The sequence below is a fragment of the Helianthus annuus genome, chromosome 17 (assembly GCF_002127325.2).
Source record: "Helianthus annuus cultivar XRQ/B chromosome 17, HanXRQr2.0-SUNRISE, whole genome shotgun sequence".
In the NCBI taxonomy this organism is placed as follows: Eukaryota; Viridiplantae; Streptophyta; class Magnoliopsida; order Asterales; family Asteraceae; genus Helianthus; species Helianthus annuus.
The window spans coordinates 107446070-107518158 of record NC_035449.2 but is presented as its reverse complement, the minus strand read 5'-3'; the positions used below and the strand labels follow the sequence as shown (position 1 = coordinate 107518158).

Sequence of the window (72089 nt, the reverse complement as noted above, 5' to 3'; positions counted from 1 at the left end):
TTCGATGTTTCGCTTCGCGCGTTGAGCGTTGCGATGCGTTTAAGCGAGTGCCGAGTAAGAGATGCGATAGATTTAAATAACAGTCACACAATTAACATAACCAATATTCAACAACATAAATAAACTTGCGTTTCCAGTTCGCGATGAGATTGCTGCCACACCCCAACCGATGGCGGAATCATCGGGGCGCGACACTAGGCGAATTAGATTGCTCAAGAGAATCCATAACAACTATATTGCGATAATATTTATTACATTCGTTATCCCATACTAACAAATAATACAATCACATAAGTCACCACAAATAATCTCTTGTTCTCTCGAACAATTCAAATCCGACAACCTAGATTTTAGGTGAGTTTCTAGACTTCCTAGCTTGATTTGATGTAATCTGCGATCTAAACCTGCAACATACGTTAAAACAACGTCAATACAAAAGTATTGGCGACTATACAAGTTTTGATAGAGTAGCGTAAAAATAGGTTAAAAGTGTTGTGAATTACCGAATACATAAACGGGATACCTCAACATACATGCAAAAAGACATATACTACCAGCTAAGTCACTCGAGCTGTGATTGCGATTGCTGTTCATCCTAACTAGACCCCGTCGGGTGTTATAGTACTATACTAGTTAAGGCGGGACCTCGCCAGTATAAGTCCTAACACATATGTAACTAGCATCACGTGTAAATATGCATAACAGTTATTCGCAAGTGATAAATAGTTTAATTGGATAATTCGTTTGCATAAATTCGATTCCATAGGAACATATGTTACACCCAAAATGCGATAAAAAAAGGGTTCAAGTATACTCATAGTGCGTATTCGGCAACTATCACAGCTTGGTTGAATTTGGCGGGAGAGCGTTTGAGAATACCCTGATTACAGATCGATTGCGTAAGCGTTGGATAGCGCGTTAAACGGTAGTGAGAGAATCAAGAAGTGGAGCGATAATCTGATCGGATGCCGGCCCGTTCGGATGGGTTGCTGGCCGATCGAATGGGCTGCTGCCCGATCGGATGGGCTGCTGCCTGATCGGATGGGCTGCTGCCCGATCGGATGGGCTGCTGCCCGATCGGATGGGCTGCTGCCCAATAGGCGGGCAGCCTGTCCGATCGGCTGACAACCTGTCCGTTCTGCTGACAGCCTGTCCGTTCGGCTGACAGCCTGTGCAATCGGATGACAGCCTATTCGATCGAACGGCGACCCACCCAACTGATATTCGACTAATTTTGAAGGTTTTTGCGATTTTGATCGAGACAGTGTTGTGACGTGCTAAACAACAGAGACCCTATCTCGAACCAAGGGACCCGTTCAGACAGGAATCACTCAAATCTGAGCGGTTTACTAATTCGTGATGATCGTTCTTGGTTAACCCGAAATCGGTCGTCTCTTTGCTAGAAACCGGATCTTGAACCAACACGACACTAAGAATGAGTAGAAAGTCGGTACAAGCTCCGACTCTATCGGTCTTGAGTGCATTGAGTGTAAAAGAGTTGAAAGAAAGTTGGAAAACCATCTTTCAATCCTTTTACTCATAATTATGTGCAGATCTATTGTGAAAATGTTGTTTATTCTTGTGGAAATCCTCCGGATCTGAGTTGTTCTTGGTGGTATGAGGCCAACACTTGAAGTTCATAAGAACTTCATGATGACATCACCCTAGAACACCTCAAATCCATCGATTTCACGGCTAAAAGTTAAGATTTAGAAGAGAAAATGATGGAGAAGTGCATGTAGATCATAGAAGTACAAGATTTGAGGTAAAAACTTACAAAAATCGCGAGAAATCGAAAGAAAATAGTACAAGATTTGATCAAATGCCTCCGGCGAGCTGAGTTTTGACGTTCCGTTTCGATGGTCAAGCGTTGCGGTAGTTTGGGTGCACATTTTCATCCACATTTTCATATATTTATTACAATTAGTCACGTTGGGTCATATATACATATTCATACTTTAAAGTTGTGATACAATAACCGGGTTTCGTTTTGAACATGCGTTATTATGCGACGCTTCACGGTCATCGAGGAGGGTAGAATAGGTCCTCTCTCAATGTTACCGTGAACGTTAATGTATGTTTTGAGTAATGAGTTGCACTGCGACACATCGCGGTTATCAAGGAGGGTAGAATTGGTCCTCACTCGACATCTTCGTGGTTGTCAGCAAGTACAATGTGATGTGATAGCGATAAAATATGCGATAATATGCGAAAATATTGCGATATAGCGATATATGCGATATAGGTATATTATGATCCGAATCTCTGGTGCTAGGCGTAACGAGTATACGAGCAGTAACAACGCTCGAATGTGCGGGTTATTACAGTCTCCCCTGCTTTAGGAAATTTCGTCCCGAAATTAATCCACAAGAAGGGTCGCGAGGGTTGATGCGAATGAGAGTAGCGATTTAACAGAATCTAGATAAGCGAGCGATCGATTGGAATTCGACGAGCGAGAGTGTTGCGATAACCGGCGATAGCAGCGAGTAGGGTGATTTGTATGGCAAAAGACGATAACATACAGAAAGCGATTAGAGAGCGTTTTTAGATTTTCGAAAAGTCGATTCATTGGGGAAAAACTTGTTTATGAAAATCTTCTCATGATGCGGCGTTAACTGTAGCGATGTTCACACCAGCGCCATGAGGAGGGTTCTGTTAAGTTACTGAATGATTTTAAACTGACTAAAACTCGTTTTACGAAATTTTCTCGCCACACGACGTTGACTTGAGTCGATTGTCACACTGGTGTCACAAGAAAATCTCGTTTTGTACAAAGGTTTTGATTAGTTTTAAAAAACGTTTTGTAAGAAAAGATCAGTTCAAAATTTGTGTAAACAAGGTCTTTTCATTATACCAAAAATTTAAATTTAAGGTCGACCCCGCATGGCACTTTCCCACGAAAGTTCTACAATATGTCTAAAACACTTATATATAGGAAGTACCAGCGGCGTATCCACCATGTTTAATTCATATGGCTTCCGTCTCGTGAGGCGGTGTCATCTGTGTCGACCTAGTACAGACAGAATTGTGATGACTTACTCCAAATGAGAAAAGGGTTGGATTAAGTCTTGAAAGGGCGAACTGAGCGATGAAGTCGTTTTCGAGCTCAGTTCAGTGACGAGTGCGATAAGCAATGATTGGTACGCGATAATCGATAACACAACACCAGACATCAAGCATAGTAAGCGAAGACGGTGGCGATAAGCGACAAGCGATAGCGGCAAGTGATAATGGCAACTGTCGAGCGATAGGCGACAGTCGATGCGCTGCGAGCGATGGAGACATGCGATTCGATTAGATTTAATAACACCACAATTTTAACTACCATTAACCCTCATGGCCTTTTTCCACGAAAGTCTGCTGATACAGCCAAAACACCACCACGTCTTAGCCCTATTAGTTTTGTCTCGTGAAGCGAGGTCATGAGTGCTAACATAACGCATATAACACAGACACACAATTAGCGATGGCGATAAGCGATGAAAATATCGAAGTGATGAGATAGGAGCGAGAAGCGTTGAGGCGAAAAGCGACGAGTGATGTGCGATACTCGTCAAGCGATTCACGATATGCGATTCACAGCAAGCGACACACAGTAAGCGGTAGCCGATGGAGCGATACACTCAAAATATGTGATTAAGCGAAAACACCATAAGCTATAGCGATCCACATAATAAACGTTTGAGATTGCGAGCGAATACACAATAAGCGATAGCGCGAGACACATAATAAATGATTGTGATTTGCGAGATAGATTTCAGCGATAACGCGAGATAGATTTCAGCGATAATGCGATTGCGAGCGTGTTGACTTGCGAAAAGTCTTGCGATTACACGCTTTGGTTTGCGATTGAGATTGTTACGCCTTGCGATGTAGTATAGTGTGTCGAAAATAACCACAATAGCATAATAGGTCTACGTTCCAACTCCACATGGCACTTTATTCACAAAACTTCGGTTGGCACAGCGAAACACCGTCATGTTTCAACCATGCGCCTCTGTTCCGTGAATAGGTGTCACACTTCGTCAGACATGGTCAAGACGCTTATATATAGGAAGTACCAGCGGCGTATCCACCACGCTTAACCATGCCCTGAACGTTAAGGCATCATTGAAACTCACTACGATCTCCGTGCACTAACCAAAATAATCCCGTGTGCACCCGTGATTAATTTGATCCTTGCACGTTTATCGTACCTTATCTCAAGAACGCATAGTAGGGGTAAAATACATTTTATAGTACATAGTGCTAGCATATAGATTGTGCACGAGTACATAGGAGAAATAGAATCCACATGTGACGATAGATAAAATAAGTTCCACATAAAAGAAATTGACGGCCAAAAGTCCTATTATTACAACAACATTAGAAGTAAAATAATGTTGCTGTGGAGTACTCTGCGGAGACTTCGGTTGTTGTTGAAATTCCTCAAGGTTGCGGTCCCGTGCGACAGTGCTGCGCAAGATGACCATACCAGTGGCAATTTGCGCAATAGCGACAGTTAGCTCCTGGCGGGTGATGATACGTACATGTGTAACACAGGGGATGAGTTCCAGTTGTAGGCGCGTTTCAAATGAACTGGAGCTGCTCGGAGAGGTTCTGGTAGCGACAGTCCAGTATTTGAAGAGTCTGGGCTCATGGTCTTTCGTTTGCGGCTGAGCTCGTTGCGAACCTGAGATGAGGTGTCGTTGTCGTTGGAGGATTCGTCTGATGATACGCTAGAGGCATCGTCGGAGGAATCTTCAGAAGAATCATCGGTAGAATCATTGGAAGAATCGTCGGATGAATCGATGACGATTGCTTGAAGTGCTTGTTTGACAGGATTCTTGGAGAAGAATCCGTCCAAGACTCGTTTGTCGTTGATCTCTGCGGCTAAGCGGTAGGTTTCTTCGATGGTAGCAGGTCTTGCAGCTTCGAAAAAATCGCCCACACATTCAGGCAAGCTGCGAATGTACTTCGGGATGGCTTTCTCTAAAGTGTTGACTTGACTTGGGCAGATTACGCTAAGTTGTTTGTGTCACACCCCCAAATTACCACCTAGGGTATGTCCCTATTGGAGGTGTAACGATCCAACAAAGAGCCACCAATCATATCGAACACGAGTTATAATGTATTGAAATACCCAATTGAAATAAATGTATCGTTTGAAAAGTTAAACCAAAACCAAAGTACTGAGCGGAAGCATAAATGTATGTACGTATAAATGTATCGAAACCAAATCAATGTAATTGTTTATTATGACCATAACCACTCCAGCAGCATCAGACGGCAAGCTTCCAAGTCCCTTCAATAATTACCTACAAGCATGTAAACAAGTGTGTCAGACTACGCTGGTGAGTTCAAGGTTTGTGTTTGTTTACCAAGTTGTGTTACTGATCATGTGAGTAAAACAGTTTACAAAACGATATGTTGTTTGTTGTTATGATGTTTGATGTTTCGATGTTGTTATTACTCGATTACCGAATGGCCATATGATATGTGATTGCCAACCCCAATGCCTCTAACATCAGTAACGGTTGCTAGTATAGTGGCGTAATCCCTCCGTAGACACTTCTGGCCTTCATAGCTGAAATGGCGCTATCCTTTGTACCACTCTGACGCTTTAGAACAAATAACGATTTTCCACACAAAATTTTGTCCTCACTGGTGTATCTGAGCGATCTCTGGATAATCAATCCACACTAACTACTGTATTGCAACCACCAAGGGTAGTAGAAGGAAGGTTGACGTCGAACACTTGTCCCACATGGTCGAGTTTACATCGCAGCGGACATATGAGGTTTCATTTGACTTATCATCCCTTACTGCCACAACAAGTTCGGTCTCAAGAAACATCAGGGCAAACAGATCGGAGACGAAGCGAACAGCTACCCATCCAAGCTATCGTGTTGCTATTACGCCTGGTATAGTCTATGCCAATACCAAGTGTCCTTCCATGAGCTTCATTTCCAGTGTTATGTTCGTCACGAGAATTTCCAGTACTGCCATCGTTCCCTTGGTTGTTGCTGTCTTGATTGACCAACGGCCAATCCATGTGGTAAACGTTTTTCACTCCCCTAGTGAGGACTACTATTACGAGTACCCTGATGTTGTCGTAACTGTTACTTCTGCTTATTGTTTCATGAAGCGGAGTCCTATGATCCTCCACTGACAGGGTCCATCTTCTACTGTTCTGTGCCACGTTCTAAGATGCTACTCATTGTGCTGGTAGTTACACATTCCACATCGTGGTAAATTGTCATCGTTTATGTCCCGATTGATTCGTAAGAGTCGACTCCCATAAGTCGCTTACCAAAGTTAAAGATTCGATTGGCGTCAAATTGCTGATGTTCGTTGCTGATAGTCAGGGTCGTCCAATTACCAAAGTCGGTAAAGTACTGCGCTCATCCGCTTGTCCATCGTTTTTTGCAAATTGGTCGAGTAATACACAGTACGTTGCTAGGGTGTTGCAGAAACGATCGCACTTACGGAATCTAAGGCGTCAATACACAGAGTTTCGTCAAACGAAGAGAAGCGAGAAAGGTATAAACCAGCTCAAGGGCGTTCGTGCAAGCACCTAACATCCTACACGTTTCGCTAGGCGTTCAGATGTGTGCTCAAGTAATACTCGATAGCATCGAGATTCGTAAGGGTTTAGAAATGAGTGAAAAGATTATGTTCGAGTAAGAGACAATCACGGCTATGACTCCTATAGACTGTTATGTTTCACATCGATTAAATAACGGAACAGAACCCCTTTTTCACCTGTTAAGCCTCACTGGGACTCGCATGCACCCCACATTATTATTATGTGTGCACCCATAATAATAAGGCAATTTGCATGCTTATCTCAGTGCCTCTTAACCCGCGCTAAAAGTTTCCCCGAATTCGAGCAATAAGACAGATGACACCACAACATAGATCGTGAAAGTTCAAGAAGAGTCGCACTCTTAAAACACGTAACATGGGTAGGTAACATTGAAGTTCATACTGCAGTGCTAAGTGTGCATTCACGTGTGATGTTATTCATAAGCAAACACTAGATATACTATGCAATAGTAAACGAGAAACGAACCTTGCAGTCTGGAGCTGAGTGTCATGGTCGATTTTGGAACTGTTCGGTTATAGTCTGGTTTTATAAAATGTTTTAAAACCAAGTTCACTATAACCAGTGGCTCTGATACCAAACTGTCACACCCCCAACTTGAAAGACATTTCGTCCCGAAATTTGATAAGCAAACCAAAATGGCGCAGAAAAATAGCGCGGCGCCAGATCACGAAGACTATATATTTTCCATGGTGCGCCAGATCACGAAGACTGTATATTTTCAAGTTGGGGATGATGTGACAACCCGTGCTTTAGAGCCTTTCACCGCACCCTGATGTAACCTATACGAACTTTACATGACAAGTTAACGTATAATTTATATTGAGTATTTAGGAGTGGTTTATGAAATGTTTTATGAGTTGGTTATGAAATGTTAAATGTCTGTATGAGATATATGAAATGTTAAATGTTTGTACGTGATACGTGAATGCCATTGGTAATATAAATTGGTCGCATAAAGGTTCGGGTCACACACCTTATTCTTTATCGCACATCTATAACTTGGGCCAAATACTCTCTCCTTGTAAACTAAGCTATCCTCGGCCCCAGTTTCCCTTGGCCCAAAGCCACTCCCAATCCTTTTTAATTAAAGGGAATGTACGTACACATGGGGGTACACGGCTTCATTGTTTTATTATCACACAAGAATAACAAACCCTAGCTCCCTCGAGTCGACGATCAGCCTCCCCTTTCCGAAGTCTCTTGTGTTCGAACACCCCTCTCCTCCTCTCGGTTAGTGATGTTATATCTGTTTTGATTCTGTTAGTAGTGTTTGATTATGTAGAACTTGTTAATGGCTTGTATATGTAATCATAAATTGTGTAGGGCTAAGGGAATAGAGGATCGATGATCCACCAAACATCCGTGATTCCTTTCGGTGTGCTACCCAAGGAACTTTCGGGTTTACTTCAACGACTGTTAGGCGAAATCTCAGCCTGATCTCATGCCAGGGGCAGCCCTGACTACGCGCACTCTTACCATCTTGCACCAGGATGGTTGCAAGAATTGTCTAATCAACTACAGAAACAGTTGGGGAGGAGTTTTGTAGGACCTAGTTTTCACTTTGGGGAGCCACAGTTATATTTGTGGAGATACGCCTTTTCGTATGTGTACCGATTATCCAGAACTCAACAAGGTGACAATCAAGAACTGTTTGCCACGATCATGTAGTGACGGAAGACCAAGAGGAGAATGTTCTTAAACGACATATCGAACGCTATGCGGCCATTACAACTTCGTATTCCTCGACCTTTGGATTGATCAACACACCAGCAGCTTTGTGGACCACATGAATCGACCGTGTTTATTGATGATATCATAAATCATTTCCAGGAGAAAGGAACACCAGGAACGACACCTGTATTTTATCCTAGAGCTCCTAGGGGAGGAGCAACTCCACGTGAAGTCTACCTATGTGTGACTTCAGGATTTGGGAGGTACACTTTCTTAATCATATGATCAACGAAGTGGGGATACACGTGGATCTCGCTAAAGACCCATTTCGTTAAACCTTGTTCGAAACCAAAGATCCCTTAGAGGATGCAGCAATTTCTTGGTCACACTAGACTCTATCGCAGATTCACCACAAGATTTTCGAAGATCGCGCAGATTAAATCTCTTTAGCACAGTAGGGTGCTGTGTTCGTGAAAGACAAAACAAGAGGACGTCTTTTCAGCTTTCGAATCCCAACTCTGCAATGTTTACACCCCGACGCAACACAAGAAAGTGATGACTTATGTAATGGACTTACAGGAAGAACTGCACGAGTCACGACCTGCGGTGGAAGCCCTAATCTTTGGATTTAAGTTGGAGGCATTACTTGGACGGTACCAAATGCACTACCTAGACCGATCACAAGGGCCTCCCGTATACCCTTGTTTCGAAGGAGCTAAACATGTAACGACACCACTGGATGGAGCTATTGGATGAATACGACCGTGAAACCTAGACGTGCACGAGCTTTGCAGCCTGCTATCGACTTTAACATACCTGACCAAACTCGCCCTATTCAAACTGAAGAACTGAAGGAAGAGAGTTATCAAGATTGATCCATGCGGGGCATAGGGAAGCAACCTTTGGCAAGTCGGACGATATTTGCTACTTCATGGGACGAATATGGACCTCACTATACAACAACCTTAGGGAACTGGTGCAGGCGAAGCACACGAGCCTCGATATTCTATTCATCTAAAGTTTTGATTGGATGTATTGAAATCTGAAGACCATGTACGAATGACCGGGCCTGAAGGCCCACATAGCCACGCATGGGAATGATGTTTGACATGTGGGAAGGTCAAGGTGGGATATTAGCAATCAGAGTACATATATGGAAATGAGAACAGACTGCCATGGATTTTGTCGCTAGTCTACTTACAACTCGAAATGGAAACATTATCACCTGGGTGATCGTTGACGGTCTCACGTTACCAACACACTTGCTTGCAAATAAGGAACTGACGAGTCTTCACAAGTTGCGAATGTTCCTCTGAGAGAGGCGGCCAGTTAGGAACGAGATGCCAACTCCTTTTACCTTTGATTTTGAGTTATACCTGATTTACGATAGGCACTACACAACACCCTCGACTCACCTCTAGACCTGAGCATTACTTGTCACTGTAGGACAACCGGGCAGAGTAACGAACCATCCTGACACGCGAAGACATGCTGCGGGCATGTGTGTGATTGACTTGGTGAAATTGGAAGGACACATACCTTTGGCTGAGTTCTACAGCGGCAGTTACCTTTCTAGTATTCAGACAGCTCTGTTTGAGGCATTGCATGTCCAGTGAAACCAACCTCTTTATTGGATTAAGGTGGGTGACAACCTAATCACAGATCCAGGATTTGTACTCGAACCACTTGGGAAGATTGTTTAGTTCGGAAATCGTTTGGCAGCAACACATGACCGTCAGGAAAGCTGATAAGCTTAGGAAACACTGGGCATTCATTGTAAGTGAACGTGTCATAATCGAAAGGCTCACCCTGGGAGGGTGCGGTACGCTATAGAAAACGTGGCAACTTTAGTTTACGATGCATGGGGCATTCAGATTTCTGGAACGAATCAGTGGCACAGCTTACAAACTCGAGTTAACTGACGAATTAGGTAACGTTCATGATGTCTTTGGTGTCTCGAATCGAAAAGAAACGGTTGTATCAACTTCTGATACCACTAGCGAATTTCGGGACGAAATTCCCTTTCAAGTTGGGGATGATGTGGCACCATGGAAAATATACAGTCTTCGTGATCTGGCGCCGCGCTATTTTTCTGCGCCATTTTGGTTTGCTTATCAAATTTCGGGACGAAATGTCTTTCAAGTTGGGGGTGTGACAGTTTGAACCTTGTGGTGTAGCCAGCATTGTCACCTCCGACTTGCTTAATTTCCCAAAATTCATTTTCTAGCTTCCGAACTTCATAGGGGAGGGCAGTACTCTTTCTTCATGAGCTCTTTCAGCTCATCCCAAGAGAGAGCGTAAGTTGCGGAGATCCCGTGTTTGTTAAGTTCAGCAGTCCACCAGTCGAGTGCTCGTGATTGAAATTCTCCGGTTGCGCAAGTAGTACGGAAACTATCAGGACACCCACTTTGACGAAGGGTAACGTCGATAGATTCGAACCACTGGAGTAGTTGGGACACACCTCCTTCACCCGTGAACTCCATCGGGTCACAGGCTTTGAAGTGTTTGTAGAGGAAAGCAGATTGCGGCGCTTCTGTTTTAGAGTCTTCCGGGGTTCGAGAGTTACTGAGAGAGTGCACTTGAGCGACAATTTGAGGAACGACCTTGGCCATTTCCTTAACCACAAGCGAGACAATCCTCTTCTCGACGCTTCGTTTGGCTCTTCTCCTAGCTATTCGTCTCGAAGTAGAGTCGTTGGGAGACATCTAGACAGAGAGATTTGGAGTGAGATTCGATCATAATGATTTTTTTTTGAGTTTGCGATGCGATTGAGCGCGATCAAAACTTGTAGCGTATATTATATTAGATTTCACATAGGATCCACATAGGAGACACGAGATTCCTAAGTTCTCACACAATGATTTGTTTTGTATATATAATTAGTTGTAATTTATACTTACCCACGTACATATAGGTGTAGAATACGCGAGGACGCGATGGGAGGGAGAGAGTGAGAGCGTAAGCGAGTAATTAGACATTTGTTTTGTTGCGAACATTCGGTCTTCGTTTTAGATTGCGATGGTTGTGCGAGTTGTGCGTTTTGTAAAACAAGGAGTGAAAATTGATAAATCGGCAAATCGATAAGGCGTAAAATAAACACATGAAGCGTAATTTAGTTCATTAAAGCGTAAAACCGACGAGTTGTAGGCTTAATATAATAATCGGAGTGCCTCGGGTGTTTAGGCATCGACTACCCAAGGTAACCCAACTATACCTAACAAGTTCATGCACGCGCGTTGACCTAGAAGGCTCATGCTTCCACTGGGATGCAGCTCATGGCATTTGTCTTCCCAGTCATCGCATGGCTCGAGTTGTCGTTATAGTCGAGTCCTTGGTGAGAGCTTTTTGAAAACCATTTTATAGAGAGTGGAACGGTTTATTAAGATACGGGTTTCACCCCTGACTTAACAACTTCGTTCCTAATTGTGGTTATACTCCTCGAATAACTTCGTGAGTTCCACTAGAAGTCGAAATGGAGTCTTTCGTCGAGATGTGGATGTCACTCCTAGCTCGATGAAAGGTTCTCATGCTGGAAAAATGCGCTGAGTGAGCGATCTCATCGAGAGTTCTTGGTTTTCACACCTGGTCTCGACTTGATCACTCGGTTTTGTTATGCGAGTATTTTCGAAAACGTATGCATTGTGTCAGCCTTAGGAAAGGCTAAGTAGTATTTCAGACTTAGGAAAGGCTTCTTCGTGTGAAGCTGTAGTACGCGATGTTCACACAAAGTTGTAGTTTTTAGCAATTTCGATCGAGAGTATCAAGTAGGCCCGTGCAATTCCTACTAAGTTCGCACGAGTCGGCCCGTTGGTACTTAGACTATAGACTAGGTCATTTCTAAGACAACAAACCCGGACTAGGTCGTGTCTTTCCTAATTCCCTATAGTTATGGCTCTGATACCAATCTGTCACACCCCAACCGATGGCGGAATCATCGGGGCGCGGCACTAGGCGAATCAGATTGCTCAAGAGAATCCATAACAACTATATTGCGATAATATTTATTACATTCGTTATCCCATACTAACAAATAATACAATCACATAAGTCACCACAGATCTCTGTTGTTCTCTTGAACAATTCAAATCCAACAACCTAGATTTTAGGTGAGTTTCTAGACTTCCTAGCTTGATTTGATGTAGTATGCGATCTAAACCTGCAACATACGTTAAAACAACGTAAATACAAAAGTATTAGCGAGTATACAAGGTTTGATAGAGTAGCGTAAAAATAGGTTAAAGTGCTGCGAATTACCGAATACATAAACGGGATACCTCAACATACATGCAAAAAGACAGATACTACCAGCTAAGTCACTCGAACTACGATTGCGATCACTATTCATCCTAACTAGACCCCGTCGGGTGCTATAGTACTATACTAGTTAAGGCGGGACCTCGCCAGTATAAGTCCTAACACATATGTAACTAGCATCACGTGTAAATATCCATAACAGTTATTCGCAAGCGATAAATAGTTTAATTGGATAATTCGTTTGCATAAATTCGATTCCATAAGAACGTATGTTACACCCAAAATGCGATAAAAAGGGGTTCGAGTATACTCACAGTGCGTATTCGGCAACTATCACAGCTTGGTTGAATTTGGCGGGAGAGCGTTTGAGATTACCCTGATTACAGATCGATTGCGTGAGCGTTGGATAGCGCGTTAAACGGCAGTGAGAGAATCAAGAAGTGGAGCGATAATCCGATCGGATGCCGGCCCGTTCGGATGGGTTGTTGCCCGATCGGATGGGCTGCTGTCCGATCGGCTGGAAGCCTGTCCGATCGGCTGGCAGCCTGTCCGTTCGGCTGACAGCCTGTGCGATCGGATGACAGCCTGTTCGATCGGACGGCGACCCATCCAACTGATATTCGACTAATTTTGAAGGTTTTGGCGATTTTGATCGAGACGGTGTTGTGACGTGCTAAACAACAGAGACCCCATCTCGAACCAAGGGACCCATTCAGACAGGAATCACCCAAATCTGACCGGTTTACTGATTCATGATGATCGTTCTTGGTTAACCCGAAATCGGTCGTCTCTTTGTTAGAAACCGGATCTTGAACCAACACGACACTAAGAATGAGTAGAAGGTCGGTACAAGCTCCGACTCTATCGGTCTTGAGTGCATTGAGTGTAAAAGAGTTGAAAGAAAGTTGGAAAACCATCTTTCAATCCTTTTACTCATAATTATGTGCAGATCATTGTTAAAATGTTGTTTATTCTTGTGGAAATCCTCCGGATCTGAGTTGTTCTTGGTGGATGAGGCCAACACTTGAAGTTCATAAGAACTTCATGATGACATCACCTTAGAACACCTCAAATCCATCGATTTCACGGCTAAAAGTTAAGATTTAGAAGAGAAAATGATGGAGAAGTGCGTGTAGATCATAGAAGTACAAGATTTGAGGTAAAAACTTACAAGAATCGCGAGAAATCGAAAGAAAATAGTCCAAAAGCGTGCTGGTCGGGTGGGAGCTGTCACATCAAGGCAATTGATGTGAGAGTGGGGGTATTTATAGACAAGAGAGAGGAGAAGGTGAAGTGGTGAGTTGGATCGGAAGGCTATCCGATCGGATAGCTATCCGATCGGATGGCTGTCCGATCGAAATGCCATTCGATCAAATGCCTCCGGCGAGCTGAGTTTTGACGTTCCGTTTCGATGGTCAGGCGTTGCGATAGTTTGGGTGCACATTTTCATCCGCATTTTCATATATTTATTACAATTAGTCACGTTGGGTCGTATATACATATCCATATTTTAAAGTTGCGATACAATAACAGGGTTTCGTTTTGAACATGCGTTATTATGCGACGCTTCACGGTCATCGAGGAGGGTAGAATAGGCCCTCTCTCAATGTTATCGTGAACGTTAATGTATGTTTTGAGTAATGAGTTGCACTGCGACACATCGCGGTTATCAAGCAGGGTAGAATTGGTCCTCACTCGACATCTTCGTGGTTGTCAGCAAGTACAATGTGATGTGATAGCGATAAAATATGCGATAATATGCGAAAATATTGCGATATAGCGATATATGCGATAGGTACATTATGATCCGAATCTCTGGTGCTAGGCGTAACGAGTATACGAGCGGTAACAACGCTCGAATGTGCGGGTTGTTACAATTGCGATGCAATAGAGTTGCGATTGCGTTTTCGATTAATCACCACAAACATAAAATAAACATGCACAAGTAACACATAGATAGCACGCACACGTAAAACAACATTCAGAACCTGCGATTCAAGTTGCGACGCGATAGCGATGCGATTAGCGATAAATAGATTAGCGATTAATAGCGATTATTAGCATTTACTCCACATAATACAACTAAAGTACATAAATTAAAGAAATCGATTAACAAGTCAAAGAGTACAATCAATAATTAAGCAAGGAGTGGCAGATCGCATTTAACAATCTTTTCTTCCTTTGACTTTGACTTTGACTTGTACTTTAACTTCAAAACGCGGGTTGTTACAGTTGTATCCATTACGGGCTAAATCTGATTTTTTAATGCTTTGTCCATTTGTGTGCCGTTTGTTCAAACTCAGTTTTCCACCAAAATTAAAATATTTCAAAGTGATGGTGGCACGAAATTTACAAACCATAAGGTTCGCACCTTGTTTGAACAAAATGGCACTCAACATCGCATGTCTTGTCCGTATACCCTATAACAAAATGGCCGGGTTGAGCAAAAACATCACCATGTTGTTGAAACTGGTTTGACCATGTTTTTTCATGCAAAGTTACCCACTAAATATTGGTTAGATGCTTTCTCTTCGGCAATGTTTATAATTAATCGTTGACCATCATTACTTTTACAAGGCAAGTCACCATTTGAACTTTTGTACCATCAACTACCAAATTATGCTATGTTTCGACCGTTTAGTTGTAGGGTGTTTCCTTGCCTTCGTGATTATGCGCCACACAAGCTTTCTCCTCGGAGCTTTCTATGCATATTTCTTGGTTATTGCTCCAAATATAAAGGTTATAAATGTTTTGATTGATGCAAGTCTAGTATTTACATTACTAGAAGTGCTAGTTATGATGAAATTAAATTTCCTCTTGATGACAGTTCTGCTAGCTCTAAACCCCTTGAATTGCTTGAAGTTACCACTTTTTTGGATGTATCTCCTTGCACAACCAATACATCCACTGTTCTTACCCAAAATCTCAATGACACTACTCCTTCTCTTAAACCCGTCGTTACATCTACCCATATTTCCCAACCAACATATATTGCTCCGCCACTTACTGTTCCTTTTTCTCCAGCCTAAATTTTTACACCCCATCATGGCCCTACTAATACATCAGCCCAAACTAATGACTTGTTCATCCCAACCTTGCTCACTAGGCCTACTACTAGTTCGTGTTCTAATGTCCAGCCAAGCAATACTTCTGGATCGAACTCTACTGCTAATGGGCTCACTCCTGGCCCTAGTGTTGTCGGACCCTACTACTGGTCTGGATTCTGAAACTGTTGGGCCTAGCGCCACCACTGGCCTAGTTCACAATATTGAAGACCAGCTCAAGGCACCTCTAAACCCATTTCCGATAACACATCAGTTGGCTCTTTTCAATCTGTTGATCCCGAATCTTCATCCACTTCAACCCCAACTTCACATCTTCCTCGTCCACCTCCTATTCCGTCTCATCCCATCATGACTCGTGCTAAGTTGGGAATTTTTAAACCTCGCCATCGTGTTGACTTAACTCACACGGAGACACTCCCACTTCATCATGCATTATTTACAACTAGTGATCCTACCACTTTTCATAGTGCGTCTAAAGACACTAAATGGGTTAACGCCATGGAAGTAGCATTTAAAATGTTGTTGGCTCCAAATGGATCTTCCGAACTAAATTTCGTTCTGATGGTTCCATAGAACGTCATAAAGGCCGTCTAGTTGCTCAGGGCTATAGTCAGGTGCCGGGTCTTGATTATACACACACCTTTAGCCCTATTGTTAAGGCTTCCATTGTTCGTACGGTGAACAACAAACCACGGCGGAAACGTCAGGGAGTCGAGTAACAGAATTATTGTTTCATAACACATGGTAATTAAAGTTTGGTTTTATTAGAATTAACGTTTACATTGTCTTGGAAATAACAGAAACATAACATAAATTAAATTGTCTCGCTTGATTTTAAGTCACTAAGGCCCGAGTCCGCCTAAGTGTATCATGATCAACCTCAAACATTAGCTCCTGAAACACATGTGAAAATATGTACGTCAGCATAAAAATTAAATTGTATTGTAGTGTAGTGTAGTGTAGTGTAGTGTAGAGTAGTGTAGTGTAGTGTTATTATTATTTTATCGCATATACATTTCTTAGGCATGTGGTGGAGTGGCTGATGTATAAATAAGCGAAACAACAAACTTGAGTTCGAAACTCGAGAAGTTCAAGGTTCTTTTTCCTTAAAGATTTACATTTAATATACTTGACAGTTTTTTTCCTTAAATTTTTCTCAACTCACCTTAAGCTACTGGTCCTAGACTTTCATAGGGTTATATTAATTTGTATTATGGTAGTGTTTGGTGTTGGTGCATTTAGTGTACCTGCGTCTCTATATAATTTTTATTGAGATTATGTTATAAGTACAGTTAACTGAAACACAAACGTACATGTTAGCAAAGTGAAAAGGATTTGGTTTAATGCCCCGCAATGCGGACGGGGTTAAGTATAATCTAAAATCTAAATCTAATCTAATTCTAATAAAAGAGTCCTATTAATGCAACATGGCATTTTCTCATTCAAAAGTCCTACTAAAGCCATATGGCATTTCCTCATTCAATTCACTAATAATATATATATATATATATATATATATATATATATATTTATATTTCATATGCATAAATATTATAATACATAATAATAACAATAATAATCTAATCTAATACTAATAAAAGAATCATGTTAATGTTACATGACATTCTCTTCTTAAAATTATATCTTAATGTCATGTGTCATTCTCTCCTTTACTATTATTATTAATTCTTCTTATTATTATTACAATATCATATTAATATACAATTTATTAATTTATACACAACAACAAATAAATAAATATTGTTATTATATCATATTAATATATCCAATTTATTAATCTATACATAAGTATAGATAAATACATAATACATAAAAATATTTATCTTATACTATTGAAGCATTTTAATTATTTATTTTTATTTTCATATGTGACATTAGATTTTATTTTTTCAACATTGCTGATCAAACCAAATTAGGTATTTATCTAACCAAATAATTTATTTGCGAATAACTAAACACATGTATCTCTTAGTTTAGCAATATTCTTATTTTATTAATAATATATTAGATTAATATCCAGTTATTATTATTAATATATAACACATGTGGTGTCCGATACAAAAAAAAACTTTATTGCGAATATAACTCTTTATTCAACGAATTTTATACCACCGTGACAATAAACCTATAAAAACGAATATGGTATATAGTTTAAAATTTAAATTATATTTTATATAATTTAGATTATATTTTAATTTATTTTTGTAATTATATATCAAGAATGATTAAGCTAAATAGAAGGCATTTACATAGCTTTTTAAGTTCACATTTAAGCGATAATATAAATTAATGGGGTGGGTTTTATTTGGATTAAAAAACAATAAATTAAATAAGTAAAAAGACAAAATTGCCCCTCATTAAACTGACTTTTTTATGAAGTTAATGGGCTGGATGAAAATAACAAAAAGAATGCAAAACTCAGGAACTAATGAGAAAAATTGTTATTGCTATTGTTATTATTATTTATTCGTAATTATTAAATTATTATAATTATGAATTATTATTATCTTAGTCACTAGGTTATAGTCTATGCGTTACACTGGTTTACGTAACATATTGTCTTTATTCAACCCGTGTAATACGCGGGTTTATAAACTAGTTTTAAATAAATAAACAAATTTGTTTTTCTTCCCGAAACGCATGAAACCTCCTCCTCCTCCTCTTAACAGTCAGTATACTTCCATCGCAGTGGAGAACCGCCGTTTGATATTCGGCCCGCCTTCGCCGTGACAGTCCATGTCAGGTACAATCGCATTACGAATCTTTTCTCTCTTTCATTGTTATTTCATATTAAATTTATGAAATCAACCCAAACCACAATTGAAACGTGATAGATAGTATTAGCTCTTATTGATCGTCGGAATATTATGGAGCTGTTACATGAGTGGAGGCACTCACTATCACTATTGTAATTTATGATTACGCTACATTTCCAAACATAATTACTTTAGTTATTCGTATCATTTGCATGTATCTTTACCTCCATAAAGGGGTAAACATCAGATAGGGTATGCCTTATTCATTGCTGATTTTTGCTTGTTTAGAGAAGACAATTTAGTTCACAGTATAAGAGGTGCAAATGTATTGCCGTAAATGATATGCTTGGTTTTCACAAGTGTAAGATGTTTTGAGGCGTTTAGGTCCCAAAAGCCGAGGCGAGCCCCATTGGTGGATCTTTAATGAAAAATTAGTCTCAAATTCCAATATTTTACACTACAAAAAAAAAGTTTTCGGTAAAATTCTCACGTACCCCTCTGGCCCATGAGAAGCTCCGCCACTTAGTCGTACCCGTTGCTCTAGTACAACCAAATAAGCTTCGTGTTGTGCCAGAAGATACATCTCTCTCATCTATATTGCATATATGCCTTTTTGTTAAGTAGATAATTCATGATGTTTTCATCTATTTTATTGTTTTTAAATACAAGCCTCCTTCTACATACCCAAATTTTGAGTCACATGTGTCGCCTCAAGCTCCTGATGCTTTTTCTAGATTGCCTCGCACACTTGGCGCCTCCTCACACACGCTTTTCTTAAAACCAACCAAGATGCTATGTGACCACTTGCCCTTTCCTAGTTGGTAATACATTGAAACGCAGCAGCTAGAATCTCTTTCCATTAGTCATATTACTTGGTATCATGTTACGCCTCTTTCAGTCATGATTTGGCAGCATTGGAATCGATTTCTAGAGCAGCTATACCAATCCATGCATTATTGAAGTGTATGATATATCACTATGATTTTCAAATCCAAGATAAAATGGGTAGCGATTGGAGGCCTCGCTCTATCTTTCGTGTCACTGCTTGTACATATGTTTCTTGCAAATACCAGTGCAGAGCTAGTACAGTACAATGTGATGACAGGTTTCGTTGAGGATTTAAATATAAATGCTGCCGGAAAACAGGTATTGCTTGTACTTGATACATACATACATACATACATATATATACTGATTATTGTCAACTGTATAGGTTCATCATAAATCTTTATGTTCTGTTTGGTTGTTGCAGGGTGTTGCATCTAGAAAGTTGTGGAAGAAGGTCAAGTCTTTAGAAGCTTTGCAGCCGTATGCAAACCCCAGAAATAAATATCCTGGTAATGACCGATCTTTTGAGAGAGACCTCCCTCAAAAGTCAAACCTAGCTAGCGGTGTATATGTATATTTATTTTTGGAATTGTAGTTATGTATATTGATATTTATTACCACTGGAGTTTGCCTTTTGTTTCAACTCTACTTACATGTTTCAGTTCCACAAAACCAAAATAATGGTTTCATACATGCCAAGATATTTGGTGGATTCGAGAAGATCAGGTCATCGGTATGTGCATTTTCATTTTCTAACCTTTCTTCAGTCATAAAACATTGTCTATTACTGAAGGTTTCCAATTTGCTAGATTTGTGATCTTGTTACCATATCCAGGCTTCTCAATGCTACTCTGGTCATCCCGGAGATTCAAGAAAGTACAAATTCCAAAGGCATCGGGTACATATTATATATTATATACAAACCAAAACTGAAGAACACCATCTTTTTATATATTTTATCGTTGCTATAATTCCATGCAGCTCAGAGTTCAAAAGCTTCTCATATCTTTACAATGTAGACCACTTCATAACTTCTCTTAGAAGTGATGTAATCATTGTAAAAGACCTTCCACCAGTACTGAAAGCAGCAAGGAAACGTAAAGCATGCCCGATTTTTAAACCCCAGAACTCAGCTTCTCTTGATTATTACATTAAAAAGGTCTTGCCAAAATTAAAGCAGGGGAAACTTATCGGGCTGGTGCTTGTGAATGGAGGCTGTCTGCAGGTAGCAGCCATCATTCCTTCTTTATCATACTAACTTGTTGCTACAAAGGCGTGCGCCCAGGCAAGCAAGGCCCAACCAAACCGCCTTAAGTGCAGCACGGCACACTGAACCAGAAAAAAAAAAAAATCTGTCAGAACCGGTCAATAACAGCTAAACATGGTCTGAAACAGCCTGATATACATGTGCGCCTTGCTTGTCTCGGGCGTGCGCTTTTTAAGCATCTTCTGCCTAGGGGGCAGGCTCCCCCTAGGCTATTACTTTGACTTACTAATCATCTCCTTTATTTACAACCAAAACGAATTTACCTTTTTAAATATAATATATCTGAAGTGAAGAAACTAAACCCACTTGACAATCACAATGTACCTTAATAACATGTCAGTCCTTTAGAAACGGAGTGATTGTAAACGTCTTTCAAGCCGTTCCAAGTTTCTAACTTTATAGATTATGATTTTCAATCATAGTAAGATGATTTTTTTTTGAATCTGTTACTAGCTTTTGGTTCCTTTTAAGAATGCAAGGAAAATAAAGTTCTCTAATGTATTTAGTTGTTTCATCATATTTTTTGTTTGTTTATTTGATACTGAACTAATCGGCCTTTGTCCCGATGGTTGCTGAGTGTTATGTGCCTTATGTTCAAGGCTTGATGCAAAACTACTATCGAGCCGGGGGTTTCCTTGGAAGCAGCCTCTCTATTCCTATGGGGTAGGGGTAAGGTTGTCTACATCTTACCCTCCTCGGACCCTACCTAAGCTTTGCTATTGGTGGGATTTACTGAGTATGATGATTTTTTGATATTGAACGATACCATCTCATTAGTGGAAGTCCTTGTGCTTGTGTTGTTATCAGCCTATCCTCCCGTCTAAGTGGAGCGAATATCAGAGGCTCAGATGTAGAGTAGCGTTTCACGCGCTCCATTTTCGTCCAGATGTTTTAGCACTGGCACATCAAATGCTGAAAAGGTTAGTAACAAATGCGTTTTGTAAATATAAAAAATGGACCAACCCATACTAAAAAGTGACCTGTTCAAGCCATACCCGTATGACCAACCCATCTTGCTACTGGATAAGGGACCAGACGATCTAAAAATACCCCGGGGCTTGAGGCGGTGCTTCATGTACACGTGTGTCAAAATTAGTGAAAACTTTTCATTACCCGTCAGCCTTTCTTTCACAGGTTACGAGCTTCAGGGCAGCCTTATCTTGCTTATCATCCTGGTCTTGTAAGAGATGCTCTAGCTTATCAGGGCTGTGCCGACCTTTTCCAGGTAAGCTCATTTGAAACTTTGCATGTATCAACAAATACGTATATACTGCAACAAATCGTTCAAATACCATCATTTGGATATCTGACTTTTTACAGGATGTCCACTCTCAACTTATTCAACATCGACGGGCACAAATGATCAAACAGAAGCTTGTTCATGATGAACTAAGTATCGATTCTTATGTTCAGAAAGTAAACGGCTTGTGTCCTCTTATGCCTGAAGAGGTAGGACTTCTTCTAAGGGCCATGGGTTATCCACCGACTACTCGAATCTACCTGGCAGGTTCTGAAAGTTTTGGTGGTCAACGTGTAATGATCCCATTACGTGCCATGTATACAAACTTGGTTGATCGTTCTAACTTATGCAATAAGTACGAGCTAAACAAATTATTAGGCACTGAAAGCCCGCTTCCTGTGAACCACACTCATGTCAAAGCTGCTGAAGAGTTGAAAAAAGAACGGGGCCCGCATCCTCGGCCTCAACCTCCTCCTCCAGGGCGGCGTATTTATCAACATGAAAAAGAAGGATGGCACGGTTGGATTGGGGAGAAAGAATCGGAGCCTGATCCTTCACCAATTGATCTGAGGGATAAAGCTCACAGGTTACTGTGGGATGCTCTCGATTACGTTGTGTCGGTTGAAGCTGATGCATTCTTCCCGGGGTTCAACAATGACGGCACTGGATCACCAGATTTTTCAAGCTTGGTCATGGGACATCGCCTCTATCAAATGGCATCTTCCAGAACTTATAGACCTGATAGGTATATTTCCTGATTCTGTTAAACCTGTTTTTTGTAAGGCACCATGAATAAAAACAAGTTTGTGATAAACTAGTAAATTTCCCCTGCGCGTTGTGGTGGGAATCCAGTTTGTCTTAGTTCTGTTCGCGTTCGTTACGGTACCGATACACTACTGAGACTCAGTATAGCAACCGAACTTCAAACGTACAATACCGATAATTGGTATAATCAACAAACACGTGTTACTTAAAGTAAACACGCACACACACAAAAGCGGCTCATTTTAGTGTGTAGATAGAACGGTTTATTTTAGCAAAGGGAGACGGTGCATTTTAGCACCGCCTCACTATTCACAAGCATGAACTTTTGTTATATATATATATATATATATATATATAATTAATTAATGTTGATATTGATGATTAAATTTATGATAATTACAGACAAAAATGATAACCTAGTTACTGAATGTTGTATATAAACATTATTTGTGTTTAAGTTCCTAACAGTTCATTGTGTTTTTCTGGGCAGAAAATTTCTTGCTAAACTGTTCAACAGCTCCAGCGACAATCTTTACTTTCCAAAGAGAAGTTGGACCGTTGCAGCACGTGATCATCTCCACAACAGCCTCGAGGAGGCAGGACTCAAGAGACAGTTACTTCAGTCAAAACTCGTCTCGTTTCTTTCACATCCAATCCCGGAATGCACTTGTACCACCATGAAACCAATTGGCGACCACCACGAGTGTCCCAAATGGCTGAAAGATAGTGTTGCTAAGTCCTATCAACAGCAGACCGCTACAACAAATGAGAATGAACAACCTGACGATGATGATGAAATGGATGAGTTTCAATCGGATTCTGAAGATGAAAACGTATCAAATGAATTAACGGTTGAACGAGATGAGGAGATGGATCCAAACGACTAGAGGTTTAAGTAGATATATAATATATACGGGTTTCATTTTTATATATTTGTTACACTATATTCTTTTAGATAGAGGCTAATAAAAGGAGACCCTAGCATAAGACTGGTCCAGGAACTTTGCAAGCGATATTACAACACACGTGAACCGGAAACGAAAACATTGTATACTAAAGGTTTATAGGTTTCTTCTTTTTGATAGTTTTTTTCTTTGTATAATGTGTGAAGGATCGTGGTCATAAAAACTCGAAACATTTTTGTCTATGGTCGCATTTATAAGGCGTTTTTTTATTTTAAGATAAAAATAAAGTGGAAACAAAAATATTTGGGTGGCGTTGCACGCAAGGTGTTTGAGTCGAAGTCTGGGTTCAGCATGACCCGAAGTCGACTAGATGACAGTCTCGTCTCGGGTTGATTTATCAACAAGTTGTCAAACATCCATAGGTCCAAGTGTAACAGACGGAAGGCCCCTTGGCATATTTGATCAAGCAATGTTAATGGGTTAAGTTATTCTACAAAGGCTTCTAATTGTAAAAAGTGTAAGAAGAATTTATAGAGTGCCAAGTGTCCAATAACCTAAAATTAAACCCACTACATCACCACCCGTAACAGTCTCTTTCGCTTTTGTAACAATTACATTCTACCCTCACCGACACCATCCAATTATTCTGTTAGTTTATTTAAAATGATCATAATGCCTCTGTTATTAAAACTACAATATAAATAACCAAAGAGTTAATTACGCTTTTCGTCTATGTAGTTTGTGGAAAATAACTATTACAGTTTATTAGTTTAAAAATTGTTAAAACAGTACCAGTACTTTCACAACTTCCACCTTCAACTCACCAACAGTGGCGGTTAACAACTTCATCTATCTACTATTCTTCACTCTAATCTTCACTCTCTCTGTTTCCTCAGATCCAGCCGGAACATCACCTGCTCCGGCTCCACACCATCTCCATTTCATCCATCTTCAACATCTCCCACCACCACACACACATACCTGAACGATGACCACCTCCACCACCCATTCTACCCACCACCATCATTAAACTACCACCCACCCTACCCCCACACCCCATGGTCGTTCTCTTCAAACAAATCATCGATCAATTCCTTTTCTACCGATGAATTCTACCAATTCCGACCATTAGATAGGGCCCCACCCAGACTTCATCTCCTCCCCTTAAGTTTTTTCGGGTAGGCCTCAAGTTTTCCCACTGATGTCGATTGTGATAGGGAAATATAGGTGGCTGATGATTTCGATTGTAATGGGGGAAAGTTAGGTGGTTGGCGATTTCGATTCTGGTGTAACCGGTTGACGGAGACAAATCTGACGCCGGTGAAGGTGATGAAGGGAATCCGGTTGATGGTGATACGGTGTAGGGGAGCGGTGGTGAAATTGTGTCGTCGAGACAGAGTTGTGGAGCCAGAGCAGGTGATGTTCTAGCAGGATCTGAAGAAACAGGGAAAGTGAAAAGTAAAGTGAAGAATATTGGTATTGTTTTGGCAATTCTTAAATTAATGGACTGTAATGGTTATTTTCAACAAACCAAAGGGACAAAAAATGTAACTAACTCTTTATTTATTTTAAATTTAATTTTAGAGTAAAATGCCCGGATAGTCCCTGTGGTTTGTCGAAATTCATCTTTAGTCCCCAACTTTCTAAAATTATACTCTTGCTCCCCATGGTTTGACTAGTTGTTAATCGTCTAGTCCCTAAAGTGGACAGGGTTTAGTTTTCTCAATTAAGTGATTGTGAAATTACTAAAATACCCTTATCATCAAGCAATATTAACTTCATTTAAAAAATCGTTCCAAAACTAGTTTGTCTTCTTCTCCTAACACAAACCAAACCCTAATAATCAAATTCAGTCAACACCTTCTATTCTCTCTCTCTCTCTAACTCTCTTTTTCTGTTTCATTATACAACTAGAAACTTGACATTAATTTCTTTTGTTTATTCGTGTTTATCAAGCAAACAAACAATTGGAATTACAACTATGATAATGATGACTGTTGCAGGTGGTAAGGTGTAGTCTGAAGAGGACGCCGAAGTTACTAGTTGGGGTCGGCGATGGTGTAGGTGACGATGGTTATGGTGGAAAGGATTGTTGTTCATTCGAATGGTGGTGGTCGACAAGAGGTGGACGGGTCGTGATGGATGGTTGGTTGCTGGTAGGGGTGTTCAAGATCGGATTATCCGGTTTTCGGATATCCGAAAACCGGATATCCGAAAATTTCGGATATCCGAAAACCGGATATCCGAAAATTTCGGATAGTGAATATTGATATCCGAATCCGTATCCGAAATTTCGGATATCCGATTTTCGGATATCCGAAATTTCGGATACGGATTCGGATATCCAAACGGATATCCGAATTTATAAAAAAAAATCAAAAAATCCGTTTCGTGTATAGATTAAAACTAAACTTATATTCGATTTTATAAATTTCTAACATTTAAAACTAAAAACAATCATAAATTCACACAAATACAATTATTTACTACTTTTTTACTAACTTTTACAATACTTCAAACAAAATATAATGCTCATATAATATATATATTTATAAAAAAATAATTAGTTTTCGGATATCGGATAATCGGATTATCCGAAATTTTTGAAATTCATATCCGAATCCGAATCCGAAAATTCGGATTATCCGATTTTCGGATATCCGAAATTTCGGATATCCGAAATTTCGGATATTTCGGATACGGATTTTCGGATATTTCGGATTCGGTTTCGGATCCGGGTTTTTTTGAACACCCCTAGTTGCTGGTAGGTTGTCGGATTTGAAGGTGAAAGGTGGGTGGTGGTGAGTGGTGTTAGGTGGTGGATGACGGTGAACACAGTAGGGTTTGGTAGTGACGGTGGTCGTTATGGTGGTATTGGGTTTCCGGTGGTAGTGAAGGTGGTAGAAGTGGTCAGCGGTGGTGTTCGGTTGTGAGTGGTGGTGTAGTGGTACTGGATTGTTGAAAAGAAAAGAGAGAATGACCATAAACCAAGCAACAAAACATGCTTCTCTCTCTAAACCCAAAGTCGCCAGAGCGGGTTTACCGGTCACGGGAGCAATTGATTGTAACTACACAGGTGGTTTGGGTGGGTGGGGGTTGGGGATGAAGATGAGGCTAATATTTTTTTAAAGATAAGGGTATTTTTGTAATTTCACATCCATTTAACTGAGAAAATTAACCTCCATCAATTTCAGGGACTATCTAAGTAAAAACTGGTCAAATCACAGGGAGCATGAGTGTAATTTTAGAAAGTTGGGGACGAAAGGTGAACTTTTGACAAACCACAGGGACTATCCGGGCATTTTACTATTAATTTTAATAACAAGGGTATTATGGTTATTTCAAGTAATATAACAGAAGAATTGGATGATCTTACTGAGGGTGGGTTGTAATTGTTACAAAAGTGAATGTACAAGGACTATTTTATAAATAGTTAAAATAATGGACCGTAATGGTTATTTTTAACAAACCACAGAGAAGAAAAACGAGATTAACTCTTTGTTTTTCTTAAGAATATGATATAAGTGACACATTTGTTAACCTTGAAGATTTAAGAAGATTGAAGGAAAATGCTTACAAAAAGTCTTGAATCGCAGCTGAAAACTTGAGAGCAGATGAGAGAACCAAAAGTGTTGAAATGGAGACATAAGGCTTATATGTATAGGAGAGGGGTGAGGGCTTTCATTGTGGGCAGATGATGTATATCCGGATGGCTCCATCCGAACGAATGGGCTCCATCCGAGTGGATGGGCTCCATCCGGGCGGATGGCCCATTCGGGCGACTGAGTTTGGATTTTGTTAGTTTCCAACTTTGAGTGTTGTGTTGCGTTTTATTGTGATAAAGCGAGTTGTACGAGTAGCGTTTGAGCCTTTCGAGCGAGTATAATCCATAAACATATTAAGCACACACAAATAAAGCATACAAGAACACACAGTATAACGTTACTACTACAATTAACAGCGTTTGCGATTAGCGAGTTAGCGCGATAAATGAGTGCGAAGGCAAGAGTGGTACCGAACAAACAAACACACTCAGTAATTAAAATAACATATTTCTCTGTAGTTCATGTTGCGTTAGTGTTTGCGAATATAAAGCGTTAAAAGCGTGCAGCGGTGCTGTGTGATGAAAATGTATTTAGTATAACATGAATCTTTATTTATATCGAATCTTGGAATACAAACTGGTTACAAATCGAAGCAAGTAGCAACAGATAACAATCTGAAAAGTCGGGTTGTTACATCTCTAACCATAGTACACCCATCTTCGCAACTATGTCTGTCACCTACGCCAATGTATAAAGCAACGACAATCCGAATAACGACTTGCAGTGACGTTTCTACTCATATAAGAGCAAGGGGCTAAATAAGTACTTTATCGGCGCTTTGATTGAGTTATTCGCGAATATTTCTAACTTGTGGTTGCATTTTAATGGACCATTCAGGATATTTCCATCTTAAGTTGTTTCAAATACGATTAATGGCTACCTCATTCGACATGTATAACCATAATAAATCAATTCCATTCGGAAATGCAATCTAACGAAACACTTCAACTCTTCTAATCGAAAACTTAAACATGAAGATGCTCGGGAGACCATGTAAGGCAAATATTTATTGTCGGTGCACACGTAATCATAGTTTGCAGTGCATGTGAACCTTAGCAGATTCCATGGTTTGAGTCAACGTTCATATCCTTTCGAATCTTGCAATTTGTTGCAAGAGGTTCAACCTCTAAATTGAACCAAGGTTAGTTAGTTAGTTAGTTAGTTAGGGTAGTTCTGATAACACCCTATGATACTTTGACTACCATTGTTCATCGTAATGTCATTTTCGATAAAATTGGTCAATCATTTCATTAAAATGATTCTTTATCTTTTGGGGATTAATTCGCCAAATCGTGCCACATGAGTTATAGCGCGTTACCCTACTTGCTGAAGTAGTAACCGGAGAATTCTTAATTCTAGTATTGTCACTCCAATGACGATAAATGTGCTTCCTAGTTTAGCACAAGTCATTTTGTGGCTCCATTACTTTATGGGTTAAATCTTAAAAGAAAAGATTACTGGTAATCTTGGTGGACTTAGGGTATGTTTGGTATGGAGCTTTTAGGAGCTTATTTTTAAGCTTTTAAGAAAAAGCTCATACTCAATAAAAAACCTTGTTTGGTTGAAGGAGCTTGAAGTTTTTAGGTTAGGAGCTTGAAGCTTTTGGTTAAACGCTTCTACTAATAGCGTTTAGAAGGAGTTACAAGCTTTTAGGGAAAAAATGACTATTTTAACCTCTAAAGATAATGAACTTTTTAATGCACAAACTTTTTAAATTTTTAGTTATGTCCATTTTGATCATTTTATACATTTTATTAAAAGCTCCAGCTACTCTGCCAAACACCAAATATATCTAAAAAGCTACAGCTACTAGCTAACAGCTTCCAGCCACCAGCCACCAGCTACTTTTGCCAAACATACCCTTAAACCGCATCTCACTAAGCAAACTTTTTGTTCACTCCCTCTAGACGTCTTGTAACAACTAGAACTCTTTGTTCATGCACGGTCGATGTTGGTGTATGTCACACCCCGCCAAAGGCGGAAACGCAAGGCGTGGCACGAAAGGTTTTCATAACATCCACTTAGCAAACGTCTATAAGATAAAACATCATTATGATACCAAGTATTTAAAAGTTACAAACCATAGTAACGTATTTAGGTTTCATATCCCAAATACACAAGTCTAGAAATAATCAACAAGGACATTCTTTAAAAGTCGCGTTGTGTTGGTGCCGTGGTGACATTGGCAACCATTCAATTGGTGCTAAGTGATGGTAAGTAATGGTGAGAGTTTTTAGAGAGGAGTGAGGAGAAAGAGACAAATAAAAGCTTTTATATATAATAATAGTTTATATGTGAATTTACTAAAATACCCTTACTTTTGAGCGTAAATTACTAAAAACCTTTCTACTTAACTGATATTTCAGATGGAATTAATGTTAGGGAGTAGATTGGAGAAAATGTAGTAAACACATGGAGGAAAATGACGATTTTTAAACTATTTAAGAAAAACTGTTAAAAAATGAGTTTTAAACTATTTAAGAAAAATTGTTAAAAAGTGACAAACCTTTCAATTTTGTTTGCTATTTAATTAATTAACTAGAATTACCACCCGCCGCAATGCGGCAGGGAATTTATTAGTTATACATCATATTGATGAAATGCAAATGTTTTTTACATGACCACGAGTCCATGTGTAAAGCATAAAAAATAACTAAATCGATCCCTGACTCGCGCGTTGCGACAGACCTATCAAAGTAAAAAATAGACGCGCTACGATGGGCCTGCCAAACGGGAAAAGTAGATGAAAAAACGTTGAACCCCACACGCACGTTGCGGCGTGTTAAGTCGGAAAATTTAGAACGAAACGTTAAACGGGAAATTTGCGAAAGATGTAAAGTACAAGGGATCAAATTTGAAAGTAAAAAAGTGTTAGGGTTAAGTCGTAAAAGATAAAAAACTTTGGGTTAAAAACAAATTAATCATAGGGTTAAATTACAAAAGGTGAAGACTTATGTGACGTCGAAATTAGCATTGTGGGTTGGTAAAAATCCTAATTGCTTGATTTAGGGCATAAGGACATGCCACAGGATTCATTCATCTAATAAACACTCGTCGACCCCACCCACACACAAATCACGCCGCACCAAAATGGTTCGATCCTCAGACGAGAACGAGAAGAAGGTAACAAAAAACCTCCGACTTTGCAGTATCGTTTTCTCTTGGTCTATGGGTTTCTGATAAAATCTTGATCAAGTCTGTTTAGATAGTGAGTAACTTTTGTTTTTATTACTTGGGATTGATGGGTTTAGTGTTTAGACTGCATATGTTGTTGGGTCTACATACTTATTTTGGTATGTAACTTACAGATATCAATAAATTACAATGCTTGGTTACTTACTGTTGGATGGGGTAGAGGGGGGGTTGAGCTCAACCGTGGCTAGTGTACAATCCGAGCCGATTTCGAGCAAGATATTTTTGAGCTTTTTTCGAGTGAGCTCGGGTTCATGAGCTCTTTTGGACAGTCCTAGTGTGTGTGTGTGTGTGTGTGGGGGGGGGGGGGGTCTTTGTTGCAATGAGAGTGAGTGGTTTTGCTTATATGGCTTGAGGCCTATCTGTGTCGAAAGATGGTTTTCCGCATTATGTTAAAATTTGGTACCTTTTTTCTGCTTGATGTTGATTCATTAACGTTTCTGAGTACAATTTTTTGTGCAGAATTTGGTCAAGAAGTTAAAAGATGTTGAAATTAGTGTCCCGATCGTTTATGGAAATGTAGCATTCTGGCTTGGAAAGAAGGCAAGCGAGTAAGTTTTCTTAAATATTTGTTCTGATAATTGCTACTTGGTTTTAAAAGGTGCGAGGCGAGCAGGAAAACGTCTCAGGGGCTTAATTAGGAGGCTGAGATGTAAAAACAACCGAAGGGTTGGAAAAACTATTAAAGGTTTCCTTGATAAAAAGGTTGGTATATATAAAACACATGAGAGAGATGCAACTGTAGTTGTAAAATAAAGCTCATTTGATTGTAACCTCGCGCCTCAAAAATTGGGATCTAAACGCCTTGACGCTTTTTAAAACCAAGGATATTGAACTCTAATGAGATTTTTGTTTCAGGTATCAATCTCACAAATGGACGGTTTATGTGAGGGGGGCAACTAACGAGGATCTGAGTGTAGTGGTTAAGAGAGTGGTGTTCCAATTGCATTCCAGTTTTAATAACCCAATGCGGGTTGTGGAATCTCCTCCATTTGAACTATCAGAGTCTGGCTGGGGTGAATTTGAAATCGCTATTACCCTTCATTTTCACCCTGATGTTTCTGACAAACCGCTGCATTTATATCACCACTTGAAGTTATATCCGGAGGATGATTCAGGTTCCTTGTCAGTTAAGAAACCTGTGGTTGTGGAATCATATGATGAAGTTGTCTTTGCTGAGCCATCGGAGGCTTTATTTGCGCGTGTTCAGAATCATCCAGCTGTAATAGTACCTAGGCTGCCAGCTGGCTTTTCTTTACCCCCTGGTGGGTAACGGTTGCCATTGATCTTAATTAATATACTTGTTCTTAGATTTTTTCTTTAAATTTTATATGTCATTGTAGTTCCAGCCGAGGATGCAGATAAAAGGAAGAGATTTGATCCCAAAGATAATCCTCTTACGCAATGGTTTACAAATTTTTCAGAAGCAGACGAGCTTCTTAAACTTGCAGCAGCTCGTCAGCAGGTAACCATGCATCTCTCTTTAACATATGAATTATTCAAGTGCCCAGCTCATACAAAATTATAATATTTGTGTCACATTTACATTTCTAAACGGCATTACATGAACGATATAATTTCTTCTCTAAATATCTAGTTTCATTGGGCAAAGCTTAACACTGATAATACCTTACAATTTAATGATATAAAAAAAACATTACATATCCCTATTTTGAAAATCTATTTCGTATGTGTAGCCAAAGAAGCTTGATGTGGTTCCAACGGTTAATCGTTGGCCAAAGAAAGTAGAAAGAAAACTGAGTAGAAATTTAGAGAGAAATATTAAGACTAAGGATTAGGATCAAATAAAAAGGATCCTAATTGTAAGAAGGATTTATAGAGTGACAAGTGTCCAATAACCTAAAAAAAACCCACTACACAAAAAATTTAGCTTATTGGACACTTGTCACTCTATAAATTCTTCTTACAATTAGAAGCCTTTGTAGAATAACTTGACCCTTAAGACTAATTCTTTTCATTGATAATCCCAAATGAAAATACTATTGGCTATTTATAGCCTTACGTAAACAACAGAAACAAAAAAATTAACTCCCACCACTATGCCACTAACTAACCTATAAACATGGATGAAATATTGAAAGTAATTAAACACTAAAAACATGCATGGAAAAAATGGACTACGTGGGTTCACTGGCACACATCAAAGCTATGTACAAACAAACATAGAAATTAAAACAAAAATTAATTGCTGCACAACTTAGTCAAACTCATCTTACATTTCACCTAACTCGCCCTCTTTCTTTCTCTCTAACTGAATGAGAAGAAGTTATGTTGTTTTTTGACTTTTCCCCCATCATCGTTCCAACTCTCTTGCTCTTGCCTTCTTAAACTCTACCATCACTGGTCAAAATTTCTGCTGAAGCGCACCTCCGGTTGCTTCAGGTAGCTATTTCTTCATCGCGTAGTCTCAGACGTTATTTCAAACCAAGCTATTGAGTGTTGCCCTTTTTGTATTTAGCTTGTAAGAGAATTGGATATGTTTGCTGGAGAGTTGTAGGATTGCTTTGAGATGTGAGGCTGCTCTAATACAATGTGAAATTAGTTTGGTTTTTTTATGAGTTAATGAACTATATATATAACGTATGAAGACGTCTTCTCTCTTGTATCTTTATGCATAGTTTTTAGTTATTATACATGTACAAAATCAGCAAGGTTTTAATGTTGTTTTTTTTACGTATTTACTACACTGGGCCTCTAAGCCATTGTTGGGTTGGCTCGCCAAATGGGTCAAAACTCAAAAAAAGTCCAGAAAATAAAAAAAGTAGGCAAGTTTTACAAGGTTTGGTGAGGCTTAAGCCTCGAGGTAAGCCTCGGACCGCCTCATTCAGGCTTTAGGTCTCAGTTGACCCCCATGAGGCTAAGCCTCTTGTGTTTTTTCCAGCGCCTTAGAAAGCCTTTTTAAACTGATGCAGTTTCGCGTGCGATCAAATGGTTCAAGAACGATAGTTAATCAAAGTCTTAAAGCTAACCAAAAGGTTCAAGAACAAAGTTCTTATAAATTCTAATTCAATCAAAAACTATCTAAACAATAACCCTAAAGGTCCTACTTATAAATCATAATTTAAAAGGAAACTAAATAAAAAAGATTAGAAAATTAAAATTGAAATAACTAATAAAAATAATCTTTGAAAATTTGCATCAATTACTTTCTCATTTTATAAGATGAAGCACACACTTAGTTTTCTAGTTATCTTTTTATAATTATGAAAATGACATACATTGTGTTGTCACAATTTTGAGTTTGAATGTGCCATGACTGCTATGGCATATGGTAATAGTTGCAGCAACATTGCGCTCTCTATCCTTGGGACTGCTACAAATATTTTTAGATGCTCTCATATTTAAAAAAAATATACCTAAGGAGTGTTTGTTTTTTTTTTTATTTTTGTTGTTCTTTTTGCTATAAACTTGTCAAGATGTTTTGAATAAATTAAGTGTTTTTTCTTTGATGTTATGTACTTACGTATGTCACAAGATTTCAGTTGGTAGAAGAATGAAGTAGTAAATCAGAGTCCCATGGGCCCAACTAGCAATAGATAGAGTTGTCTCTACTAACTAGGTATGGGGCTTTTAAAATTGGTATTAACAAAAATATTATGTAAGCTACAGGGACACGCGTGACTAAGGTAAGATGCTATAGGTAGCTCAAGGCGCAAAGGGCTCATGTGTCGCTTAGCTGCAAGGCACAAAAAAAGCCCATGCTCGAGTCAAGAAAGGCTCAGTAATAAAAAATGGTTAAGAAACTATATAATAGGCATACAAGAATAATAATAATAATAATAATAATAATAATAATTTAATGCCAGTATACAAATATGTAGAATAGTAATAATAATTAATATTTTTTAGATATATATATAGGGGAAGGTTCAATTAAAAACCACTAATTAAAGTGAAAACCTGAAAACTAACTAAAAAAGCCTAAAAAAACATACAATTTTTTTTTAGAAATTTTCGCTACTTTTTATATATAAAAAAAACTTTTTTTCAAAAAAAAAAAAACCTGTACTACACATGTGCACTACAATTTTTTTTTTGAAAAAAAGATTTTTTTTTATATATAAAAAGTAGCGAAAATTTATAAAAAAATTGTAAAAAAAAAAATAAAAAAATTTTGGTATGTTTTTAGGTTTTTAAGTTAGTTTTCGAGTTTCACAATAAAAGGAGTTTTCGCTTGAACCCTCCCCTATATATATATATTTTTTATGACAAACTAGGCATGTTATCACTTGCTTGCTTGGGTGTCTATATATTGTGTAATTTGTTGTTTTTTTAGAGTAGCTATTTGCCTTTTTATGTTTCATTTGACTGTTATGGCTGGATGTGTCTTTGGAGCTGGGGGTCTCACTGTCCCTTGGGATAGCTTTGCTATATTGGGTATGGTTGTTGTCAAAGCAGCCCAAATATGAAGCTTTGTGGTCAATCAGTTTATTATACCATTTCGTATATTTAATAAAAAATTGGAAACTGGAATTAGTGGAACCAGTTAGTTAAACCTTTTTGGTGATTGGTTTTCTCCCAATTAGAAACTAAGTACAAAATTCGGGCTTGAATTGACTTTTTGCTGAAAATGAGCTGGAGCCACATCATGTGATATTTGATCCATTTACATTATTGCTTATTGGGCTAGAGAAAAGTACATAATCTTTTACTAGTTTGGTCTAGTTTTTATCTCAAGTAACCATCTTCTTTTTGCGCTGAAAAAGCGATTGATAATCTAATGCAATTCTTACAGGTTGACGTGTCCATAAGTTTGACCTACGTAATATGTTGACTTTGTAGGTGCAAGCTCAAATTGCGAGAGTGAGGCGGCAGTTGAGCTTAATCGATGGCCAACATCAACAGCAGTTAAAACCACCATCTGAGCTATAATATAAAAATGTACATTACTAATTACTTTACCTTTTAATTCAAGAGAACACTCAAACCCACCCGTTTAATTAATCTGTACCTGTCTGTTTGTATTGTTGTACTTTTGTAGCTGTATCTTTTACTGTCTGTCTGTAAGACTAATTCTATTGAACATCAAATCAAATATACTTTATTTGAAAAATAGTTTGTTAGCTAAAGTTCCATGCTCGGTTATGAGATTTTAATGGCTTCCCTATGTGGATAAAAAGACTTACTTTCATGTTATATCGTCGTCTCTTGTACTTTTTGAACATTCAAGTGAAGTGATCAAAGATAAAGAAAAAGTTTGCTGCTGCTGCTGCTGCTGCTGCTGCTTTATCTCTGTGAGACGCAATGTTTATGGTGCTTCAACTTATCCCATGAGGTACAGTCATGCTTCCCAAAGGACGACAAGTCAGTCTCACTTTTGATGCTTTAATTTCTTGAGTTTTCACAGGTGGTGGATTATTCAGTTTCATGCATGTGCTCTAAAAGATAAGGCTTTATCATAATGTTTGGGAAAGTTTGATTGCTGTGTCGATGTACCAGATTTGTGTAAGTATTACTGATCTTAAAACTCATGTGTGTGTGTGTGTAATTAGTCAAGGTCATTTGAAGTTAGTATTAGAGGTGACAAAGTGGCTGGGCCAGACATGTTAGATTGGTTAGCCTTCTGTCCAAGACTTTTACTTATATTTAGATTTATTAATGTGTCACATCACATATGTTTATAATTTAATATTTTACTTACAAATGATTTAGGAGGCTTTATGTATTAAAAACTCACTTTGGACTACTATCAACCAGTTTGATCCATTGACATTTTTTACATACTATCTTTATATTGGTATTTCTTTTTAAATCGTTCTTTTGGGGCTTCAAATCATAACCTGTTGAAGTAGGTTTTTGTTTGTAATTTATTTAAGTCATGCTATTAACCGAGATTGCATCCCTAGACCAACCTTGTGGCTTGGCTAGTTAGTTTTCAGTGTACAAGTGGCTCATGTAAAATCAAGTAATCTGGTCCCTTGTTTGATTATAACATACCTTTAGCTGTTACTTTGAGGAGTTAGTTTTCCTCAAGTAGAAATTGATTGATAGTACTTTATTTCTAACATGTAATATCTAACAAAATCTATGGTATATTACATGAACCGGGCAGAGCACTTGAGATTGGCTCTAATTATGCCGAGCTAAAATGAGGGCTTGAGCATAAATTGGTGTTCGTTTCATAACTAGCTTCATGAGCCTATTATTTAGTTATATTTATATTGTCTGATATAAGATGTAGTTGCATAATAAATATTATTACATATATAGTAATGATAAAAATAACTATATATTGTGTATATATTATTGTTGTATATAAAATGGAAATTATAAATATATATGTATATTTAAGTAAATAATGAAAAATATAAATTCGAGCCGGAAGAGAATGAAATCTACATGAGTTGTTCTTGAGTTCATGCTCGGCCTTGACTTGACCCCTATCCGTATAGTTGCTTACATGATATCAGCATATACATAAATCTAGGGCTTTCCCTTAGGGAGTACAGGGTGCATCATGCCGCAAACCTTGCGGGGAAAGGTTTTGCCGCGCGGTAAAGATGAGGGGAGGAGTTTTGCGGTGAACATACGCCGCATGAGGTAAAGATGAGGGAGAGGGGGTAGTGGTGGGCCCCACTCTCTTTCAACCAATCATCCCTCTTTTTTTTAAATGGTTTGGGGGAAACCACTCCTTGTGTTTTTGGGCAAGAGGGGAAATGACATGGCACAATATAATTGGGTGGGTGGAAATTTCCCCGTATCTCATTAGGCATGCACCCCTTACACCCTTATGAAAGTGCTACTTTTGACTGGTTTTGTTCTTTATGGCTTAATAACATTCATCAATCTAGGTCTCCGTTACTGTTTCAGAATTTATTTTTTGAGGTACAAAAATACACATACTGTATTTTTTTCATGTTCCACGACCATCTCGGTGACCCATCCGAAGATTGGGTACAACTAGTAATCGTACAACCCAAGGACAAAGGGTCATGCCAAAGAAATACACAGTGAAATACTTTGTTAGTTCTCTTATATGAAGCTGACATGTTGCAAGTAGTTGAAGCTGTCTTATTGAGAGTATGAGGGACAGAGTAACATGGGTTCATGTGCATTTACAAGACGGTGTCACCATCGAAGGGAAGATGGGTGTCCTACAGGCGCCCATGACTCTGTGGGTGACCGCATCTTGCTGAGAACAAAGGGACCACTCCTTTGTTTCTTTCTCATACATGTCTTTTTTAGAGTCATGATATAAAGTAGAGACTAGAGAGATGTAATAAAAGATTTCACATTTGAGCTATACAAGGAAGGAAGCTTATAAAAAAAGTAGTAGGACGTTTGATTTACTTGCCCTGATGATGATAGTACAGACCTTTCCATGGCATGGCTATCAAGTGTAAGACCATGCGTAGTGGGCAATATTCACCCTTGGGCGTTTTGTGCCATGTGGCAGCCCAGTCAGCAATGAGGCATTATTGAGCGTTTTTTAAAATGGGTGTAGTGGGGATGTGGGGATTGTGGGGCATTATGTTTGTAATAAAATAAAATAAAAAAAAAAAAACATTTAAAAAATCTTATTGGCCAAATAATAGAAGCTGAAATGTGATTGGACAACAAAAACCCCATTAGGTGTGATTTAAAAAACGCCTCAACAACAAACTGCCAAACAAGCCCATGCGTAGTGGGGATGTGGGCGATATGGGCGTGATTGAGCCCCAAAAACGCCCAAATTTGCAACCACTACGGATGGTCTAAGAGCATTCATTCTTCTACACGGGTGGGGTGGGTAAGAAAGCCCCCCCTGTGGTTGTTAACGGACGGATGGACAGGTGCCAACGCCCTTGGATCCCTAGAAACACCGATATTATAATAAAAATATTCAATTTCTATAATATGTACCTTGTTTTAGAGAGGACTAAGTGGCGCACGCTAACCGCTCCCAAAAATTTGTTTATATGTTTTATTTATAGAATTACAATTATATATTTTTGCTCTCTTATTATATAAATCTTGTTAGCCGTATTAGAGTATACTTAAAGTAGGTTCTATTTTTATTAGAAAAAGCCTTTTATTTTAGATTCGTTGGACAAAAAGATTACAAGTCCAATGAGGTAAATTTTTGGATGTCATGTGACACGAGAGCCGAGAGAGAGGTCCCCCGGGTGAAATCTAGGCCTCCTTAATCCTTCTGTCCCTTGGTATTAAAATAAAATATCCTCTGAGTAAATTGCCATTTTAGTCCCTGAGTTTTGTCCAAATTTGCCATTTTAGTCCAAATAGTTTTTTTTTGCCTTTGGGTCCCTGACTTTTCCCTTTTGTTGCCATTTTGATCACATACTCTAACTCCATCCAAAAACACCATCTTTAACCAGGGGTATTTTGGGGATTTTCATTTTAAATGTTTTCAATTGCCATTTTGATCTAATTCCAAAAAATCAAAAAAATTCCAAAAAATTCTAAAAATCATAAAAATTCTAAAAAAATCCAAAAAATCCGTTTCGGCGCAAACCGTTTCAAACCCGAACCGTTTCGAGCTGAACCGTTTCGACGCGAACCGTTTCGACCCGTACCGTTTCGACCCGAACCGTTTCGACTCGTACCGTTTCGACCCGAACCGTTTCGAGCTGAACTGTTTCGACGCGAACCGTTTCGACCTGTACCGTTTCGACCCGAACCGTTTCGAGCTGAACCGTTTCGACGCGAACCGTTTCAACCCGTACCGTTTCGACCCGTACCGTTTCGACCCGAACCGTTTCGAGCCGAACCGTTTCGACCCGTACCGTTTCGACCCGAACCGTTTCGAGCTGAACCATTTCGACGCGAACCGTTTCGACCCGTACCGTTTCGAGCTGAACCGTTTCGACGCGGTTCGAAACGGTTCGGCTCGAAACGGTTCGGCTCGAAACGGTTCGGTTCGAAACGGTACGGGTCGAAACGGTTCGCGTCGAAATGGTTCGGCTCGAAACGGTTCCGCTCGAAACGGTTCGCTCGAAACGGTTCGGTTCGAAACGGTTCGGCTCGAAACGGTACGGGTCGAAACGGTTCGGGTCGAAACAGTACGGGTCGAAACGGTACGGGTCGAAACGGTTCGCGTCGAAACGGTTCGGCTAGAAACGGTTCAGCTCGAAACGGTTCGGTTCGAAACGGTTCGGTTCGAAACGGTTCGGTTCGAAACGGTTCAGCTAGAAAGGGTTCGGCTCGAAACGGTTCGGCTCGAAACGGTTCGGGTCGAAACGGTTCGCGTTGAAACGGTTCAGCTCGAAACGGTTCGGGTCGAAACGGTACGGGTCGAAACGGTTCGCATCGAAACGCCTCAGCTCGAAACGGTTCGGGTCGAAACGGTTCGCATCGGAACGGCTCAGCTCGAAACGGTTCGGGTCGAAACGGTACGGGTCGAAACGGTTCGCGTCGAAACGTTTCGCGCCGAAACGGATTTTTTGTATTTTTTAGAATTTTTTAGAATTTTTATGATTTTTTAGAATTTTTATTATTTTTTAGAATTTTTTGGAATTTTTTTGATTTTTTAGAATTTTTTTGATTTTTTGGAATTGGATCAAAATGGCAATTGAAAACATTTAAAATGAAAATCCCCAAAATACCCCTGGTTAAATATGGAGTTTTTGGATGAAGTTAGTGTATGTGATCAAAATGGCAACAAAAGGGAAAAGTCAGGGACCCAGAGGCAAAAAAAAAAAAAAACTATTTGGACTAAAATAGCAAATTCAGACAAAACTCAGGGACTAAAATGACAATTTACTCCTCTTAAAATCTAAAAAGTGTACCAATGGTGATTAATGGACTGTCATGTGGACAACCTGAATAAGTTGATCAATGATTAAGAAGAGTCAAGTGTCAGCCAAAATAAGTTTGTTTTGATGATAAGGAAAGAGTAAAGGATAATAGTAAAAAATTGTTTACTTTGTTGTTCCACTATATATTCAAGCATTTTATATACTTCATGATCTTTTTAAATAAATTATATTATGATATCAAAAAGGCGCAGGATTTTTTCTAACATGTAATCGGGATAATTTAACATGAATCCTTAATTTATTAGGTGGGTTGGGGTGGGCAACTGATAAGTGATGGGTGATAGCACATCGTCACGAGCATGCTATCACGTGTGATAGAGGCCAAATACGTGATGTTCACAGTGTTGATGGAGGTGGTTTGTTTGAGAAATATATTCAAGGGGGGCCACTATTAAATAATTTTTTTTTGCTTGTAAATACACCCAATCTTTATCTATTTTATACACTCTAATCCATCTTTCAACTCTAAAAATTCTCTACAATTCTATATTTTTAGTTTTAGAAAAATACCAATGGGGGATATAGTGTACCTGTGTTTGGTATTTTGAAAAGTCAATGGTGTATAATTGATCTAACAATGCGTATAACTAGACCACAAACATTTAGGAGTGTGGTGTAAGCGTATATTATATTGCACAATATGATCATCAAGGACGAGGGGCACGCAATATCACCAGGCCACGTTATGGACCCTCCGACATCGGTACCCGTCAGCGAGGATACTCAGTTGGAGTTGCGAAACGAACAAGCACATTTTCGACTACGATTTGATCTAATGGAACACGTTGGTGGTTTAGATATCCAATTTCCCGATTCTGACAAAGAGTAGTTTTTTATTTTAGTTTTTAAGTATCATTGATTATTTTTCTTGTTGGTTATATTTATTTTAATTTCATATATTATATAAATGCTGGTTTTTATTTGTTTTAATTTATATATTATTTGTTTAATTAAAAAAAAAGTAAGTGATGAGTGATGTCCATTGCAAGTGTGATAAAGTGAAATATGATGGAATGTAATGAAGTGAGGTGTCAGGTGTTAATAGGGTGTGTTTTTGTGATGGAATGTGATGACTCATTATCACCCCTTTTACCCTTATGGTGCGTTCGAATTGATTTATTACGGTATCAGGGTTTATGATAGTCATACATTTCACACAATTTTTTTTGCACATATACTTGTACCTCTTTAAGACACATGACGTCTACTGATTGACTTTTTACACTTTTTCTTATGCAAGTGGCTTTTTTACAATAACCCAACCCTTGAAATTGATCCTGTTTTATAAAATAATATATCAATATAACTTTTTTATACTTTCGACAATGTAAGTTCTATGACAGAATATAATATCTTTTTTAAGGAAAAGACATTTGAAGTTTAAATGAAATATAATATAATGTAAGCTTGAATATGATTCTGCAAGATTTGTTATAATGTTCTTGCTCCTACATGGCTTATGTGATTTTTCATTGGTGGAACTAAAGATGGTCTAATCATTTTTTATTTATTTTTACAACTAAATATCATCTAATCTTATATTGACAATTAAAAAATTCGAACTCACACTATTTTTGTGAGCGACAATCACCATACAACTACAATAGTCATATACTCGGTCAATTTTTTCTACTTTTATTTGTTGTCTTTTTTACATTGTGCACCTCTACTCCACTAAATTATCTTGGATGAAGTTGATAAAGCGAAGGTAAAAAAATATTCTATTATGACCCTAGTTTGAAAGTTACTTATTCCCATAATGTGTACTTTGAGCATAATAAGCAGTGCATTATTTTTTTTTATCTTCAATACTAAGGAGTATGTAGATCCTACATAAATGATGGAGATGCGTATAGAGTACTTGAAAGGACAATATTCTACAAGATGTTGGTTTCCTAAGTAAAAACAAAATGAAGAAAGAGACCAATTGTTTATTTAAGAGTTTACAAACCCTTCAGTCCTTCACAAACATTTAAATTAATATGAGCCTTTGAACATGCAAATAAATGACCTCTTGTGGCCTTGTTTCAAATGGGGTTTGGTCCAAAAAGTTGAGCAAGATTTGAACCAATTAAGTGGTGATCCTTTTAAGTTTGGATTTGTGGACCTTTAATCAATTGAATAGAGGACCACCTTAGATTTCAAAGCTTCCCATCCATCATTTCATATCATTTGTGCACTATCAATGCCAAAAGGATATACATGTGACAAAAAGATTTTTTTGTTGTCAATAAAAAAATAAAGAAAAAGATTATTTGAGATGAGATGAGTTTTTTTTTTTTTTTCAAGAACGTTCATTCTAACAATATTCTACAGAGCAACATGGGTTACTATTTATGTATAGATAAGAGATCATGTACAAAAGAAGAATTTTGTACGAAGTGTATGAGAGAATTATAACCACACATTTGTTTTTCTCAATTTAAGGAAGGAAATGTATGATGATTTTTTTCCCTTTAACTAGTTTCCTCATTGATTTTCAAACGCCTGTAACTTTTTCATACGTTAATTTTTTTTTTTTAAATTACACCGTGTTAACGAATATTTCATTCTCTTTAATTCGAGCAACTATTACTATAGTATTCTTAAAAATAATTTACAGGACTTTGAATACCCATTACGTGATTAGGTGATTTTGAATACCCAATACCCATTAGATGATTTTGAATACCCGATACATGACTACGTGATTTTTGAATACCCATTACGTGATTACACATTCAACATAAATCATTACGCATTCAATGTAAATTCATTACGTGATTACACATTCAATATGATTTGTTATAACTAAAGTTTATACAATTATGTTTATTACGTGCTTACACATTCAATAATAAGAACTTGATTGTTTATGCTTTATTACGTGGTTAAATCTCTATTATACAACATTATGTTGTTATTGTTTTGGTCAAAAATCAGTTTGAGAATAATGTAACTAAATTTTGATTGTGAGGTAGAGTGCTTATGTGTATGAACAACAATGTAATCAATTATAAAGTGGAAGTGACAATGAACACTGATATTTGTACGAGGAAAAAGCCCTTGATCCTTATGAAATCTCCGACACAAAAAACCTCTGGTGATGGAAACTACCGATCACCAACTATATTGAGCAGACAAGTTAGAATTCAATACAACTTTGGAAGATAATGAGCTCGATACAATAAAATCTAGTGTTAGTGTTGAGAACAGTTTGAGTGTTGCGAGAGAGAGTGTGTGTTCGTATGATTTGTTGTGTTGTATATTATGCCTAAAATGAACTTCATTATCTCCATATAAAATTAGATAACAAACAATCCGAAAAGTGTGCTAGTATCCCATGTTCCTCCATAACGGCTACACTTGAATATGCACGTGCCCATTTGGAGCATATTCACCGATATTCCAACGTAGACCAAGTCCACTTCGTCAATTACCTGCGAATACAAGTAAAAATATTGGAAACAATTGTTAGTCAGTATAAGTAATAATAAGGATCCTTGATCCTCAGACTTCCTGCACCATCCATTAAGGATCAGTGATCCAGGCTAAATCTCAGGATACATCATCTATAGTATTGTCACACCCAGATTTGCAGCGGAAGAAAAAAACGTGGGATGCAACAGACACCTCTGGTACAAGCACATTGTTTATAAAGACACTACATTTTATTAATTACAAAATGTTGATTACATACTATATGTATGTTACAACTGCGTGTTCCCATGAACCACATAAGTCTTCTAAGTCGCATGCGTCTATCTCAATATTTGCCAATAAACACGTCTTGAACAACATACACGGATCACATCAGTCTCAAGTTACCTGAAATGCATGTTAGTTTTAAAAAAAGGTCAGCTAAACGCTGCTGGTGAGTTCCACTGGTTTGGTTGTTTCGTTTCAAATTGTATCAACATGTTTAATTGCACATATTATGGCTCATAGATGGAATTACAAGAGTGTCACAAGTGAAACCTAGACTGTTTTAATCACACCGTGTCACACAGACACATACTCGCACCACCTGCATCTCATGAAGTTCAATGCCCTCGGGTAGTTATGTCTAACAACATAACCTGGTTGGGACGCGTGTAGTTGCCTGGCTGCCGGCCGCACCTGTCCAGCGGCAACTGGGTTTGTCAGACCAATAGTACTATCCACTGCCCACGGCTTACGTTAATCACTTGTATCGGGGCTAATATCGTGTGTTAGATAATTCACATCATATAGTTTGAGCAATTAACACAGTTTGTAACATGCAATTCACCCCAGAAAATAGGAAAACAGTTTCAAAGTGGGGGAAGGGAACTCACAGTGCAAATAGTAGTCTCGACTAAAGAGTGTTTAATCAACGAAACCAGCTTTAATAGCACACATGCAACTAAGGACTCAAATCAGTATCTAAGTCGTAATGGTTATAACTTGGATTTGGTCAGGAGTTTTCACCTTGGATTGAGTCTGTAGGACATGGGTATGGTGGGAGGTCAGGGTAGTATTAGTTTTCAGTTTGGCTTTAGGGCACCGGTTCGCGTGCCAGTCAATGTCAGCAGTTTAACGTGTTCAGATAATGGTACGGGAATACCAATAGTGCCAACACGTTGTTATATAAGAATGATTAATTTTTCGTTAAGGGAGTTTGGGGAGTCCAGGTGGCCCAATTTTGAGTTTCCGTTTCCACCGTCGGGATTTCCCGAAATGGTATTGGACACACCCCGAGTGTCCAATCTGCCCTGGAATCTCCCGAAATACTCCCCGTGTTTCAATTATAGTATTTGTCGGGTTGGGTCAGTTTCCAGTTCCGGCAGGTTCGTTACATGGTAAACTGCCGAAATTGATTTAAAATAACCCATTTTTATCCCAAAATTCCCATTTTATTTATAATTTGAATAAAATTCTGAAAATTTTTATATAACTCAGTAAAAATATGTAGAATACGGGAACAATTTCTGCAAATTTATTTTGGCATTTTACATGTCTAAATAAATTATTTATAAAACCATATTTAACCACATAATTAACATTAGTTACCATCAGTGATCCAAAAATTCCCAAAACATTCCTGGACATTCCATATTTTTCCAGAAACATCTCCAAAAATTTTAAGATTTTTCCGATTTCGTTTCGGTGCGTTTCCGGCTACCGAAATTCGCAAAAAACACGGATTTTTAACCCAAATAAAAACTCAAGCAATGGACTCCAAATTTTCCCAGAACATTACTTATATGTTCCTTAGTGTCTCTGTAAAATTTGGTGATTTATTGAATCCGTTTGGTATTTTTTCCAGAATTCGTTTGGTAAAACAGTCAAAATTTCACCAAAACTCGTAGAAAATTCCAAAGATTCTAAAATTTTACGTGGACCTTCCTGACACAACCCTTCATCAGCACACCAAATTTCAGCTCAATCCAAGTATCACGGACCAAGTTATAGTCCGAACAATATTCTGCCTAGTCTAGATTCAAGTTTCGGGTCATATACCTAGCAATTCCTTCGATTCTGAGCGTTCCTTGTGAGTCCAGAAGTATGTGTGGGCTATATTTAGTACCTACACATCAAGTACAATCCAAATATGCTAGAACTTAGATCAATCAAGCTTTATTTCATTGTTTTTCAGTTAATCGACTAGTTAAGCGATTTCTGTCGAATAGGTGCTGATTAGGGTATCAAAACCCAAAGATTTATAACCATGGCTGCCATATAACACCAGGGTATTCATATGGTGTTCATATTTAGCCCCTAAACTTGTTTAAAACTCCAAAATTCATGGATTAAAAAGGGTTTTCATGGCCTAAACCATGTTTAATCAAGAAACCATGCTTAAAACCTTATGGATTTGAGTTAATACCTTTGATTTGTTGAAGTTTCTTGTCAATTTAGCTGGTTGTTCTTGAGAGAAACCAGATTTTAGAATGTGTTAAAATGAATTTAGAAAAGAAAAAAATTGATTTTTTTATTAAATAAAGGGGGGGGGGGTTTGGGTGTGGGTCCCACAAGGGACACCTCGTGCTTCGTTACGTGCACTAAAAGATGATGTTTATCTTCTGTTGAGTGTTTAGGTTCATTTACGGGTCCCGAACGCGTTCTCGATTTGCGTGACGGACTCCGTTTCGCATGTAATTAGTGTCAAAAGACTCGGTTTTAAAAATCATGCTTAACCGTCTTGAAATCCGAACCTAGTTACGTTTTAATCATAAAAGACTCGTATTAGAGTGGTTTAAGTGTTTTTAAGCTTGATCGATCGTTCCTTGCACTTTTGATTGCCTTATGTTATTCCTGAAACGAAAGCATTTCCCTAACCCGGAAGCTGCTCCGTTTTGCATGCCCGATCTCTGATTGGTTTCAAAACTTATGTCACAGTCTGAGGCACAAAACTAAGTTGTTCCTGAACTCGAAATCTTAAATGATGCTACCGATAACCTAATAATGAATGTCAAAGGTTTAAAGCGCTGTTAAACGGAAAGCTCCGATTTAACACGTGTTTAAAGTCTAAGGATACCAATTTCACATCATGGGTCCTTATTAGTGTCATGTCATTCATAACGTGTTCTCGGATTTCTCCGAGACATAGCAGATAACAGTTAATCAAGCATATAAGTCACACATGTTTTTAGGGTTTTCGCGAAATTAAAGTGTTAAGTGTGCTTTATAGTTTTGGACCGTATAGGGTGTACCTGGTTTCGTCATGGGTGTCACAGTCTCCCTTGGTTTAGAAATTTCGTCCCCGAAATTCAATTCATCTAGTTAGGGAAGAGATGTGGGTATTTTCTACGGAACTCATCCTTCCGTTCCCAGGTATACTCAGGTTCTTGCTTCGAGTTCTACTATACTTTCACCAACGAGATTTTGTTATAACGTAGTTGTTTGGTCTTCCCGTCTACTATTTCTACCGGTTCCTCCACAAAGTGGAGTTTGTCATCAATCTGCACCTCTTCTAATGGTATAATAGTTGCTTCATCCGTGAGACATTTCTTTAAGTTGGATACGTGGAAGACATCGTGAATTGTGCTCAGTTCATCTGGTAGTTTCAGTCGGTACGCTACAGATCCAACCTTAGCAATAATTTCATACGGCCCAATGTATCTCGGAGTGAACTTTCCTACCTTGCCAAACTCCTTTCCACGGTGACACTTTTAACAGTACTTTGTCACCTACTTCAAACGACAACGGTTTCCTGCGAACATCGGCGTAACTTTTCTGCCGATCTCGGGCCGCTTTCAATCTACTTTGGATCTTATGCACCTTGTCTGTTGTCTCTTGAATTAGTTCAAACCCAATGAGTTGAGTATCACCCACTTCAGCCCAACAAAGTGGCGATCTGCACTTCCGGCCATATAGTGCTTCATACGGTGCAGCTTGTATGCTACTATGATAGTTGTTATTGTAAGAGAATTCAAGGAGGGGAAGGTGCTTATCCCAACTTCCTCCAAAGTCTAGGGTGCAAGCACGAAGCAGATCCTCTAATGTCTGGATAGTTCGTTCTGATTGGCCTTCGGTTTGGGGATGGTAAGCCGTACTCAAGACTATCTAGACCCCAAAGCTTCTTGTAACTGTTGCCAATAGTGTGAAGTGAAATGACTATCACGGTCTGAAGTGATTGCAACTGGTACCCCGTGTCTAGCCACAATTTCATTCGTGTAGATTTCGGCCAATTTCTCGGTGTTGTAGGTAGTACGAATCGGAATAAAGTGCGCCGATTTGGTTAGTCTATCTACTACTACCCAAATCGCATCATGCCCTCGGGGTGTTTTTGGAAGGTGGGTCACAAAATCCATCGTGATTTGCTCCCATTGCCATTGAGGTATTTCGGGTTGCTGTAACATTCCCGAAGGTTTCTGGTATTCTGCCTTTACCCGGGCACAAGTCAAGCATTTGCTCACGTACTCTGCTACGTCCTTTTCCATACATGGCCACCAATAAAAGTCCTTAAGGTCGTGGTACATCTTGTCTATACCGGGGTGAATAGAGTACTTAGATTTATGAGCCTCATCCATAACCAGTTGACGTAGGTCATAGAGAGTAGGAATCCATACCCTATTTTCGAAATACAACACTTCATACGGTTTCCTCACAAAATTCCCTTCGTTTCCGTGTAAGTTTTTGCTATTTAGTTGGCCTTCCTCCAAAGCTTCCATTTGAGCATTACGAATCTGCTCTTTAAGACTGGTTTGAAAAATCATCCCAAGAGCTCGCACTCTGAGTGGCTTTACTCGGTCTTTTCTACTCAAGGCATCAGCAGTCGTAGTCGTTCAATAGCTCCACCCATTTGCGTTATCTCGTATTTAGCTCATTTTGATCGAACATATGTTGGATGCTCTTGTGATCTGTATAAATTGTACATTTCGTACCGTACAAGTAATGCCTCCAGATCTTAAGTGCAAAAATCACTGCGCCCAACTCTAAATCATGCGTCGTGTGATTCTTTTCATGTACATTTAGCTGTCTAGACGCGTAAGCAATAACCTTGTTTCTTTGCATTAGGACACATCCGAGCCCTTGCCGAGATGCGTCACAATATACGACGAAATCATCATTGCCTTCGGGTAACGACAGGATTGGAGCTTCACATAACTTTTGTTTTAACCACTGAAAAGTTGTTTCTTGTTCTTCGCCCCATTCGTACTTTCGATCTTTCTGTGTCAAGGCAGTTAAGGATTGAGCAATGCAGGAAAAGTTTTCAATAAAGCGACGGTAATATCCAGCCAATCCCAAGAATTGGCATATCTCTTTCGGAGACTTAGGCGCTTGCCAATTCTTAATAGCTTCGATCTTACTAGGGTCAACATGAATCCCTTGTTGATCTACCACATGTCCTAAAAATTGCACCGCTTGTAACCAGAAGTCACACTTTGAAAGCTTGGCGTACAACTTCTCTTTCCTCAATATCTCTAGTATGGCTCGTAGATGGTGCTCGTGTTGCTTTTTACTCTTGGAATAGATCAAAATATCGTCAATAAAGACTATGACGAATTTATCTAGATATGGTTTACAAACTCAGTTCATGAGGTCCATAAATACCGCGGGTGCGTTGGTTAACCCAAAGGGCATAACCAGGAACTCATAGTGACCGTACCGAGTTCGAAAGGCTATTTTAGGGATATCTTCCTCTTGAAATTTCACTTGATGGTAACCGGATCTAAGATCGATTTTGGAAAAGTAACAGGCTCCTTGCAACTGATCAAATACATCATCGATTCGTGGAAGAGGATATCGATTCTTTATGGTAACCTTGTTCAGCTCCCGGTAGTCAATACACATCCGAAAGCTTCCATTCTTTTTCTTCACAAATAACACTGGTGCTCCCCAAGGTGAATAACTAGGATGGATAAAACCTCGGTCTAGCAGTTCTTGTAACTGAGATGATAGTTATCGCATCTCTGAAGGTGCTAAACAGTAAGGGGCTTTTGCAATTGGAGCTGCTCCCGGTATTAAGTCGATACGGAACTCGACTTGCCGATTGGGTGGCAATCCGGGCAATTCATCAGGAAACACGTCTGGGTAATCACACACTATTGGAATATCCTTAATACGTTGTTCTTCTGGTTCGGTCGTCATTACACTTGCTAAGAACACATCACATCCTTGATGTATACCTTTCAACACTTTAAGGTGGGATATAAGGTTTAATATGGTACCAGACTTCTCTCCCTATACCATAATAACTTCATCATTAGGAAAAGGGATCCTAACCATCTTTTGCTCACATATAATCTCCGCCTTGTACTTGGACAACCAGTCCATTTCCACTACTATATCGAAACTTCCGAGCTCTACCGGTAGTAGGTCAATAAGGAATTGGTGGTCGTTAAGAATTAAAGGACAATCACGAATGATTTGGTGACTAGTTATAGGTTTAACGTTAGCAAGTTCTATGGAATAGGGACTTGTTAATTCAATAGCCGGCATATTTAATAGGGGTAAGAAATTAATGGAAACGTAGCTCCTATCTGCGCCCGTATCAAACAATACTGAAGCATACTGATCGAAAATGTGAAAGGTACTTGTCACCACATTTGGATCCTGTTGTGTGTCACCTGATTCGATAACAAAAACGCGCCCTCGGGCTTGGTTTGAAGTAGAAGCTTGTGCCTGGTTCATTTGTCCCGTCTGACCTTGGTTGAGCTTAGGACAATTGATTTTAAAGTGTTCCGTACTACCACATTCGAAACAAGTACGAGGGTAGGTCAACTGCGGTTTCTGGGGTTGTTGTAATTGTTTTTGTTGAGTTAGTGGTTGGGGTCATTGCTGAAGAGACTGAGGCATTGGGGTTTGGAACCGGTTGGGTTCCACTGGTGTCTTACAGTTTCGGGTATCATGTCCACTTTTATGGCACCTCGAGCAGATCCCAGCTCGACATGCACCATAGTGGTGCAAAGTGCACTTGTTGCATTCTAGGGTTGTTCCTTTATAGCCACCAGAGTTTCCCGTTAGTGTAGTCATGGCGTAGCTTTGACTGCTCTCCCCCTCTTCGGTATGGCTGCTCCCGCTCGACTACTTTCCGGGGCCTCTCGCTTATTTCCTGCCGGCTCTCCCGGCATTGTCAAAATCTTGCGTCTAACCATGTCGTACGTAACCGTGCCTGACCTAGCTACCACTCCGTGCATGGTCAGGTGCTCCACCGAATTAATGATACTCCTTACTTCTGGGGCTAGTCCCCAGATATACCTCTCGATCCTCTTGGACTCCGGTCGAACCATATCTGGCAAGATGCATGCCAGTTCATTGAAGCGATTTGTGTAACCTGCATGATCCACACCTTGCATCTGCAGGTTCCATAACTCATGCTCGAGTTTCTGAATTTCGTGGATTGGCCAGAACCTTTCTCTCTTTAGTATCTTAAGATCATCCCACGTCATAGCATTAATCGCATCCTGCCCGCGAGATTGCACAATAGCATTCCACTAGTTTAAAGCGTGGTCGGTAAAAATGCAAGCTGTATACTTTACCGCACAGTCACTCGGACAATTACTTATGAAGGACCGATTCCGACTTCTCGATCCATTTCACAAACCCGTTCGGTCCTTCAGTTCCATTAAACTCCATTGGTTTGCACTCTATAAAGTGTTTATACGTGCAAACTGGCCTAACACTGTTTTGATTATTGTTAGGATCTCCCGGCCCTGTCACGGGTTCGCATTGATGCCGGCGTTAACCTACGCCACGATAGTGGGAATAACGGCTTGAAGTTGTTGTGCTATCAGTTATTTGAGGTACACGTTTCGGGGCTATTCTATTATAAACAATAGATATGTATGTATCAATGTCACATAGTTAATCATCACTTATCACATTTTCAGTTATCACATACCACACACTTCCATCGCACATCACATAATTTCATCGCACACATAAGTTCTCAACACGTATATCCAAAATCATCATCACATATATAATAACATTTATCAATTTTTGCACACAAACTTAACCGATAAGGGCTAGTGCCTAAATGCGTTATCAAAACTGGTCACCAAAGTGACGTACGTGCATCGTACCGCAAACGTGTATAGATATCGTGGTTACAACAACTGTGGCTTCATCTTTCGCATCAACCAGGGTCGAAGTCTCAACACTGCATTGCCCAAAACATACCCGAACGGATCGCAACATGAAGCCCGTCTGCCCTGAGTAACGGTACCTTGATAATGTAGCCGGGTGTTTATATATAGGAAGTACCGCAGCATATCCACCACACCCATATACATGATCAATGTTCCGTTCAACAAAATATTCAGGCCTAATATTACTTTCCGTGAATAACCAACTGAAATCCGAAACACTCATTAATCGAAAAAAAAACACAATGTAACCGACGGTCATACAAAACGAGATTCACAACGCAAAGCGTTCCAAGGAATCTGTATCATCACAAAATTTATACCCAATAGAACTGAATGACAATGGGAAGGGTAACTTATTCACGCGCTCCAGGCCATCTCCATAACCCGGAGATCGTCATATTCAGATATAACATATATCGAAACATGTGCTAAGGAATACCACGAAGCATTCTAGTATCACACGACGTGAAGGCTAAAGCCAATATTGTAAACAGAAGAGGAATCCAGCGGACAATCAAATGGATCATGGATTCACGGACGAAAAAGTTTCGTAAGATGTTTAAACTCTACGACTGTATAATAATCGAATGTGAAGCAATGAGATATGGAGTAAGGATCCGTACACGTCCCCCCAGTCTATCAGAACGACCTGAGCGTTCTTTGGGTATCCATGTTCTTTTCGAAGTATCACTCTAGTATATAACCATAGTTATAGTAGCTATAAGAGTAGAGTTGGTGAGATCGTATCATAATAAAGTCTTGAGTTCTCACATCATAAAGTATAAGTAACAACTGTGTGAGTGATAGGAATCAAACTCTAGTGTATATTAAATATGTGATCAGTAGGAATGTGGAATGGACTGTAATACCATTTTTCTGCCTATCACTAAGGCACATGCAGTAACATATAATCCACCAATCCCAATTCATGTATCAATCCACACACAAACATCCACACACTATCACCTTGGTACATGCATGTATCACTCCACATATTTAAGCGTGTTTATTACCACGACTTTCCCAACACCGCCTCGTATGAGCAAGTCTGTTATTACGTTCCGGACCATAATAACCCACTTGCCCCACAAGGCCATCCTGGTACTCGCCAATAGGATACTTTACAGTGTTCATTAGCTACTTTTAGTAGTGGTTAATTTTTCCAGTGATGTCCACTAAGGTCCGAGCCTGGAGTTATAGTCTAGGTTTCCTTAAAGGCACCTAATTCTCTATAACCAATGGCTCTGATACCATCTTCTGTCACACCCCGATTTGCAATGGAAGAAAAAAAAACAAGGGATGCAACAGACACCTCTGGTACAAGCACATTGTTTATAAAGACACTACATTTTATTAATTACAAAATGTTGATTACATACTATATGTATGTTACAACTGCGTGTTCCCATAAACCACATAAGTCTTCTAAGTCGCATGCGTCTATCTCAATATTTGCCAATAAACACGTCTTGAACAACATACACGGATCACATCAGTCTCAAGTTACCTGAAATGCATGTTAGTTTTAAAAAAAGGTCAGCTAAACGTTGCTGGTGAGTTCCACTGGTTTGGTTGTTTCGTTTCCAATTGTATCAACATGTTTAATTGCACATATTACGGCTCATAGATGGAATTACACGAGTGTCACAAGTGAAACCTAGACTGTTTTAATCGCACCGTGTCACACAGACACATACTCGCACCACCCGCATCTCATGAAGTTCAATGCCCTCGGGTAGTTATGTCTAACAACATAACCTGGTTGGGATGCGTGCAGTTGCCTGGCTGCCGGCTGCACCTGTCCGGCGGCAACTGGGTTTGTCAGACCAATAGTATTATCCACTGCCCACGGCTTACGTTAATCACTTGTATCGGGGCTAATATCGTGTGTTAGATAATTCACATCATACAGTTTGAGCAATTAACACAGTTTGTAACATGCAATTCACCCCAGAAAACAGGAAAACAGTTTAAAAGTGGGGGAAGGGAACTCACAGTGCAAATAGTAGTCTCGGCTAAAGAGTGTTTAATCAACGAAATCAGCTTTAATAGCGCACATGCAAGTAAGGACTCAAATCAGTATCTAAGTCGGTAATGGCTATAACTTGGATTTGGTCAGGAGTTTTCACCCCGGATTGAGTCTATAGGACACGGGTATGGTGATGGAGGTCAGGGTAGTATTAGTTTTCAGTTTGGCTTCCGGGCACCGGTTCGCGTGCCAGTCAATGTCAGCAGTTTAACGTGTTCGGATAATGGTACGGGAATACCAATAGTGCCAACACGTTGTTATTTAAGAATGATTTATTTTTCGTTAAGGGAGTTTGGGTGTTTGGGGAGTCCAGGTGGCCCAATTTTGAGTTTCCGTTTCCACCGTCGGGAATTCCCCGAAATGGTACTGGACACCCCGAGTGTCCAATCTGCCCTGGAATCTCCCGGAATACTCCCTGTGTTTCAGTTATAGTATTTGTCGGGTTGGGTCAGTTCCCAGTTCCGGCAGGTTCGTTACACGGTAAACTGGCGAAATTGATTTAAAATAACCCATTTTTAATCCCAAAAATTCCCATTTTATCTATAATTTGAATAAAATTCTGAAAAGTTTTATATAACTCAGTAAAAATCTGCAGAATATGGGAAAACTTTCTGGGATTTTATATTGGCATTTTACTTGTCTAAATAAATTATTTTTAAAACCATATTTAACCACATAATTAACATTAATTACCATCGTTGATCCAAAAATTCCCAAAAAATTCTTGGACATCCCTTATGTTTCCAGAAACATCTCCAAAAATGTTAAGATTTTTCCGATTTCGTTTCGTTGCGTTTCCGGCTACCGAAATTCACAAAAAAGGCGGATTTTTAACCCAAATCAAAACTCAACCAATGGACTCAAAAGTTTCCCATAACATTCCTCATATGTTCCTTAGTGTTTCTGTAAAATTTGGTGATTTATTGAATCAGTTTGGTATTTTTTCCAGAATTATTCTTGTAAAAGAGTCAAAATTTCACCAAAAATCGTAGAGAACTCCCAAAATTCTAAAATTTTTAGTGTACCTTCATGATACTACCTTTCATCAGCACAGCAAATTTCAGCTCAATCCAAGTATCACGGACCATGTTATAGTCCGAACAATATTCTGCCTAGTCTAGATTCAAGTTTCGGGTCATATACCTAGCGATTCCTTCGATTCCGAGCGTTCCTTGTGAGTCCAGAAGTATGTGTGGGCTATATTTTAGTACCTACACATCAAGTACAATCCAAATATGCTAGAACTTAGATCAATCAAGCTTTATTTCATTGTTTTTCGGTTAATCGACTAGTTAAGCGATTTCTGTCGAATAGGTGCTGATTAGGGTATCAAAAACCAAAGATTTATAACCATGGCTGCCATATAACACCAGGGTATTCATATGGTGTTCATATTCAGCCCCTAAACTTGTTTAAAACTCCAAAATTCATGGATTAAAAAGGGTTTTCATGGCCTAAACCATGTTTATTCAAGAAACCATGCTTAAAACCTTATGGATTTGAGTTAATACCTTTGATTTGTTGAAGTTTCTTGTGAATTCAGCTGGTTGTTCTTGAGAGAAACCAGATTTTGGAAAGAATTTGGTGTTAAAATGAATTTAGAAAAGAAAAAAAGAGATTTTTTTATTAAATAAAGGGGGGTGGGGGCGGTTTGGGTGTGGGTCCCACAAGGGACACCTCGTGCTTCGTTACGTGCGCTAAAAGATGATGTTTATCTTCCTTTGAGTGTTTAGGTTTGTTTACGGGTCCCGAACGCGTTCTCGATTTGCGTGACGGACTCCGTTTCGCGCGTAATTAGTGTCAAAAGACTCGGTTTTAAAAATCATACATAACCGTCTTGAAATCCGAACCCAGTTACGTTTTAATCATAAAAGGCTCGTAGTAGAGTGGTTTAAGTGTTTTTAAGCTTGATCGATCGTTCCTTGCACTTTTGACTGCCTTATGTTATTCCTGAAACGAAAGCGTTTCCCTAACCGGGAAGCTGCTCCATTCGTGGTGTCTTGACATTATTTTACTGTCTATATAAAATAAAAGATTTTCACCATTCATATCTCCACGGTCTATATGGAGGTGTGTTGGCTACCTGGTCGGGGGTTAAGGGAAAGGTTTGGTAAGAGTCTTGCCCTTGTTCAGTGTTTAGAGGTCCTGCAAGGGACCTGGGTCAAATTTAGTAGGATCTCCTTCAATACCCAAAGGTATTGGATGGCGGGGATCGAAACTCTTTGACCCCCTCATAAGTTAAACTACTATTAATACTATAACCCGGCTATTTAGGACTGTATCCTTGCTGACTCAGACTACTTAGTCGAGGGTAACGTCACCTTCAAAAGAGGGGCCTACCATAGGTTGCATTAATAACTTAAGTAATTATCTTTCAATAATCCGACCCTTTAGGATTGTATCCTTGCTGTCTCAAACTACTGGGTTGAGGGTAACGTCACCTTCAAAAGAGGGTCCTACTACAATAACTAAGATAATCTCTTAAACAAGTGCAAAAGTGCGAAAATAATCAAAGGTTACACTATACACGAGTCGGATCCAAGTGATTCATCTTGTCTATCTGTTTTTATTTTTATTTTTATTTTTCAGCATTTAGTTAGTTTATTTTCTTAGTTTTAAAAATCTTTTCTAACATTTTGATTTGATTAGACGTTGAGGATAAACCGGTACTAAAAGCTCTTGTGTCCTTGGACGACCTCGGTATCTTACCAACACTATACTACGTCCACGATGGGTGCACTTGCCCATATGTGTGTGTAGTGTTAGTAAATATCGTGTTTTATAAATTTAAAACTTGGCTAAAAAGTGTAAAAAGGGCTTAAAACATATACCTAAAACATATACACACTAGCACGCATCAACAACAACAAACACCAGTTGTTTCAACAGCTTTTTGTCAGTCACAAACCACTGCCACTCAAACCACCTCCATTGTTCCACCCAAAACATCATCTGCCTCTCCTAAAATAAAAAGGAGAAGGATTATCATATCAGATGATGATTCTCCATCACCACCACCAACAGCTTCAAAATCCCAAGCACTTGTGACAGTTCCAAAACCCATTCCTCTCTCTTCAACTCAAATTCAAAAGCCATTACCTCCTGCAGGTGTTGTGTTTCCTTTAGAACTCATAGCAGTTAGAGATGAAATCAAATCCTTCTACTATGAGGATAACCCTGCCAAAAGGAGCTTGCCTTCAGTTAAAGGATATCCTAGGCCAAACAACATTGAAGAATATTTAGAAATTAAAGCCAAGCAAGCTGAGGATATCGCTAACAAAAATAAACAAAGGAAATCTGATAGGGAATTTCAGCAAAACCATCAGTTTCTTCTCACACAGGTCAGAACAATGGAGCAATTTGCCAAAAATGTTAGTCAACAAATTTCAGAAAGGGCTGATGAGACCCTGAGAAAAGACTACATTGAAAATATCATGACCTACAAGAAATACAAGGGTGAGAAACACATGTACAAACACTGGACCATTCCTGAGCTTGAAAAGGAAGTAGCCAGGATTCATGAAATGATCAAAAATAAAGTCCAGCAGACTCCTCCTGAAAGATTCAAACAATTTAAAGCTGAAAAGGCATTAGAGTTGAAAAGAATGAAAGAGGAGCTTATTACAGCTGATTATGGGTCAAGGAACTCTGTGTCAAAGTGGGGAGAAGCCAGGGTTAGGGCCACCTATAAAATGTTGGAGGAACTTAGGAAGAAAGATCCAACAGCTCCACAAAAACCTGACTACTCCAAAGCAGAGGTTTCAAAACGACCACCAAAGCTGCAAGCCAAAAGAACCACTGCTCTTGCTGGTGCTGCCATCTACAAAAGAAGGAGTCAAAACTAGTTGGGTGCTGAAACAGTTCAAGATCTAATTGCTGGAAATGACCTTGTAAAAGAGGGCATTATGTTAATGATGAAAGAAGAATCTGAACTGGAACAATCTGCAAGTAGTCATGAATAGGCCAGCATCACCAAATACCTCATCAAATAAAAATCTCCCAAGAAACCCATCAGGCTCAAAAGTACTAAAGTGGAAAACTGATAAACAGACCCACGCACTGACAGTGTTCAAGTCTAGTGGAGAAGTGAAGAAATTAACAAGGGAACAAGCTCTTGGCCAGAGTCTTGAAGATTTGCAGGATCTCCTTGATCTTCCACTTAGCAGGGATGATGATGATGATACAGATGCCTTAACTTTTGAATTGCAACTCAAGGGGCAAATAAGGGAACTGCTGATGAGGCAATAAAGATCTACAATAATGAAGAGTTTTGGCATTATCTGTTCCAGGGGGAGATTGTTGGGATTGAACCCTGCCAAAGGAACAGATAATGAAAGCCAAAATTGGATCAGAGCAGTGGATCCAGAATAAGCAGATGTTTGGTTGCAAGTCTCTCCCCTTGAAAGTGATTTCAACATCTGCTGACCTCCTATCTGCTGATCATGCAAACTGCTGACCTACAACTGCTGATCAACTCAAAGTCTGTTGAAGAACTAAAGCTCCGCTGCTCAATCTACTGCCTTGTTTCAAGCACTGCTGATCATGACAAGTACTGCTGGGTTCACAACAGTGGAAGGATGTAGAAGCAGTTTATGTTTACTTTATGTATTGAATTGCAACATCAGTAGTTAGCATAGCAGTGTTTGTATAGGTCAGTTGTTAAGAGTTTGTTAGGAGGTTAGATGTCACTTTCATGGTGACGTCAGTTTAGATGCTCAGTAGTTTGCTAGTGCCTATAAATAGAACAGTACTCTGTACTGTTCTGTTTAGCTCATTCACCATCTTCTTCCTGCACGAACAAATACTGAGCTCGGGCTGAGGGGGAGTTTGCGAATCATACATGCATTGTAATCAAAGTTTGAAATAAATTTAATCATTTGATTCTGTGTTGAAAATGTATGATTGAAAGCATTTCTTCTGTTTGATTGTGAAAAGTTTGCTTCCATTTAATTTCCGCTGCACAACTCACTCATAATTCCATCTTAATTCAAACACAAACCACAATCAATCTAAACTCAGATCCTAACAGAACTGATGGATATCATGTGGAACATGGCGAGCATTATGAGACGAGCATAGAGATTTACTGAGATCATAAGGAGAAAATGTTTATTGGCAACTGATGCAAAGCTGGGTTTTTACAAGTCGAAAGTAACCTGTTTCAAATGCAAACAAAAAAGACATTTCAAAAGAAAATGCACAGGTCAAGAAAGTTATGATAACATCAATCCGTTCAGTGAAGATTACTACAAACGGGCGATATATCACAATCCACAAATTGAAGCTGAATCTTCAAGATCGAGAAACAAAGCATTAGTTGTCATACATGAAGATGAAGGTTTCAACTGAAACAACATGTTTTCTCAACCTGATGGTCGAGCAATGATGGCTGAGATAATTGAAGAAACTCAAAAGACGGTTGATGAAGAAAAGTGTTCTGATGAAGAAGTGTTTAAAAATTCTAATGTTTCTGTAGCTGATCAAATTTATAATAATCTTGCAGATATGTACTACAGCAGCATTGGAATCAGCAGGGAGGAGAGAGAAAGAAGAGAAGTTGAAAGAAGAACAGGAGATGGCTGATCAGATCGGTGATGATGATAGTGAACATGGTAAAACTGAGAGTAAGTTTGATATAATACCATGTGAAGTCTATGCGAAAAATGAAGAGTTTTTTCAAACAAAAACGCAAAATACTTGAGAAAAAAGAAGATTTTTTTGAACAAAACCTATATTGAAGTGGTTCAAAAAGAAGAATTTCTTGAAAAAAAAACTCAAAGAAACAGTTGAATTTGAAGAATATCTAAATCAAACTCACTCAGAGTTTGAGAAAAAGGAACTGTTTCTTGTTAAAAAATGCAAAGAAATTCTTGAAAAAGAAAAGGCTTTGAAACAAAAAGAAGAAGAGCTGACACAAAAATACAACGGTTTTGAAAAAGAAAATGAAATTTGAAAGCAAAAGTGTTCAACAAAATGCAACGATTGTGTTCAAAAAGATAATATTATTCAAGAGTTGCAAAATGAATATGATGTGATGAAAATTTCACAGCATAGGATGAAAGAAGCGTATGAAAAGATGAGGATGATAGACATTATGAACTTTCTAAATCGAAAAACTTCTTGAAGCCTATTATAGAGACGATCAATTAACATTGAATAAATATTTGGATCAAGTTGTTGTGCTTAAACGTGAATTGGCTGAAAAAAGAACAAAAGAACAATAAATTGCAGAGTTATCATGCGTCTTCTTACATCCTTGAACGCATATTCAATATCAAACCAGATGAAAATGACCCTAGAAAAGAAAAGAATGAAAAAGCCTATTATACATTTTATGATGGTGAAAAAGTGGAAAAGGCAATAAACATGGTTGAAAAGTGAAAATGTGATTGTGGAAAAGATCGACAAGGTGTTTGAAAATTGGTGGAAATTGAGTTTTCTGAATTTGAAAATCTTGAAAAAAAGGCAAGAAAGTTGAGAGGAAAGAAATCTTTTTACAACAAACTAGGTTACAAAAAGAAAAACACAAAGGCTGGTTTAGGTTATAAAAAGAAACAAACAGAAAAGGTTTGAAAAGACAAAATTTCAGAAGAAATTGAATTTTGTTCACGGAACAAGTTCTGAAAAAGAGAAAGAACTCCGATTTAGTCGATAGACTAATGAAGAATTCTATGCTCAGAAGAAACAACAAAATCAGGCCAAAGATGTTTCGAAGAAAACAAGTTTTAAATGTCAAAAAGTTGGACACATTGGTCGTAAATGTCCACAAAATCTGAAGCCTGTTGATGTTAAGAAAAAGAAATCTAAGGTTGTGAAATAGAAGACACCCAAGTTTGAACAAAAACAAATCTGGAAACAAAAAGTTGAATTGTCAAAAAGAAACATTCAAAATTTTACGTAAAAAATGTTTCATCGAAATGGTTTTATACGCAGTAGATTAGTGTAGTTAAGTTGTTACTTTTTAAATGTATATTTTGTGTTGAATTTACAACCGAGTGTAAAGAGAGTTTGGAGTAAAATTTATGTTTTGTGTAAAATTTACAATCGGAGTGTAAAAAGAGTTTATAACCGGGGCATAAATTTTACAACCGATGTGTAAAAAAAGTTTATAACCGGGGTGTAAAAATAGTTTATGACCGAGGCGTAAAAAGAGTTTATAAGCAGGGTGTAAAAAGAATTTATAACTGGATCGTAAAAAAAGTTTAAATTTTTTTAACACGGGCGTAAAAAAAGTTTAAATTTTTTAACATGGGTGTAACGTAATTTTTTGACAATCGGGGCGTAAAATTTTTTTAACCGGTGGTGTGGTTAAAAAAAAGAAATTTTACAACCGGGGTGTAAAAAAAGTTTAAAACGGGTGGTAAAAAAATTTTAAAACCGGGTCGTAAAAAAAGTTTAAAAACAGGGCGTAAAAAATTTTCAATCGGGGGTGTGGGTTAAAAAAATTATAACCGGGAAGTAAAATTTACAACCTGGATGTAAAAAAAAGTTTATAACCGGGTAAAAATCTCCTTTGTAAAAAATCTATAAAAGATATGCTTTGTAAAAATCTATAAAAAATTGTTTTTAAAAAAAAATCTGATTTGTAAACCTTAATAAAAAAGTAATTAAGACAAAAAGTAAAAGAAGACAATTAAGATAATAAGACAAAAATAGCAATTTGACCAAAGTACCATTATGACAAAAAAAATATTAATAACCGAATAAGACAAAAACATTTAAACATGTGTTATATATTATTTTAATCTCAACCATCAAATACAAAAGATTAATAGTGAAAAAATGGTTCATACGGTTCTCGCAACTAGGGGTAGTTTTTATTTTAACCCATCCCTATATATATAGGATAAGGATCATGTGAGAAGTAGTAGGCTAATTGAGAAACTTGAGAAGCATTCTGGACCACACATTTTCCCTAAGCAAAAAAATGCAAAAAAAAAAAAAAAAGTGAAAAAATGCATTTTTTTTTTAGAAAAATCGCAGCTTTTTCTTTAAGGATTTATTTTTTTTATTTATTTTTTTTAAATTTATTTTTTTGTAATTTATACATATGTGTATATTGTTAATCTTTTTAACTATACATATATGTATATTGTCAATTATACATATATGTATATACATGTTTAAAATTGAAAAATAAGTGTTATTTAGGGTTTAGCATTAGTATTTAGGGTATAGCATTAGGGTTTAGGGGTTAGCTTTAGGGTTTAGGGTTTAGCTTTAAGGTTTAGCTTTAGGGTTTAGCTTTAGGGTTTAGCTTTAGGGTTTAGCATTAGGGTTTAGCAATAGTATTTAGGGTTTAGCATTAGGGTTTAGCTTTTGGGTTTAGCATTAGGGTTTAGGTTTAACTTTTGGGTTTAGATTTATCTTTAGGGTTTGCATTAGGGTTGTTGGTGCATACATCTGTCGACTTCGTCTTGCATCGAGTCTTAGATTAGATTGTATAGATTAGGGCTCGTAGAACGAGAAAATGTCAAGTCTTTTATTATGTAGATGCTGATTTCGCTCGAAACATCACATGTAAGTGATTCCGCCCGAAACGGTTTCAAGCGGAATCACAAGGTTCTAATTCCGCTCCAACTGGTTCGTGTTCCTTTCGAGCGGAATCAAGGCTACTATATATAGTCGGCCTGGAGCGAAATCAGATAACAGCTCATGTATTCCATACCGAGGTGCTGCCGGTGTGAGGACTGATTGTATTTGCTGTCAAATCAATATAATCAGTGTTTAAAGTGAATTGCTTGCTGTATCTAAGTCTATTTCTTGTTTTCCTCACCTGAAATAGATCAGAACCTCTCTGAACGACTCGTTCGGGTCAATTGCACGGTCATACAATTGGTATCAGAGCTCAGGAGGAGGAGTTCTGCAGTTTACAGCTGATTTTGATTGCATTTTCTATATTCTACACCTTCTTTCATTAGTTCAGGAAAATTTAACGGTCAAAACCTGATCAATTTTTCATAGACTATGTATAAGTGACTATTAACAAAGCCTTGAAAGTTTGAGACTAAAATTCACAGTAAAAATGGACAAAATGGACCCCCGAACTGATTCCGCTCGAACTGGACAGTTTTTGATTTCGCTCGAGTTTTATGACTGATTCCGCTCCAGGGTACAGGTTCTGAGTGTTTCCGCTCCAAAGTTCTTACTGATTCCGCTCCAGGCTGCCAAACTGGTGATTTCGCTTCAACATACTTGTTGATTCCGCTCCAGACAACCAAAACTTCTGATTCCGCTCCAGTGTGCATTGTGATTTCGCTCCAAACTACAAATTAGTGATTTCGCTCGAGAGGTGGTGTTAGCTATTTTGCTTAAAAAAACATTTGTGTAATTTCGCTCGAAAGTAACTGTTTTTGAAAAACGGGCTACCGAATCATGGATAATGATTTCTACAACGCGTTTGCTACACCGACTACTCCGGCTGCCATTGCTCAAGCCATGAATTTGGAAAACGAGACAGGAACTACTCAAAAACCCCCGAAACTAATGAGCATTGAGAAGTATTACGGATGGAAAGATTGGTTCGAAAACTGGGTTCAGGCAAATCATTTGAGGTCATGGGAGTGTATTTTGAGGAAGTATGTCTTGCCAAGAACTGATTTGCAAGTCGAGAAAGAAATATCTGAGTTTACAGTTCAAGAACGGGATATGTACAAAGCCGAGAAAATGATGATCACTCTATTACAGCAAGCCATCAAAGAAGACATCTTCATATTACTTCAGCATGATAAAACTTCAAATTCAATCTGGGATGCTCTTCGAATCAAGTTTGAGGGAAGTGAGCACATGATTAAAAGCAAGAAGGCATTACTTAATAAAGAGTTTGATTTGTTCACAAGTTTACCCGGTGAAGATACAAAGAAGTTGATTGAACGATACTGCCACTTGGTGCGATCCATGTCGATGCTTAGTATAACAAAAGATCTTGAAGAGTGGGTAGACAAGTTAGCGGATGCTTTACCGCAAAAAGAATGGGGTACCTACTTGATGATTCTAAAGAATACTGGGGTGTATGATGGGTTAACAATTTCTCAGTTCATCGGGAAGATTGAGGGTCAGGATTTGGAACAACAGAAGATCGCGAGGATGAACAGTCCAAGTGGTCAACAGGATGTAAAAATGTACTACAAAGGTAGTGTTCCAGAAGCTGAAAGAAGTCCAAAGATCCAAACTGCATTTAGTGCTGGGGATTCAACAGAAAAAGTTGATCAGAGTTCAACTAAAAGCACTAGTTTTTCTTCTTATCCAAGTGTTAATCCGAAAGATTCAACTACAAGCTTTCATTCTCAGAGCACAAAAGCTGGAAATGGTTATGGGATACAATGCAACATTGCTTTGAATCTTCCATATAGTCAAAGTTTTTCTGAAGAGATTGCAAAAGATCACATGGCATTGCTTGGTTCTGTGTTATTATCCTATGAAGGTTTGGTCGCAGGGCGAATCGGGAATCCTATACTCACAAAGGAGGATTACGATCAGATAGACGCCGAAGAGATGGAACTAATGGATATCAAATGGTGTCTTGCTAGTGTCCTCAGAAGAGCTGAAAAATTCAAATTGATTACCGGGAGAAATGACTTTCTTGATGCACATGTTTCTACCTTAGGTTTCGATAAATCTAAAGTTACTTGTTTTAAATGCAGGGAGAAAGGCCATTTCAAACGGGAACGCAAGAATAGAGAGGCAAATGATCCAAAGAATCCATTCGGAAAAGATGACTACTACCGGAAAGCCATATATCAACAGGTTGGTCAGCAACAACAGCAAGAACCACAGGTGGGTCATGGTAGAAAAGTGATCGAGGATTCAAAGAGAGCATGTCTGGTGGATTTTAACTGGAACAAATATATATCACCCGAAAGCAAAGCATGTTTAATCAATCAGGATGATGAAAAGCTACCTGAAGGTTTTAGCTGGGATATGTTTGTTGATGAAAAAGGAGAATTTAAAGCGTTCATTTCTAAGATCGTTAAAGAACCAGATATGTTTGCCACATGGATGAAGTCTATTGGTGAGACTGTGAAGAATGTGGAGGAAGAGTCTGTTGCATCTGGTGAAAGCTCACAGAGTGCAGATGAAAGTTTACAAAGTGATGACAGTTCTGAAAAAGAAATTGTTTTTGATAAAACTCCATCTGATACTGGTTCATCGGATGATAGTTCTGAAAAATCTGTAGAGTTTGATCAGTCACCAACTGATGACAGTAGTGATGATGAGGAAGAGAAACATATTAACATTGCAAAATCCCATCTTTCTCCTGAAAGTTTTCATTTTTATTTTGCAGATCGCCTGAAGAAATTAAAGGAGAAACAAGCTGCAAAAGAACAAAAAGAAATGAAGAATGAAAGTGCTGCTGAAAATGATGAGACTGTTCAACCTGAAGAAGTTAACATTGATGCTGAAAAAACTGAGCAAGTGGGTGAAGAAGAAAAAGTGACTGAAGGTGAAAAAGTTGTAGAAGTGGTGAAAACAGTTGAAGTTGAAAAGATTATAGAGGTTGTCAAGCCATGTTCAAAGTGTCTTGAACCTTGCAAAGAATGTGCAGCCAAAGATGAGAAGTTGGCAGAGTATGAGAAGATGAAGGAGCAGTTACTGTTCAATCTCAATTATGTCAAAGAATCTTATGATGTCTTGAACAGAATGGTAACTGGTCTTCAAAAGACAAACTCTAAGAGAGAAGATGCTTTGACGATGATGAATGCTGTGATGATGACAAAGCAAAAAGCTATCAACTTCTATATTGAAGAGAGTGCTAAGTGGAAGCAAGAGTTGGAAACAGAGAAAATTGAGAATGAGAGAATTAGACGTTTATTACAAAGCTATTCTAGTTCTGATTATCTCATTGATCGAATTTATCCAACTGTTGCAGGTTTCGAAGCTTTCCAAGATGACAAGCAAAAGAAGAAGGATACTGGTAAGAAACCGACTGTTAGCTATAACAAGTGTCCGCCTCCAATCTGGGAAGGTTATTCTCCTAGGAAACCAAACGAGGAGCAACTCGAAAAAGTAGTCAATATAAAGTTAAAAACCGACACAACTGATGAATTACCAGAAAATATTGACGTCACTTTCACATCGTCTGACACTGATCATGAGTCTAAGTTAATAAAAAAGGTGGTCGATCAGGTGTTGGATACTGATGAGGAGTCTGAGTCAAAGTCTGAGTCTGGAGGTTCAAGTTCGTCAGTCAACAGTCATCGGTCAAACGGTTCTATAGTAAAGAATTTTTATTATCAAAATCGAATTTGGATGATGAAACATTTGAAGTTGTATACACTTTAAATGATTCTGACAAATTATACTCTGACAAAGAGTTTCCAATAAGAAGTGTTAGGTTTGACATGATCAGAAAGGTTTTCAAAATGACAGAAATTAATATTTCTGAAATAAAAGATTTAAATCTTAATGGAAAACCTAAAAAATACACTTCAAGAGTTCAACAACGTTTAAACAAGAAAAAGGGTTACAATTCTGGTTCTGGTTTTCAAAAGAAACCAAACCATAATGGTAGCTACAAAAAGAAAGGTTTAGGTTTTATTCCACCAGAAAATTATAAAAATAAGAAAAATTCTAAAAAAAACATAATTTGTTTCAGGTGGAAGTGCTGAGGAAGAACAGAAGAAACTGTTCTGGAGACAATCAAATCAGGAGTTTCTTGCTGAGAAAAGGAATGGAACTGGAGTGTTTCATCCAAGAGAGACTCGAACCTGTTTCAAATGCAATGAAGCTGGTCACATTGCATGGATCTGTCCGAAAAATGCCAAGACAAAACAGGGAGTTTCTGAGAAACTAAAAGAGAAAGTTGTTGATGTTGAACCACTAATTGAAAAATTCAAAATTTTTGAAAATTCAACTTATGAGGTTGGTGAATGTTCTAAAAAGAATTTTTACAAAAGAAAAGCAAATAACAACCAAGTGTGGGTTGTCAAGAAGGTTGATGAGAAAGTCGGCGATGAAACTAGTTCCACGTACAAAGCCAGAAGAGCTACAGGTTGAGAAAAAGAAAGGAAAATCTGTGTATTCAGTGAATGATGATGAATTTCCATCACTGAAGTTTGAACAAGTTAAGCAGAAAGTTGGTAAAGTTGAGATCTCAGATCAGTTTTATTCTGAGAAAACCGAGTTTGATGTCGAGAAAACATTCAATGGGAATGTTAAGAAAATTTTTGGGAAAATGCTTGATGGGAAAGTTAAAGGGGTTAAAGATTTTTACGCAACAAAGAAAGCAACTTTTAACCCAACTGAACAAGAGCTTAAAGAGCTAAAAACACCCAAGGTTGGTCAGACTTGGGTGGAAATTCTTTTCCCTTGAACATCTGACTATGCCGGAGATCCCAAGTTTGTAATCGTGGATCAGGAATCGGCATCATTCATGTTTAGATAGATTGTTTGAAAGATTTTGAATGAGTTTAAATTTTACAGGTTGAAGGACTACGCCGGAGCTTCCAGGTTGGTAAGTGAGAAGCAGGAATCGACATCTTTGATTGGTAAAATGACGTGTGTAGATGTTTGTTTCCTACACATGGTACAGGTGTTTGTGTTGTTACAAGTGGTACAAGTGATTCGTCAAGGTCATTAATTTGAACTTGATATTAATCATACAAGTGCTTGAATGAACAAGATGATGAACCAATCCCTACAAGTGGTAAAAATAAACTTATTTTCCGGAAAAATTATTTTGATTAAAACAAACTTAAGTGTTTTGAAATCATAATGAGAAAATAGTTTGTTGAAAGGGGGAGTTCTGATTGTTTATGCCAAGTGAATGGCGATCTGAGGTGATTCGATGTTGGTTGTCAAATTTTTTGTACAGTTTGTTTTCAATTTTCTTTAATGTGTTTTGCATTTTAAGGGGAGTAGAAAATTTCAGAAAAGCAAAAAACATTAGAAAATTTGAAAAAGACAAAAACATTATAAAATGTAAAAAGAGTTTTGTTGTATAAAAGAGGAAATGATAGTTGATGCGTGTGTAGTGTAATATATTTTTAATGTATCATTAAGCCCTTTTTTTACACCTTTAGCCAAGTTTTAAATTTATAAAACACGATATTTACTAACACTAAACACACATGTGTGCAAGTGCACCCATCGTGGATGTAGTATAGTGTTGGTAAGATATCGAGGTCGTCCAAGGACACAAGAGCTTTTAATACCGGTTTATCCTCAACGTCTAATCAAATCAAAAAGTTAGAAAAGGTTTTTAAACTAAGAAAATAAAAACTAACTAAATGCTGAAAAATAAAAATAAAATAAAAACATATAGACAAGATGAATCACTTGGATCCGACTCGTGTATTAGTATAACCTTTGATTATTTTCGCACTTTTGCACTTGTTTAAGAGATTATCTTAGTTATTGTAGTAGGCCCCTCTTTTGAAGGCGACGTTACCCTCAACCCAGTAGTTTGAGTCAGCAAGGATACAATCCTAAAGGGTTGGATTATTGGAAGATAATGAATTAAGTTATTAATGCAAATTATGGTAGGCCCCGCTTTTGGCGGTGACGTTACCCTCGGCTAAGTAGTCTGAGTTAGCAGGGATACAGTCCTAAATAGCCGGGTTATAGTATTAATAGTAGTTAACTTATGAGGGGGTCAAAGAGTTTGGATCCCCGCCATCCAATACCTATGGGCATTGAAGGAGATCCTACTAAATTTGACCCAGGTCCCTTGCAGGACCTCTAAACGCTGAACAAGGGCAAGACCCTTACCAAACCGTTCCCTTAACCCCCGACCAGGTAGCCAACATACCTCCATATAGACCGTGGAGATATGAATGGTGAAAATCTTTTATTTTATATAGGCAGTAAAATAATGCCAAGACACCACGGACAAACGATAAGGAAAGATCACCTTCAACATAAGCAACTAGTTATTAAAGTCATTAATACAAAACCAAATAAAAAGTGCAAAAGATTAAAAATAAAAAGTATTATACTAAACACTTGTCTTCACCAAGTGATGTAAGAGACTTAGGCAAACATGGCCTTGAATGTCAAGAACTCTTACTATCAATCTTGGATCCCGAGACGACTCACACACTCTACGATGGACAATGGATGATGGTGGTGGATGATGGTGTTATGGTGGTGGTGGGTGGTGGATGAAGTGTGAGAGAGGTGGTGTGCCAAGGGATGAGTTGGAATGAAACCAAGCACTCCTATTTATAGGCTGAACAGAAGGCTGGGCACGGCCCCGTGTCCGCTGGTAACGCCCCCGTGCCCGTCTGACACTCTCTCTTCATTAATTGTAATTCGCAATTACAATTAATGCGCCTGCTGTACTTTCGCCACGCCCCCGTGCTCACTGGACACGGTCCCGTGGTGGGCAATAGAAGCTTCTACAGGTTTGTCTTTTCTGCTGCTTCTTGGGCACGGCCCCGTGCTGGCTGAGCACGGGGCGTGTTCAGGCTTCTGTTTTCTTTTCTTTGCTTGGGAGGATGCCGTTGAGGGTTCGGGCAATCTACTTTTGTTCCTTTTCTTGTATTTATGTTAGAATTAGCTGTCTTTTTGCTTCTTTTGTGAATTTGAGCTCATTTCATCCTGAAAATACAAAAGGAAGACAAAAACACTCTTTTTCCAACATTAGTACTTAAAAAGGGTTAGTTTTATGCCTTATTTGATGTAATTTATATGTTGCATTTTACACACATCAAATACCCCCACACTTGAACTTTTGCTTGTCCTCAAGCAAAACTCTTTAATATGTGGCTTACACTCCCAAATGGAATGGGTAGAAGAGAAGGTTTTTGGGCTTGTCTTTGAGTGTCGGGAATCCAAGATCGTTATTGGGTTTTATTTTTATTTATTTACAATCCTATTCGTTATGATTTATTTAGAACGTTTCATAAGATAAATTACTTATTTGGGCATAACATGCCTTTTTAAAATTTCATTTATATACAAGTTCACATACCTCACGGGAGAAATCACTCAACACTCGGCCGAAGGTATATTTTTAGTGAATCACTCGAGAGCGGCATGGAACTTACGCCTACCATAGGCTTGCCAAGCAATCAATCCTCCTCCTTTTTAACTTTATACCTTTGTAAATATCAAGAGGACTTTTTCGGGTGAAGGGTTAGGCTTGGGCTAAAGGTGGGTGGTTGGGTTAATGGTTAGTAAAAAGGGCGAAAAGCGTAAAAAGCGTCGGTTTTTCGTAAAACACTTTGTTTTTAGTGACTTTTTATTTTGAAGTATTTCTCCAAACAAGCTTTTGTTTGCATAGCTTTTGTTTGTTTTTAACTTCATCATATATATATATATATATATATATATATATATATATATATATATATATATATATATATATATATATATATATATATATTTGCAGTCTCATAAAAGAACGAGCTTGCGAAAAACCGAGCTTGTTACTAAAATAAAGGGTGAAAAATAAAAAGGGTTTTTGGTGGGTAAAAAGGGTTTAGGGTAAAGAAACGAAAGGTTTAGGCTCAAAGGGGTTAACTAGGGGGATTTTGGGTAGGTAAGAAAAATTGAAAAATAATGGTGTAGAAAGAAAAATGGTTAGTCCTAATGCCTCCATCATTTACTTATTTGGGTTTAAGTTGGTAAGGACCGGGAATGAATCGTCGTGGCAAGTTCTAGAGTTGTAAGAACCAAGCGGCTATTCACACAAGAAACGAAAAATGAGCATTTAGTCTAAGGATGTAAATTTGTATGCTCAATAAAGGCTCAAAACTCACTTTTGTGGGAATGGGTTTTTAATGTGATCAAGTATATATAATCAAATTTTAACTAGATTTGTTATGCCGTTTCATAATTTTCTTATGTTGGTTCTTGTTATCACGACGCTCTCGGTTGTAAAATTTATAAAAATATAACCTTATTAATCTTGGGATTCCTAACTTAAACTTTAGACAAGTAAAAAAAATGAAATTTTTTTTTTTGAAAAAAATTTGAGGTGTTTAGCGGTTCCAATAGAGTTTTGTGTAAGGCTTGTTGTTAGGACTTGCAAAATTTCAAGGTGTTAGCTTCCCCCCCACACTTAAATTACACATTGTCCTCAATGTGTCCCAAAAATAAATTTTTAGGTTGATTGGATGTGTAATGTGGTGTTAAAAAGCAAAGATTTATTGTTACTGGCGGTCTGGACACGGCCCCGTGTTCAGGTGCCAGTAACAGAAATTAAATAAATGAGACAGAAGCTTGGACACGGGGGCGTGTCTGGTGAACACGGCCCGTGTCCAGTTACCTGAACTGGGCGTTTTTTCTGCAAGTGGCTCAACACGGCCCGTGTTGGTTGAGCACGGCCCGTGTGACATCTGTGCTTGTAATCATTGTAAACAATTCAGTTATCAATGAAATAAAGTTATTTGATCCCAGTGTTTGTTTATTTGTGTTTGATGTTTTTCATGTTTTGACTTTTATTCGATTTCAAACTCTATATCGCTTTCTGGAGAATTATGCGCAAACTGGTGCGAAAACGTAATCAGTTATATGCAGCAAATACTCCGGAACATCAATTTATGCTTAACATACCTTAAATAACCTTTACATAACTTAGAAATAAGTTTTGAAGGCTTTGGTATGGCAAAATCAAGTTAATTCACTTACAGGGACTAAAATTGACAAACTACGAAAGTATGCCGATTTGAACTGTAACGAACATTCCAGAACATGAACATGCCCGTAAGTTAAACACACCCTAAATATCCTTTACATAGCTTAGAAATAGGCTTTGAGGGGTTCGGTGTGCTAAAATAAACGTTTGGGTCATTCAGGGACTAAAAGCGTCAAAAAGTGCATAAGTTTGCATTTTCATGCATAACTTACGTTCTGAATACACCCGGACATCCAAAAATTTATGTAAGCATTAAAATATTATGTTTTAATGTTTGGCATGAGAAAAATCCATTCGTCGCGCAATTTGGATCGTTTTTCGCGCTTATGCGCATTCCGTCGTAATTAAGCGAACATCGCGATCGTACGAGCAAACGAACCGACATCCGAGATATTTTTGAGCATGTTTTGAGTTCCCTATACTTTAACTTCATTTTAGAGGCTTGAAATGAGGTTAACGGGCCTTAAATGTGTCAAAAATGGACTTAAAAGCATGCAGGGGCTAAAACTGTCATTTCTGAAAGTTGTGCTGATCAGACAAGCTCAGGCGGCCCGCCTGAGTTTGTGTGTATCCTGATGCGGGCCGCATGGCCTCCCCAGATATGCAATTTTGTTGCAAACAGCTGTTTGCAGCTGTTTAGCACCCAAAAACCACTTGCAAATGGTTTTTAACAATCCTATGGGCTCCCATGGGTTTGTAAATGAGTGGGTAAGTGTTGTACGGTCGAGATTAAACGCTTGGGGAACAAGAAACGATCTTAACGGTTCCATGTTTCCTATAAATACCCATCCATCTCCATTGCAAAACCCACTTGAATTCTGAGTTTGTTCTCTAAGTTGGGGTGCTTTAACACATCATACCTGAGAATACTCGGAAGTTCAATCTTGCGGGGACCCTTTGTAAGTGTTCCTTCGTTCTTTTATTGCTTTTCGAGTCCGAAAGTCAAACTTTGTTTGACTTTCTGCATTGACCAGTTTATGGTCAATGCGAAGTTCGTTTGAACTTCAT

At 38.5% G+C, this 72089-nt stretch overlaps 3 protein-coding genes and 1 long non-coding RNA gene across 6 annotated transcripts; 2 read left to right on the top strand and 2 right to left on the bottom strand.

The window, feature by feature from the left end:
- Positions 1-18239: 18239 nt before the first annotated feature.
- Positions 18240-23543, top strand: LOC110897467 (protein EMBRYO SAC DEVELOPMENT ARREST 30). Of its 3 annotated transcripts, none has more exons than XM_022144215.2 (10): positions 18240-18343; positions 19091-19502; positions 19609-19693; positions 19847-19917; positions 19994-20082; positions 20166-20409; positions 21259-21371; positions 21586-21676; positions 21772-22436; positions 22947-23543. In XM_022144215.2, exons 2-10 carry the CDS (start codon positions 19335-19337, stop codon positions 23341-23343), a joined length of 1923 nt encoding a protein of 640 aa, XP_021999907.1. In that variant the 5' UTR covers positions 18240-18343; positions 19091-19334; the 3' UTR covers positions 23344-23543. The 3 variants fall into 3 exon arrangements, with proteins under 3 accessions (XP_021999907.1, XP_035842461.1, XP_035842462.1); XM_035986568.1 differs by having other exon boundaries at positions 18243-18343; positions 19255-19502; XM_035986569.1 differs by lacking the exon at positions 18240-18343 and having other exon boundaries at positions 19387-19502; positions 20020-20082.
- Positions 23544-29932: 6389 nt separating this feature from the next.
- LOC110897465 (transcription initiation factor TFIID subunit 14b) lies at positions 29933-35232 on the top strand. The gene is made up of 5 exons (XM_022144214.2): positions 29933-30089; positions 30621-30709; positions 31017-31423; positions 31502-31623; positions 34962-35232. The coding sequence occupies exons 1-5, from the start codon at positions 30057-30059 to the stop codon at positions 35049-35051; spliced, it is 741 nt and encodes a 246-aa protein (XP_021999906.1). The 5' UTR covers positions 29933-30056; the 3' UTR covers positions 35052-35232.
- On the bottom strand, positions 32471-35712 carry LOC110897466. Its single transcript, XR_002568670.2, has 2 exons — positions 35306-35712; positions 32471-32696 (listed from the first exon to the last, which is right to left on the bottom strand). It is a non-coding gene; the product is annotated as an uncharacterized LOC110897466 (long non-coding RNA).
- A 13567-nt stretch (positions 35713-49279) lies between these two features.
- LOC110900480 lies at positions 49280-49819 on the bottom strand. The gene is made up of 2 exons (XM_022147368.1): positions 49604-49819; positions 49280-49561 (listed from the first exon to the last, which is right to left on the bottom strand). Exons 1-2 carry the CDS (start codon positions 49817-49819, stop codon positions 49280-49282), a joined length of 498 nt encoding a protein of 165 aa, XP_022003060.1.
- Between the last annotated feature and the right edge of the window lie 22270 nt (positions 49820-72089).

Coding starts and splice junctions, on each gene's coding strand:
- LOC110897467 (XM_022144215.2), top strand. CDS start 19,335: ATGATTTTCAAATCCAAGATAAAATGGGTAGCGATTGGAGGCCTCGCT. Junction 19,918..19,993: donor TCGAGAAGATCAGGTCATCG/GTATGTGCATTT, acceptor CCAATTTGCTAG/ATTTGTGATCTTGTTACCAT. Junction 22,437..22,946: donor AGAACTTATAGACCTGATAG/GTATATTTCCTG, acceptor TTTTCTGGGCAG/AAAATTTCTTGCTAAACTGT.
- LOC110897465 (XM_022144214.2), top strand. CDS start 30,057: ATGGTTCGATCCTCAGACGAGAACGAGAAGAAG. Junction 30,090..30,620: donor CAGACGAGAACGAGAAGAAG/GTAACAAAAAAC, acceptor TTTTTTGTGCAG/AATTTGGTCAAGAAGTTAAA. Junction 31,624..34,961: donor TTGCAGCAGCTCGTCAGCAG/GTAACCATGCAT, acceptor TTGACTTTGTAG/GTGCAAGCTCAAATTGCGAG.
- LOC110900480 (XM_022147368.1), bottom strand. CDS start 49,819: ATGCCGGCTATTGAATTAACAAGTCCCTATTCCATAGAACTTGCTAAC. Junction 49,562..49,603: donor TTATATGTGAGCAAAAGATG/GTTAGGATCCCT, acceptor ATTATGGTATAG/GGAGAGAAGTCTGGTACCAT.